The following is a 72,089-nucleotide window of genomic DNA, read 5'->3' as shown; positions in this document are numbered from 1 at the left end:
ACACAACTGGTGTTGATGCATTGTGGATATTAACCCAAGATCTATGTTGAGTCAGTCATAAGTGTAGAAGGGTTCCCACTTTCTGAACCCACACTTCCTTTGTCTGAAGCTCTCCTAGGCCAGGGATAAGAGCTGTGAGGCACACCCCTCACTTCCTATTTCATCTGCTTCACCCTAACTCTCAATGTTAGGGTTAAGAGCTAACATCACCCTGATACAGTTGGCTTGCTTTTGCAGTCTAACCCTTGTGTGAGCCCACTTTGTCTGTATATAGTGTGTGCTAATTGTGTATGTTTGCTTTGTTTTGATTATGCTTGCATGCTTTGCTTTGCCTGTTTAGGATTAGCTTGCAGCCTGTGCAAAAGTAGATAGAAAACTCAACCTAGGACCATTGTGGAATACATGATAACTATTAGGCTCGAGTCAGTCTCCCTTCTAGTTGGTCATTTCCCAGTCTCTGGTTAGGAGAAAGTTTCTCCCCTGTTCAGGGGAACTACGTTGCCCTGATCCTCATACCAGATGAGGTACGTAGGCAGGAGGTCGTACGAGATCTCTCCGGGCACCCTTTTTCTTTTTGTGTGTGTTTGCTTGACAGTTGCTAGGCTCGAGTGCCAGACTCCTTAGTAACTTGTTGTTTGTTATCTTCTTGTGTGTGTTAGGAGACGAATGTAAGCCCGGCGATTGGCATTCCGTATCTTATTGTTGTGTGCTTGGAGTCTGACGTAAGTCCAGCGATTGGCAGTTGGTTTCTAGTGTGGGTTTGTTTGGGTTCGGAGTCCGATATAAGTCCAACGATTGGCATTCGGTTTCCATGTTTGCCTGTTTGTGTGTTCGTTTCGACGTCTCAGCGTCTGTGCGTGTGTTTTGTTTCGGCGTGCGTGAGCCGAACTACGGTAGCTCTGATTCTCATTCCATATGAGATACGTAGGCATAGGATGTGATATCCTAGCGAGCCCTTTCCCCTTTTCTCCCACCTGTGTTGTTTCAGTGTGTGTGTGTGATGTTCGTTTTAGCAACCTTTTTCTTTCCTTTAGAGCGTGGATCCCGTCGAGTACGACGGATGCGTAGGGGTGCTAATACCTTCCCTTCGCATAACCGACTCCCGATCCCATTCTCTTTGGTCGCGAGACCATGTCTTTTCCAGGTTTACTTCGAGCGTTTCCTTTCCCTCTTTTGGGATAAATAACGCACGGTGGCGGCTCTGTGTTGTTTTGTTTTAGCCCGCCGGTTGTTTTTCGCGGATGCGACAGCTGGCAACTTTTTATGATATCCAAAGCTGATAGAAAAACAGATTACCAAAGAGTACATCAACAACAGTAAAATCCTCACAGGATAAAATTCAGTCAACTCTCAAGTGTTTAGATTAACTGTTTACACTCAAAGCAAAACATGAAAATTAGTACTACCATAAGCTTTAAAAACCTCTAACATCCATAATTGAAATACATGCACACAAATATCAAAAGGACTTTTATTTGGTTGTAATGTGATCAAGGTAAGGGTGAGATAAACCCTAAGGGGGTACTAGGCTAAAATTCAAAGAGACAAAAAAGACTTGAAAGAAACTGCGGGAGTTGAATTTACAAAATGTTTCATTCACTTCAACAACTATATAGTAACTAATTTCATTCATATTTTTCTTCTTCTTTCTCTTCTTTTATTTTATTTTATTTTTTGTTTTTCTTAAGGGGTATGTATTGACATGTATACATGCTTCTATTTTTTTTTATTCATTTTTTTCTTTTCTATTTTTCTTTTATTTTTCTACCAACTTCTGAAATATTACAAACATAATTATTCAACCTTACACAACTCCAAACAAGACTCTTTTAACCCTTTGAAAAGGATGATAGCATTATTTTTCACTTCTCGGTTTGTAATGAGTTTTAAACAAAAAAAGGATAATAGACTCAAGGGGGTTTCAAACAAGGGATGATATTATTTCAGGCTTGGCTTTTTGGCTAGTCGGCTAAAAAAACGTCTTTATCATATCAGTGTACACAAGTAAACAACAATATCAACAAGAGTCAATTCAAGTTCTAGATACTAACAAACATGAGTGAATCACGCAAGAAAGAAAGATATGGATTTTTGTATGTTATCCATATAAGGCTCAAAACTCACAAGAGTTAATAATCTACTGCTAAATATATATATAATTTAGAGTTTAGTTCTACCTATCATACTAAAAATGCACAACAAAATTTTCACATCACACCACAAGACTTTAGTCAAGAGAGCTAAGAAAAATACTCATAATTGTAACTCAAAAATCAAAGGAAAAAGCATGCAATTTATTTACTTATTTTTATTTAGCAACTAAAAACCAAAAACAGAGAAAATTGAAAATAAAATAAAGAAAACAAAACAAATAAATGATTCCTTCCCCCACACTTAAAACATTCATTGTCCTCAATGAAAGGACACAACTATTAAATAAGACTGAGAGAAAAGGAAAAGGTGCTCCCTGGTCAAGTTGCGGAGTAGGTGGACTTTTCCAAGGAAAGCTCTTCTAAGGGTGCATCTTGAGGCATCGAACTTTCATGGAATATTTTCAGGCGCTGTCCATTGACCTTAAAGGTTTTTTCATTACCTGCACTTTTTATTTCTACTGCACCATAAGGAAAAACATTAGTAACAACAAAAGGGTCAATCCACTTGGGTCGAAGTTTCCCAGCCATAAGCTTAAGGCGGGAGTTAAATAGTAAAACCTGTTGGCCGACAGAGAATTCCTTCCTAGAAATCATCTTATCATGGAAGTGCTTAGTTTTATCTTTATAAATCTTAGAGCTCTCATAAGCCTCTAGCCTAAGTTCTTCAAGTTGTTGTAATTGGAGTTTTCTTTCAATACCTGCTTGTTGCATCTCCAAATTATAACTTTTTACCGCCCAATAAGCACGGTGTTCTATCTCTACAGGAAGGTAACATGCCTTACCAAAAACAAGTCAATAGGGAGACATCCCTATTGGCGTCTTAAAAGCTGTTCTTTGAGCCCAAAGTGCGTCTTCTAGACGGCGACTTCAGTTCTTCCTGTTTGGTTGCACCATTTTCTCTAAAACCTGCTTGATCTCCCTGTTTGAGATTTCAACTTGCGCATTAGTTTGTGGGTGATATGCGCTAGAGACTTTATGCACAACTCCATACTTCCTGAGCAATGCTTCCATGGTGCGGTTACAGAAATGAGTGCCTTGGTCACTTATGATAGCTTGGGGAATTCCAAAACTATAAAAAATAGTGGACCTGACAAAATCTACAACAACTCTAGAACCATTAGTCCTAGTATGGATAGCTTCTACCTACTTTGAAACATATTCAACATCAAGCAAAATGTAGAGAAAACCAAATGATATAGGAAAGGGTTCCATGAAGTTGATTCCCCATACATCAAATACCTCACAGAAAAGCATGGGTTACTGAGGCATTTCACTCTTACGAGTGATGGTTGTTCCTGCTAATTGGCACTATTTACAAGTTCGATAGGTCTCATAGGCATCTTTAAAAATTATGGGCCATTAGAAACTTGAGTCTAAGACTTTTCTTGCAGTCCTTTGGGGACCAAAGTGTCCCTCTACTTGAGAAGCATGAGAAAGATGCAAAATAGATTCAATCTCATAGTCAGTGATTGTTAGATTCCCAAAAGTGCTTATTTGAGCTATCAAATATGGGCATCTTTCACTCCATTTCCTTGCTAAAGTGTTCGAAACCACCTTTGTTTTAGATGAATTGCAATACAATGATAAACGATCTTGGTACCTTTGATTTGTGTGTTATTGTGCAGGAATAGGGCATCAAATAATAGAAAATGAAGCCACAAGAAAGTTGGCAAAGGGACCAAAAAAGGGATGCATTCATCAGCTTGCTCGCTAGGCGAGGGATGTGGCGAAGAGCTCGCTAGGCGAGCACCTAGCAAGAACCCAGCGAAGAGCTCCAGTATTTTACAGTAGCAAACATCAGCAAACTCGCTAGGCGAGCAGCCAGCGAAGGGTGTAGCGAACACGTCCATACTTGGTCAAAAGCGCAGCCAGCACTCACTCGCTAAGCGAGCTCCCAGCGAGCAATTACAGTAGCAAAACCTCCTAAGCTCGCTGGAGCGAAGGGTGAAGCGTGTGCTTCGCCTAGCGAAGGTTTTGTTCGCCTAACGAACATGCCAATCTGGCAAAGGTTATTTCTTTGGGCGCAGGTGCCTCAGGTGCCTTATTTTGGGGCTCGCTAGGCGAGCCATTCTGCTCGCCTAGCGAGCATGACAGCTCAGTAGCAGCACTATAAGTAGCAAGGGCTACTTTTTGGAGCCATACTTTTACACCTCCATACTTTTGTACTTTTTAGATATTTTTCCAGCATTGATCTAGAGATCTTTTGTGACCTAGAAATCATTTCTCTTCATCTCTTAACAATCTTTCACAAAAAGAAGGTGGATTCCCATCCAATCTCGATTATTCGACTCGGATGTTGATCAACCTTCTTCCGAAACTTGTTGACCAAGCTACCATGAAAATGAGTAGCTAAGTTCTTAATTTTGTCAAGGTTAGATGTAGATGATCATTAGCTTTGTGTGTAAATGGGATGATCTTCATTTGTAAACTCTTTAATGGTGAATATATGGTGAAAACTTTGTTTTATTGAAAACTCTTTGTGTTGGTTTATGATCGAGAGATGTTTACCAACTCTTTACCTAGGTTTTCATCCAATCTTGTTTGTTAGCTAGAGATAGTAATGAATGATTTTGTTCACCATAAGGTTGAACCAAAAAGTTGTCATTTTGATAGATTGTGTTAGAGATAAACAATGGATCAAAATGGGAAAACTCACAATGTGTGTAGAGATAAACACATTGGGAGGACTTTGTGAAATAGTTTATCATCTAAAGGAGTTTATAAGTTTTGTTGATCGAACATATACATGCAAAGTGATCGTCGAACCCTAACTATTAAAACCAAATCTTTTACCGCATTTTATCACACTTTTATGCAAGATACAGTGACTAAAACCAAAAACCCCCTTGTTACTACGAGTTAAGAATTGAAACAACTGTCGAAAGGCGGCGATATCTCACAATCCCTGTGGAGACGATAACAAAAACCCGACACTTAAAAATACAATCAACAAAATGGCGCCGTTGCCGGGGATTGTGAATTGATATTGCGAGCATCGCAATAGTTGCTTAATTTTTAGCTTTCGAATTTTTGACTTGTGCTTGTAATTTGTTTGGTTTAGTGTGCAGCTTTCGTTTTATGCGAGGGCAGATTCCTGTGGACGAACTTCTTTTTGATCCCGAGATCGAAAGAACCGCAAGAAGGCTGAATAGCAGAACGAGACGAAGGAGGCAACAAGCTAGACAACGACAAGAACAAGGAGAAAGTTCTTCTACCACACATCCACCACTGTTCATACCTATCATGGAACCACCACCACCGCCCATTTCCACTCCATGTGTAAACAGTCCAAGGAATACTGCTCAGTTTGCCAACCACACGGGAAGGCAAGCCGAGATGAAAACGGGAACTCTTAATTTACTATATGGAAGTCCATTCACCGGAATGGACCATGAAGATCCCTTTGCTTTTCTCACCAAATTTTACGAGATAGCATTGGCGGCCGGAGTTGATCAAGCTCAAGAGCTACCGTTGTTCAGAAGATTATTTCCCCACACTTTGCTCGGCAAAGCAAAATATTGGTACTTAGATCAAACACCAGCCGTCATGACAGATTGGAACGTGTTGGAAGAGAAGTTCATCGAAAGATTTTTCTCCCACAACCGATTCATGGAATCCAAGACGGCCATCTCAGTGTTTTCACAAGGAACCAACGAATCATTAAATGAGGCGTGGGAAAGATTCAAATCCATGCTTCGGAAGTGTAAAGGGCATGGATTTGATGAATTGAATCAAATCCATATTTCCAAAAATGGACTTCAACCAAATTGCAAGACTTTGTTGGATGCTACCTCGGGTGGTTCTTTATTGTCTAAAAACGCCGAAGAAGCTACAGATATCATAAATCGAATGGCTCTAAATGATCTTCAAAGTCAAAGTAGAGGCAACTCTTTGAAGAAGCCGAGAGTGCTTGAACTTGGGACGAACGATGCCATTCTTGCCCAAAACAAACTCATTTCACAACAAGTGGAACTCTTAACGCAGCAAATAAAAGAGTTGAGAGAACCTTCAAAAGCTAAACAAATAGCTTGTTGTGAGCTTTGCAAAGGTGAGCATGACACCGGATTTTGTCCACCTCCCGGGTTCGAAGAAGTAAACTACATGGCAAACCAACGAGACTACCAACCGAGACAACAACAACAACAACCTTATCAACCACATCCTCAAAGTCAACAACAACACTTCCAAGGGAATCAAGGGTTCCAACCTAGGAGTAATTATTACCATAACCAAGGTTATGGGGGTGGTTCTTCTAGCTGTCAAAACCCTCCCCAAAATCCTTATCAACCTCAACAACCGCCGGTCGTAACTTCAAAGTTAGAGGAGACATTGACACAATTTATGCAAATGTCAATGGCTAATCAAAAGAGCAACGATGCGGCAATCAAAAATCTCGAGACTCAAGTTGGACAACTTGCTAAGCAACTAGCGGAACAACAACCAGGTCCTTCTTTTTCGGCGAACACGCAAACAAATCCTAAGGAGCATTGTAAAGCGATCACGACGAGAAGTGGGAGGGAGTTGATTAGTGAGAATAAAAAAAGAGATGAGAGTGAACAAAGAGAGGAAAAGAGGAAAAATGAGGAGGAAATATTGGAGGATAATATTGATGGTGAAGTGGGGGAGTGGAGTGAGGAAGAAAGTGAAAAGAACAAAAAGAATGGTGAAGTTGAAAAGAAAGAAAGTGTGAAAATTGAGAAAAATAAGAGTGATGAAGTAATGGGGGAGGAAGTGAAAAAGAAAAGAGCGAGAAGTTCTAGAGTTGCTAAAGGAAAGGAGGTAGTAAGCGCTACTCCAATCCAAAACCTTCCTTATCCACATGCTCCATCTAAAAGGGAGAATGAACGGCATTACGCCCGGTTCATGGATATTTTTAAACAATTGCAAATCAACATTCCGTTTGCCGAAGCCTTGGAGCAAATGCCCAAGTATGCCAAATTCATGAAGGACATACTTACAAAAAAACGGAGGTATACGGAACCGGAGACCATTGTCCTAGATGCGAGCTGTAGTGCAATTATTCAAAGGACGCTTTCGAAAAAAGAGGTTGATCCGGGACGAGTTACTTTGCCGGTTAAAATTGGTGATATCTATGTCGGAAAAGGACTAATTGATTTGGGGTCAAGCATTTATCATATACCATTGTCTTTTGTAAAGAGGCTTGGCAACATTAAAATTAAGTCCATCCGGATGACTTTGCAATTGGCCGATAAGTCGACTACCCATCCTCATGGTGTAGCCCAAGACGTTTTGGTTAAAGTCGACAAATTCTTTTTCCCGGTCGATTTTATTGTTATTGATATGGAAGAGGATGATGATGCTCCGCTCATTCTGGGCCGACCGTTCATGAAAACCGCGCGCATGATGATAGACGTTGACGGCGGTTTGATGAAGGTGAGAGTCCAAAACGAAGAAGTTACTTTCGATCTATTCGAAGCAATGAAGCATTCAAAAGATAGAAGTGATAGCTTTCGCATCGATGTGATCGAAGAGGCAATTTTGGAGGTTTCTAAGCATATTCATGAGATATCTCCTATGGAGTTAGCTCTTGATGACTCATTTGAAGTTTTCACAGTTGAAGAAGAGCAAGCTCTTGATGAATGCTTAAGGGAACTTGATGGTTTAAACGAACTACAACCGTGAGAAGTGGAGGAAGAAGACTTGAAGAAGGAGGTTAATGACGAAAAAGCGCCTATTGAATTGAAAATGTTACCTTCTACTTTGAAGTATGTATTCCTAGATGAGACCGAAGCAAAGCCGGTCATCATAAGCAACCTTTTGTCAAATGATGAAGAAGCCCGTTTGATCAATGTGCTAAAAAAAATCAAGAAGCCATGGGTTGGACTCTTTCCGATCTCAAAGGAATTAGTCCTTCCTATTGCATGCACAAGATCTTAATGGAAGAGGATTTTAAGCCGGTAGCTCAACCACAACGCCGCTTAAATCCTACTATGAAGGAGGTTGTTAGAAAGGAAGTTGTCAAGCTGTTGGATGCAGGAATGATTTACCCGATTTCGGATAGTCCATGGGTTAGTCCTGTGCATGTGGTTCCGAAGAAAGGTGGAATTACCGTGATCCGAAATGACAAGGATGAGTTGATCCCTACTAAAGTTGCAACGGGGTGGCGAATGTGTATTGATTATAGGCGGTTGAATATCGCAACTCGAAAAGATCATTTTCCACTCCCGTTCATGGATCAAATGCTCGAAAGACTCTCGGGGCAACAATACTATTGTTTCTTGGATGGCTATTCCGGGTTGTAGCGGTGTATTCGTCGCTATATGATCTATCGATTAAATCATAAGCTAAGAGATACATTGAAATTTTCGAGTCGCCACCGCACTTTTATTTATCCAAAGGATTGGCTAAAAAGCGAACAAAAGCCTAAGAAGTTTTACACGTAGAAAACTAATAAAAAGATCAGAGATTCTGGGTAAGGGGTAAATTACGCAATGGGAAGGTGTTAGGCACCCACTACGTCCTAGGTACTCCTAGGGAGCCCTTTTCACACTTGTTGTATAAAATATTTGTTATTGACATAAATGTTGTGCAAACATGATTGGGATGGTGAGAAAAGAATATACAAGTTTTATTGGGTTTTATTTATTTTTGTGTTCGAACGGATGAACCCGCTGCCTACGTACCTTCCATCAAAGGTAAGGATCAAAACGCCGTAGTTCGGCTAAAAGATTTCCAAAAGTTGGTGGATTCAGTTTTAAACACAAGCACTGAGGCTTTTCATTATCAATGGGAGAACACTCGACCAAAAACAACATCCACCATGCGAGGATAGCTTCGACGTACTAGAGGGGTTAGCCCTGTTTTCAGTACGGAAGTCTTACTGTCGACTCACTAAGGATAGGCAAGATTTACATCAACCACAAAGATAATTGAAACCTATGGCTAATGTGAAAAGATTAACAATGGACAGAGCCAAAACAAGTGAATGAGTGAAGTTAATTGATTGTGATTATGAAAGTAGAGTCAAAGTATGATTAAGATTGATTCAAAGAAGTATTATGAAATGAGTTTGAAAAAAGTCAAGGACTTGAGTCCAGGTTTTTAGTTAGAAAACATGAAGATGTTTGCACAACACTTATGTCAAATTTGAAAGGTAAGGGTGTGAAAAGTCTAGGACATGATGAATGATGAATGGATGAGGATGGATAGTAAAACTTCTTAGAAGGTTCACTTCTTGAGATCATATGGGAGATGATTCAAGTGTGTCCTTTGGAATACAATGGATAATAGAAAACAGACAAGCAAGAAAGCGGATATCGGATGCCAATCACTGGGCTTATACCAATCTCCTAAAACAGAACGGGATATCAGATGCCACTCAATGGGCTTACACTAATCTCCACAGAAGAAAACAAGAAATGGGATATGAAATGTGGAAGTCAACTGCCAATCTGTCTGGACTTAGGTTGACCCCAAACACATGATCATAGGAATACCAATGCCTCAAAGCAGGGACTTACAAGGATCCTCACATACAAGAACAATGCAACATGAGATGATGAGAAAGCAAAAGCCAACTTGCAGGGACTTACAATTGCAATTTCTCATACAATCAAACAAATCAACTTATGATCACAGGAAAACAGATGCCAACTTGCAGGGACTTATAGCTGTATCCTCACATAGACAAAGCAAAACATGGATGTAAGATGCCAATCTGTCTGGGCTTACTCTAACATACACAGTATGATCCTAGGAAAACAAATGCCAACTTGCAGGGACTTACAGTTGTATCCTCACATACAAAACAACATGTGATCATAGGAGAGCAAATGCCAACTTGCAGGGACTTACAGTTGCTTCCTCACATACAAATAAACAAAGCAATGAGCAGAGATAAGATGAGTGGCCAAGGTGATGGTCTTATACTCACTTCCATGTCATAGGAGCAATGGCCAAAAGAGATGGACTTACAATTGTCCTCAATGGGGAAACAACAATGATAGCACATAAGCAAATGAGATGATGGTGCATTGATGGCAATTGATGATGATGATAAATGCATAGCATACAAGCAAGCAAGTGCATATGAAGCAATCAATCAATCAATGAATAACAAACATCACACTCTATAGCCAAGCAATGGGGCTCACACAAGAGGGTTTGACTTTGAAAGTCCACTGTAATAGGTGAAGGTCGCTCTTAACCTTGCCATTGAGAGGCTAAGGTGAAGCAGATGAAAAGGAGATGAGGGGTGTGCCTCATTGCTTCTATCTCAGATCAGAGAGAGCATCAAATAATAGAAAGTGGGGGAGTTCAGAAAGATGGAACTCTTTCCCCATTATTGACTCGATTAGATCTTGGGTTTTTATCTCCATGCTTCAACCATGTGATGGGAGCAGAGAGAGGACACACTGAATAGTGGGGGATAGATTGCTTATCCCTACCTTCCACCAATTGCCTTACTTGAAGGACTTTTCCTGCTTGGGACAAATTTAAACAAACACAGGCATTGCCTCTTAAGGAGGACTTCAGACAGTTTGCCCGGTCAAATAACAGACCGGGTCTCCAGACTACATGAAGAAGAAGTAATTATACCTCAAAGCAAATGCTAAAAAGCAAAGCAAGCAAGTTCAAAGAACTTAAGCAACTAAAGTACCTGCAAAAGTCAAACCAATTAGTAAACAGCTCAACAATCAAAATCAAAAGAAAATGAACCAATAGTCAACCACAGAGGGACCAATTGTGCAAGGCACAGAGACTCAAGCATATGAGTCACCTACAAAACAAAGGTTAGCACATTAAACAATCAAACTAAAACACATTTGAATGATCCTCAAGGCATTGGTGCTTGACCTGAAACAGATGAACTCAACATAAGCTTAGAAGACCACTAGGACTAGCCTAGGGTCAAAGATGAAAGAAAAAGTCAAGGCAGCAAGGAAAAGTCAACCCAAACCAAGTCTAAACATTTAATAAGCAATCTCAATTGGATTCATAATCAAATCATGCATCATTGTCATTTCATATGCAAAAGGATGCAAAGCATGGCAAGAAAGAGCACAAATAGGTCAACAGCAAGACCTCTTTCAAAAGTCAACTCAAACAATCTCAAAAATCATGAAATAAATCACACTCAATCCTAACATCTAGCATGGTAGACATGTAAAATTTCATGGCATTTGGATGAGAGTAAGGCAGTCAAGTAAAATCATGAAATCAAACCAAATTCAAGTAAGCATGATGAAAGTCAACAAGCATGGGTCAACTTCAAAAAATCATATCAACTTGAAAACAGATGAGAAATGAGTGAGATTAACACCAATGCAAAGCTTAAGGTGTCTAGTTATCATATATGAAATTTCATGGTCATACAATATGATGTGAGAATTTCACAAAAGATTTGGCAACATGTATCACATAAAGTCAACAAATGACTAAGCATGGAAGAAAATTCACAATCAAATTGGAAACAGCATGATTAATTCCAGAAAAATTCATACACAAACTAGACATATGATAGATGATTCATGCAAAATTTGGGGTCATTTGGATGTAAGGAAGTGTGTGAACAAAATTTGTGAAAATGCATGTCATCCATGTAGCATCAAATGCAACACATAACTTCAGAAAATCATAACTCTCAATCCACAAATGATAAATGCACAAACTTTATATGGAAATGAAGGTCAATGTGTCTAGTTTCACCACAAAAAATTTCAAGCTCATTGGATGCAACATGAGTATTTCACAAAAGGAATGGCACAATGTATCATTTATGCATACATGTTGGGAAAATAATTATCATTAAAAATCCAGCCAATGGAAAATTAATTAAAATTCATAATAAAATAGAGGACACATTCATGAACATGATGGAAAAAATTGCATGATTTTTGGATGAAAATTGAAAGAGAAATTAATTTGTGAAGTTGGATGAAATTTGAGGCAAGCATGAACAAAATGCATGGCAAGATAGAGTCAAAGCAAAGTCAACCGATGGCAAACTTGTAAATATGCGCTCACTTATCAAAGCTGCGCGTTTTGGCAAAGGGAAATGAAATGTTTTGATTGGCTCTCAGCCAATAAAACAGTAACTCGGCCAATGGTTGTATTTCTGGGTTTAAGACATAAACCCTAGGGTTTTAGCAACATGGTTATGGCATATGAACTCATGTTCATCATCAAAAATCAATTCCAAGCAAAACTTCCAACATCATGGCATTGAAATACCTCGTGCAACATCACATAACCATAACCAAACACAACAAACAGCAATTCAAAAGGATTTTCATGGGCAGGGATAAGGTTTAACATGAACAGCCTGTGTTCATCACCATCAGGTAATCAATTGAAATCCAACAGAAGCAACTAATCATGGCAATGGTAACATTCACACAGCAACCAAACAACAGCATTCAACATGGTTCACATGGATTTTCTAGGCATGTTCATAAGGTTTTAAACTGCAGCAGGGTTTAATCAGCATGGCAGCACATGTTCATCAACAATAATCAAACCGAGTTCATCCAAGCAATCACAACAGCATACATTGAAATGCATCATGCAACCTGTGCAACAACAACAGCCAAAGGCAAACACGATTCTAGGTTCTCATGCATTTTTAGGATTTGGCAGCAACATACAATTCCAACATCAATTGTTCATCATTTAAGCATCAACTGTAACCAACATCAACAATCAAAACAAAGCAATGTAACCTCATCATTAAACAACATCAGCTAACAACCAAACAAACACAAACATGGGAAATCTGGGCATGGCAGGGTATGAACAAACAGGGTATTTGTTCATTGTGTTATTATCAACATTAAAACAACATTCAAACACCAACATACAAACAGCATGAAAAATTACTGGACAGTTTAAGGTTGCAAACAGCAGCATATATTCATCACCTTCATTCAACTCGGATTTTTTTCAAGCCCAGAATTTGAAATTAAACATAGCAATGTGTTCATCAAGGCATGGTGAGTAACAATCCAGCATCCATTTTCCATAAAACACGATCATGTGCATGAATCGAACAGAGAGAGTATGAACATCAAAGTTTGCTCAAGAACATAAATGCCCAGAAATGATCAAGTAGCACATCATTAGAATCATTGAAGCATGGTGATGACAAATCCAGGCATAATTTTCAGTATAATACACTATAGAGTGAGATTCGAGCAAAAGAACATTTGTGTACAAAACTTCAGATCAGCATATCTTCAAACACACACAACCATTTTTACAAACTCATAGCTCAAAATGATCAGCACAAGAAGATCCACATGATACATAGCATGGTTTAGACAAATAAGAAAGTCGAAAATCTTACTTGATTCGAAGAACTCGATGATGCAGTGTTGTTTTGGTTGATTCGAGTGCAAACAGGTGCTCACAATGTTATGGAATGATGGAACCTTGAAGGAAACGCACTCAGTAAGGCTTTGAAGCTTCCAAATCTTGTTTCACCATTAAAGGTCCTTTGCAAAACAGAGCTTGAAAATATCTATCCAGCTGGGATTTTTCACTTGGAAAGCAACTTACAATGACGATGGATGATGAAGAGAAACAAAGGAAGCTCCCGGGTTTGAGGACTCAGCAGCAAGTATCCAAATCGAGCAGAAATGGAAAAATGAGAGCAGAGAATTTTTTGTTGTGTTTTTGGCTGCAGTTTTTTCTAGGGTTCGCCAATTGTCAGAAAAAAGACTTTATATGGTCTGTTTTAGGTTGGTTTAAGGAATGATAAGCTTGATTAGCTTAATGAGCCCCATTTGCCAAAATTGCTAACTATGCATAAGTGAAGTGGAGGGTATAGCATTGCACGGTTTTGGGCTTGGACAGGCTGTATACAGACTTACATGTTTGCTGTTTTGCCTTTGTACATGAATTGCTAGCTTGGATTGGTTTGAAAGAAGCTATTTGCCAAATTTTCAAGTTTGCATCTTTTGGTCCAAAGTGATGATAAAATGGTGGTATGGTTATGATTTTAAGCTTGGAGCAAATCACACATGACATATGAAACATTTCCCAATTGGCCAAATCAAGAAAAAGTCAAAGAATCAAAAAGTCAAAGTTTGGTCAAACTTGTCTTTTTAATGAAATAGGTCCAAAAATGCCATTTTGAATGGTAGGGTTTTGATGAATGAAATTTATATTTTTGGAAAGAGGATGAAAAATGTGGTTTGTAGGAAAAAAACCCCACCAAATTTGGCCTTATGGTTTGAGAGATATGGCCCTTTGAAGTTCAAAAATTGGTGAAAATGATTTGATCATATCTTGACAACCACACATGGGATTTGGGTGTTCTTGGACTTTTTGAAAATGGGAGAACAAGATCTTCAACTTTCATGTTGGGCAAAAATTCATTTGAAGCTTGTATCATGATGTAAGTTTAAGATCAAGAAGTTTCCATTTTTGGCAGTTGAAATTACAGGTCCACTTTCTATTTCTGGAAATTTTCTGATTGGCTTGATTTTCTTCCATGATGAGGTTTGACATGATAGATGAGGCTTATACAAGCATGAATGAGCTCCTTCAAATCAATTCTATCCATCAAATCCTTGATTAAATCAACAGTTGACCAAGTTTGACTTTTCTAGGGTTTTGGATGACTGATGCACTTCTGATGAATTCCAAACCCTGATTCCTTGAGAACTTGACCTCAAATGATGTCCCAAGTTGTATGAACCTTTGATTATTGATCATGGTGCCCAAATTCTGCAAGAATGGCCACCATCCACTGCTTTGACTGACCAACGACTGACTTTGACCTAATTGCTTCATCTGCAATCAACAAGGTTAGACTGACAATATTTTTGTACTTTTTGAATGATAAACATATGAAAGGCAAAGATATACAAATGCAAGGCATGCTTGGTGATCAAGAATCAACTCACAAGGCAACCCACCCACTAGGAGGGGAACTAAGGTATGCAATGATCCTTGAGGCCATGATATGATATGATATGATATGGGCCATGAGGGATCTTAGGGCCCAAAATTGGGGTCTTACAGATGCCCCTATTTAAGGTCATTCTAGCCGGAGAAGTGAAGTTTAGAAATCTTCATCTCGACGCGGTAGAATGGGCTTAAATAACAGTAATGAGACAAATTTTGGTCCCTAAGAGACCTCATAATGCAAATGTATGCATGCAAAAGACACAAATTCTGTGGGGAACATGATTCACACAGAAGAAAAGACGATCCATCGGAGTAGTACACTCACCAGGAACAGAGACTCTAACAAGACTCTAGTTGGGGATAATAAAAGAAATGTGTGAACAAGACACGACTCTAAACTGGGGAAAAAAACAAAACTGACATAACGTGAACAAGACACGACTCTGATTAGGGAAATAGCAGAAAACAGATTGGAGAACTCACTGGGGAGTGAAGGACTCACACTGGGGAAAAGAATTCCAAAGGAAAATAAATCCATCGGAGAGACACAAGCTGACTCCTGGGGGGAGAAGCGACAAAAAGTTCCACTGAGGGAAGCAACAAAGAAATGAGATGTTACCGGGCAAGGGTAACAAACTCAGGAAGGAACACCAAGGATACCGGGTTGTAGGTATGTAACAGGTGACCGACCAAAGACGTGAATTGGTGTGTGTTCCAAAACACTCATCATCCTGAAGAGAGCGAAAGCAAACTTGTTTATAGGATGGACATTTGATTCTGTAAAGAATGCAAATCTTACTCAGTTGGGGAAACAAACAAAGTGTTCGACAAGAGAGTGCATGAGATATATTATCTATAGCCGTCAAAACGTGAATAATAACCTCGCATGGAAAATTATCCTGAACCGGTTACTGGGTTGTTTATAGGATAAAATCCGAAGACGTGAATTGGTTTGTGTTCCAAAACACTCATCACCCTGAAGAAAGCTAGAACAGCAGACTTGTTAAAAGGATGGACAAAAAACGTGAATTGGTGTGTGTTCCAAAACACTCATCATCCTGAAGAGAGCGAAGCAAACTTGTTTATAGGATGGACATTTGATTCTGTAAAGAATGCAAATCTTACTCAGTTGGGGAAACAAACAAAGTGTTCGACAAGAGAGTGCATGAGATATATTATCTATAGCCGTCAAAACGTGAATAATAACCTCGCATGGAAAATTATCCTGAACCGGTTACTGGGTTGTTTATAGGATAAAATCCGAAGACGTGAATTGGTTTGTGTTCCAAAACACTCATCACCCTGAAGAAAGCTAGAACAGCAGACTTGTTAAAAGGATGGACAAAAAACGTGAATTGGTGTGTGTTCCAAAACACTCATCATCCAAAACGCAAACTGGTTAAAGGATGGATAAAAAGAACGTGAATTGGTGTGTGTTCCAAAACACTCATCATCCGAAAGAAAGCTAGAACAGCAGTCTTGTTTAAAGGATGGACAAAAAAACGTGAATTGGTGTGTGTTCCAAGACACTCATCATCCGAAAGAAAGCTAGAACAGCAGACTTGTTTATAGGATGGACAAAAAAACGTGAATTGGTGTGTGTTCCAAAACACTCATCACCCTGAAGAAAGCTAGAACAGCAGACTTGTTTAAAGGATGGAGAAAAAACGTGAATTGGTGTGTGTTCCAAAACACTCATCATCCGAAAGAAAGCTAGAACAGCAGACTTGTTTAAAGGATGGAGAAAAAACGTGAATTGGTGTGTGTTCCAAAACACTCATCATCCGAAAGAAAGCTAGAACAGCAGACTTGTTTAAAGGATGGAGAAAAAACGTGAATTGGTGTGTGTTCCAAAACACTCATCACCCGAAAGAAAGCTAGAACAGCAGACTTGTTTAAAGGATGGAGAAAAAACGTGAATTGGTGTGTGTTCCAAAACACTCATCACCCGAAAGAAAGCTAGAACAGCAGACTTGTTTAAAGGATGGAGAAAAAACGTGAATTGGTGTGTGTTCCAAAACACTCATCATCCGAAAGAAAGCTAGAACAGCAGACTTGTTTAAAGGATGGATATTCGATTCTACAAAGAATACGAATCTTGCTCAGTTGGGGAAAATCAACAAAGGATTCCAACTAAGGAGCGCATGAGATATATTATTCATTACCGGCAGACCGTGAATAATATACTCGCATGGAAGATTATCCTGAACCGGTTACTGGGTTGTTTAAGGATAAAAATCCGAAAAGAAAGGCATCGGGATACCAGAATAGGTATATAATGATGACCAATCAAAAGGAGCAACAGACATTACCGACAAAAGGGTAAATGAAGGGCGATCTGCTGAGGATAAATTGCAAGCATCCGGCAATTATCGACAGAAGACTAGCTGGGGGTGCACTGGTAAACAACCAACGATCCGGGGAACACAATCACTAGCATACGGTGAAAGGACCCACTGGGGATAAAATTGCTAGCATACGGCAATTATCCACAAAAGACTTGCTAGGGATATAAGTGCTGATCTGAGCAACTTATACAAGCAAAGGAAAATCAACATCAAATACTAGATGAAGATAACCACAAGGGAAAAATTGTCATCGGTTGGGATGAACAACAAAGTTAACTCTGCAAGGAGAGAACAGGGTTTATAGCTACCGGTTTGTAGGTAGAAAAACCGAAAACTCTGGCTGGAGAATAAAAGGTGTATAACCACAAATTCTGTTAAGAAAGCCAGGAAAAAGTAGGACTTACAACTGCTGGTTTGTAGGCAGAGGCCCAAAAACATTCCGCTGGGGAACAACCCACTGGGAAACACAAGACTTTTGACAAATAGTCGATTCGGGAACGATCCGAAAAGACAGACTGAATAAAGACACGTCCTAATGAGGATATAACTCAAATAGGAAAATCCATCCCAATATATGTGTTGGGAGGAAACGGAAGAAACCGTCATCCACGAGGATATATCTCGGTGGGGAACTGCAGAAGGAAAGACAAACATTTTCTGCTTATGGGGTTGACTCTATATGGAGAGATTTATAAACACCCGACATCTGCTTAGGGAGATCTGTAAAGAGATCTATATCACCAAAGCAGGAGACACGACAAACAAAAGATATATGACAAGAAAATGCATCATGAATATCTGAATGTTTTATGAATATGCATGAATATGCGTAATTTATGTTTGATGAATGCTGACAAAAACAGACAGTTCTAACACAAACAGGTTCAGGAACAACGCCCGGTATTATACTTCCAGGGGAAAAACCAGCTGGAGAGCCAATCTGTGGAGATCCACATGCTGTAAAGCAAAGATCTGCAGGTACTGCTGAAAAAGCAGAGGATCAGAGATATCAGGAAACAACCCAATCAGGGTACAGAAAGTCACAACGGGCATAACAGCCACCAAGACAAATCTGTAGGGGAACAAGAGAAGACCCAAGATATCTGCAGGGGATCCCAGTGTCAATTGAGAAACAAAAAAGTGCGTAAGCACGAACTGCTGTAGAAGCAAATTCACATAACTCCGCTGGGGGATAATCCACTGAGGGAGAATGATATCATCCAAATAGAATCTAACTGCATAAGCAACTCTACTGGGAAAACTGTCGGCACATCTCTTGGGAACAAACCACCGAGGGAGGACAGATCAAACAAGTAGATTCTGCAACGAACCACTCCACTTGGGGAGAATACACAGCAAACTGATCACAACAAGTAGATTCTGCAATACAAGCCACTCTACTGAGGATCACAAATAGTCAGGAAATTAATCCGTTCACTGGAGGCTGAAGCCATCATCCGACCGTATTGGGGATTGAAAGAGTAATCAACGGGCAAGACCGCCACAACAAACATTTTGCAGACTAAGCTGAGGAAAAGACGGTTGCAAATACTGGGATGTCAACCCAAACAACCACTGAGTAGGAAAATAAATCCTGCTCTGCTGGAGAGAGAAACTCTGATGGAGAGATAGCAACAATTCCGCAGACGACTTTGCCGGGGAAAAGGGTAAAGTACCGGGTATCAAACCACTGACTTACCGAGTCTTCAAAAAGAAAACGAACCGTGCTGAGGAAACAGACAGTTCCGCTGGCAACACTGCATGGGGAAAAGAGGTAACAACTCCACTTGCAATCCTGGTGGGGATATTAATGACAGCTCTACTCGCGACTCCGAGGGGAGTATCAATCAATGGCTATACTCATGACTGCGCTGAGGAGACAAATAAAGTCTGGGGCACGACCCACTGGAGGAAAGTAACGGGGCACCAGGATGACAAACCATCAACCGCCGAAACTTCTCAAGAAAACACCCATGCTAGGGGAAAACTGCTGCTGGAGAGAACGAAGTCTTCAACAACACATCACTTGCGACTGTACTGGGGAACAGCCCCAACAACAACTCTGTCTGAGGAACAATCTCAACAAAGATCTGAAGAAAGAAGATACCACCAAACCAGGAATATGAACCAATGTCTTACCTGTTGGGAATCATGCCACCCTCGGGAGAGCACTGAGATATTCTTGAGTATCCTTTCAATCTTGTGAATGTTCACTTTGTTTAGAACAACAGATTTTGAAAAAAATTTGATTTGTTTAAAACAATGACATTTTATCAATTTAAAACATGCAAAACATTTGTTGAATTGAAACAAATAAGAGTGCAAATAAATTGGATAAAAAGCTCAAATTGATTTGATGGAATAGTAGTCTGCAAATGGCAAGACTCCATAGATCTGTACAAATTTGAAATCAGTGATATATATTGGAAGAGGGCTACATTGAACATAATGATCCTTTCTCTACCAATTTGAATCTCGATGTATCCGAAGCTTCAGTTGACGACGAATCGAGAATCTTCTGACGAAAAGACGGCTGGTGAAACAGAAAGTCTTGTCAGGATGCAGTTACTTGCCAAATCCCTAATTTTTGCCTAGATTGCCCCAGAGTGAGGTACTCAATCTAGCGGGATGCAAATATTCTTCTTTTTTTTTTTTTTCAAGTCTCTAATTTTTGCCTGGATTACCCTTGCGGGTTTTCCACCGAGACGCTCATTTTTGCCTAAGCCGCCCTTTCGGGTTTTCAACTTAGCGAGCTATTCTGTTTTTTCATTATTTTTCATTTGCATATACTTTTTTTCTTAGGCAAAGTATCTCTTAACTGCATCTGAATTCACAGGACGAGTGAAATCCTCCCCATCCATTGTTGTAAGCATCAAAGCACCGCCTGAAAAAGGCTCTCTTAACAACATATGGACCCTCGTAGTTTGGAGTCCACTTGCCCCTGGAATCGGGCGCGAAAGACAAAACTTTCTTGAGCACAAGGTCACCTTCTCGGAACACACGAGGCTTGACCTTCTTATCGAATGCTTTCTTCATTCTTTGCTGATATAACTGGCCATGACACATGGCAGTTAATCGCTTCTCTTCAATCAAATTCAATTGGTCATAACGACTCTGAATCCATTCAGCATCAGTCAACTAGGGACTTGAGGGTATAATTTTTCTTTTTTCCTTGGAAAAGTTTTGAAAAAAATTTCCTGATTTTTTTGATTTTTTTTTTTTTTCACCCTCTTTTTTTTTTTTTTTTTTTATTGATTTTTTTTTTTTTTTGATTTTTTTTTTGATTTTTTTGATTGCATTTGCAATGCCCCAGTTTGACTGTTTTGCTGATTTTCATGGTACAACTGAATGAGCTCTTTTTGTGTGCTCAAGAAGGCGGGTAATCTCGTCAGGAATCCCCTTCAACATCATCTTCCTCTGCCTCAGATACAAGGACTTCAAGATTGGGAGATGGCGTTGGATCATTATGTTCAATGGGTTTAGAAATCCCTGCATAATGATTCTGGATAATGAAAAGCATTTGAATTTTAAACAAGCAAATCATTTATGCAGATGAAAAATCTGTTTTATGTGTTTTTCATGGTTTTTTGTGATCACTGACTTCATGCAGAAAGCAAAAAGTGAAAACAAATGGAAAAACAAATGTTTTGACAATGCAAAAATTGAATGAAAACATCATTGCATTAAATGCTGCCAACAATGTCATCACTTCTCCTTTTGGCATGGGAGAAGGGTTTTAAACAAAAGTGAACAATTTACTCTGATCTATGGATAACTGTAGGAACATCCACAGCGACCCAATTGTGGCAGACACCACCAGGAATAACAAAATTGTTCAAGTCTTCTGTATCTTCTTCTTCAATGATAGCAGCAGCTTCCTCTTCTGCAGGTTGATCAGCATGGATGAATCCTCCACTGGTGAACAGACCTTGCTCATTGCATGCCCCAGAACCATAGCCAATGCCAGCCCGGGATCGATTATCTTCAAGTTCAAGCACTTTCCCTAATCCAGCGACTGCACCACATTCAATGGCCAGCTTCGCATCACGGTAGGAAGTGAATGAAGGAGACTTCTTCTCGATTGGTTCATCAATAGATAAAGCTTGGAATTGAGTTCCAACTTCATCCTCTGCGTCAATGTACGAGAAAGAAGACAGATGGCTAACCAGGAGAGCCTTTTCTCCCCCTACTACAACCAATTTCTTGTTTTTGACAAACTTCAACTTTTGGTGTAGGGTGGATGTCACGGCGCCAGCCTCGTGAATCCATGGTCTGCCTAAGAGACAGCTGTAAGATGGGTGGATATCCATTACTTGGAAAGTAACCTGGAAATCACTTGGTCCTATCTTGATTGGGAGATCCACTTCCCCAATCACGGTCTTGCGCGACCCATCAAAAGCTTTCACAACAACCCCACTCTGCCTCATAGGAGGACCTTGATATGACAGACGAGAGAGTGTGGACTTTGGCAATACATTAAGAGAAGATCCAGTGTCCACCAACACATTGGACATTGCATCAGATTTGCAATTCATGGATATGTGTAAAGCCATGTTGTGGTCTCTTCCCTCCTCAGGGAGATCAGCGTCACAAAAGCTCAGGGTGTTGCAAGCGGTAATATTTGCAACAATGCTATCAAATTGTTCCAGGGTGACGTCATGATCGACATATGCCAGATCCAAGACTTTCTGAAGAGATTCCCGATGGGGTTCTGAATTCAGCAATAGAGAAAGAATGGAAATCTTGGAGGGCGTATGTAGAAGCTGGTCTACGATATTGTACTCACTCTTTCTGATGAGCCTCAGCATCTCATCAGATTCTTCATCAACAATGCCGCTTGGGCCAACTGAAGAAATAGGAGTCTTTTGTACGGACGAGGAGGGTTTGGCAACATCAAGTGCCGGATTCTGAACATTCACAGCATTCCCTACAGGGTGCACAACAGTATCAGAAACAGTAGCCTTTGCTGGTGCAGAAAAGACACGACCACTGCGGGTCAACCCACTAACATCAGCGATAGTGGTCACGGAAGTAGACGGCAGAGGTACCTCAACCCCATCCTGGACAGCAACAGGATTGTACCGGAACGGTACGGCTTTATCAGATGAATACGGCACAGGGCCGGCTGGTTTGATGATCAAAGCAGGGGAAGCCTTCGGCTTGTTGCTATTGTAGCGAATAACAACAGGCTCAGGCAATTTGAACACCGGGGAGATGACACTCACTTCGGGCTCAACAATATCAACATTGCGATTCTGGAGAATCTCAATGGTACCTTCATTCAACAACTTCTGAAGTTCCTTGCGAACCTGGTCACAACCCAAACGATTGACCGAGCAGACGCGGCACTGGTTATGGTTATGCTCCAAATAGCTGTGCTGACACAGCATCTTATGTAATCCAACCAATGACTGCCGGATATGACTGATGTACTTCACCTTGTACTTCCCAAGGTCCTCCTGGATCATGTTCACAGATTTCCCATGCGAAGGCAATGGGTTCCTGGTGACGTTCGGGTTTGAGTCTTCAAAACTCAGGATTCCGCTTCTCATAAGGTCTTGAACCTTAGTCTTCAGCTGGAGGCAATTTTCAATGTCATGGCCCGGAGCGCCAGAGTGATAGACGCAATGCTGGTCAGGCTTATACCACCACTGAGGGTTGGCCGGTATAGCCGGAGGATCTCTCGGAGAAACCAACTTCCGCTCTATTAGAGAGGGATATAACTCCGTATACGTCATAGGAATCGGATCAAAGCTGATCTTCTTCCTTTCATAGCCCATGTTTGCTTGATTACTCGTACTCCCACGAGGCTGATAAGCCTGTTGCTGCGGACGAGCTTGTTGTTGATACTGTGGTTGCTGATATTGTTGCTGATGCTGATACTGTTGAGGTTGATATTGCTGACGTTGAGGAGCATTGTCCTTGAAAACAGGCGCCACGTGAGCCACCTGGTGCTGATGACCGGAATGTCGTGCAGGCTTCCTCTGAATAGAGGGTCTTCTATGCTTCGGCTGAGATTGCACGGCATGTGCTTCACCTTCTTTCCTCTTAAATGCTCCATATCGTTTAGAGGAAGAACCATCATCTTTTGCCAACCGTCCTTCGCGGACACCTTCTTCAAGACGCATCCCCATATTCACCATCTCGGTGAAATCAGAGGGAGCGCTTGCCACCATTCTCTCATAGTAAAATGACCCAAGAGTCTTCAGAAAGATCTTGGTCATCTCTTTCTCTTCTAATGGTGGAGTGATTTGAGCTGCCAGCTCACGCCATCTCTGGGCGTACTCCTTGAACGACTCCTTGTCCTTTTGTGACATAGACCTGAGTTGATCTTTGTCAGGCGCCATGTCAACGTTGTATTTGTATTGCTTGACGAAAGCTTCGCCAAGATCGTTGAAAGAGCGGATGTTGACGCTGTCCAGACTCATGTACCAACGGAGAGCAGCACCAGACAAACTGTCTTGGAAGTAGTGGATCAAGAGTTGATCGTTGTCGGTCTGCGTGGACATCTTTCTGGCATACATGACCAAGTGTGCCAAAGGACAAGTGTTCCCTTTATATTTTTCAAAGTCTGGGACCTTGAATTTAACAGGTATCTTCACACCGGGAACCAAGCAAAGTTCGGCTGCTGACTTGCCGAAAAGATCTTTGCCTCTGAGAGTTCTCAATTCCTTTCTCAGCTCGAGGAATTGGTCGTTCATAGCATCCATCTTCTCGTGAACATCTGAGCCCTCAGACGCTTCAGAGTGATAAATGGTGTCGTCTACCCTAGGCATGGTATGCACGACAGGAGGAACGGGAATAGGGACCGGGCTAGATGCCGGCATTTGAGCAAAGGTAGGAGCTGGCAGATCGGGCATAAAGCCGGGAGGCATCCCCCAAGGAAAACCGGGAGGCATGGCATTTGGCTGCTGGGCACTGACAGGCACCGTTGAAGTAGCCACTTCAGATATAACAGTTCGCTGAACCGGAGTTGCTGGCTGTTGAGCAGGCTGGTTCTGGGCAGCAAGAAGTTGCTCCATTAAAGCGCCAAGTCTGGCGACCTCATCTCTCAGACTCTGGTTCTCTTGTTCCAACTGCTCCATAATCCTTGCAGAGTTGACTCTCGTATAATACCGGTGAGTCAGCTTGTCTTCAAAATAAATGAAGAGCAGATGTTAGAACCGGAAGACCAGAAAAGATGGGTACCTGTTTATGCAGGAATGATGCATGAAATGCTTGTGCAAATGCTTTGTTTTCAAGGAACCCTTAGGGTATTTTTTGCAATATTTTGAATATTTAAACACTTTAATTGCTCATGGAAAATATTTCATTCAAAATATCAAGACAAAGAAATACAACATTCTTTTAATTCATTACAAAGAGGAAAGGTAAATGACATCCTATGGATCCCTAACAGCTCGGGATGCTGGAAGACGAGAAGTGCACAACTTCTTGATCTCTCTCTCATAGGCGGCCTCCATATCAGCTTTCTCCTTAGCAAGTTGATCATACTTCCTCTTCCAGAATTTGGATGACTGAGGAAGCAGAGAAGTCCAAGCGTCGTTCGGATCGTCGATCACTCGGTGCTCGAGAAATTCAATCATAGCATCCTTCTCCTTGAGCTGCTGCAGCAATTCCTCTCTCTCGCGGATCCAGGCACGCGAAAGGTCTTCTTCTCTCAACTCCTCTACACGTTGGGTAGGGAGGGTTGAAGGCCCAGCCACATCCAACAGTGTAGGTCTCGGATGATCATATGGCATCAGGTAGGTAGCAGCCCTCTGTCTGACCCAAGAGGTGTATGGCTCCAAAGCAATGCAGTTCTTTGGACCCAATTCATTCCTACCTTTCTTGCGGATATTGCGCCAAGCGCGGACAAATCTGGCTTTCAGGCCTTGGGGATCTTTACCCTCCTGAAAGAATACACCTTCTAACAGAATGTTACGGGGTTTATCCTTTAGGGGGAACCCAAGCTGACGACGTGCAAGCGTAGGGTTGTAGGTAATCCCACCACATGTACCAAGAAGAGGCACATTAGGGAATTCACCACAAGAATTAATGATCTGGACGGTATCATACACGCGATCATACCAGGTGATATCATCATTGGTGAGAGACATGAGTCTCTGAGACCACCGTAGACATCCCTTGTTCTCCTTGAAAGCAACTGTCTGCGGCAAGTGCGAAATAAACCACTTGTACAGCAAGGGTAAACAGCAGACAATGACTCCTCCATTCTTCATATTCCTTAAGTGCATGGAGACATATGCATCACCCAACAAGGTCGGAACTGGATTAAGGACTGAAAAGATCCTAATGGCATTCATGTCGACGAACTTGTCAAAGTTGGGAAACAACACCAATCCATAGATAAGCAAAACGAATAGGGCCTCAAAGGCATCCTCACTCGTGGCCTTCCCATAAAAGGTAGCTTGGGCAATGAGGAACTCGGAAGGAAAACCCTGAATTCCGCCTTTGGTAGTCAAATTAGCTCTAATCAGATCTTCATCTATATGTAACAAGCTGGAAATCTCTCGAGCAGATGGAATACTCTCTAGGCCACTGAACGGCACTTGATCCAGAATCGGAATCCCAATAAGGTGAGAGTATTCTTCCAAAGTCGGCAATAACTGGAAGTCCGGAAATAAGAAGCAATGATAGAGCGGATCATAGAACTGAGCCAGAGTGCTCATCAATCCCTCATCCACCTGAGTAGTCAACAGCGACAGAAGCTTCCCATATCGAGCTTTGAAACCCAAGGGATCTAATACATATGATGTCAGATTCCTTAACTCTTTGACATCAGGCTGCTTAAAGCTGTACTTCCTTGTATACCTTTTCGGTCTTTCCATGTCTGAAAATTTTGCAAATAACCCTTTAAGTTCCTTGAAAATTTTCTTTTTTGATGACATGAATGCGGATGAATGCGTGAATGCATGAATGCAACAAACACACTCAAGGATCAAGCAAAGCACACCAAACAAAGGTCGTGGGAAAGCTCTATGTATCCCTAATATCAATCATCCATTTTGGTGGATTTAGGTTTTCACCTTATCGACACCCAAGTTCCATTGATATTAACGGTACATGAACCGGTTCAAACATTCTTAATATCAACCAGCCGCTTTGATGGATTTTAGGTTTTACACCTGATCCGGGATCCATTGATATTAACAATGTTTGAACGACTCAACCACGAATCACGGGTTTGTTGAGAGTCACGAGCATGGAGTCTCGGTTAAGAACCACCCAAAGGGAGTGTACTAGGGTTTAAACCTGCCAGACATGTTCTATCAGAGGTTCCCATAATCATCGTTCCATCTTTCGAATATTATCGGAGGAACGAATACTCGTATTCCAAGAATATTCTCAAGAGAAACTCTTATGAGTGTAGTATCGCGTAACAATCGTATCAGAACTGACATCTGAACGACCTCCGCACTACGGTCCTAAAAATAGGCCAAGATGGGTTTGGTAAACTAAGGTCCTTGGCTTCTGCGGAACATGATTGAAAGAATAATGCCTAACCACAAATAACTTGTGTGACATTATTAGTTCAACATGACCTCCACCAAGTGAATGGGCTCGCAAGTCAACTGGCTAAGGAATACTCCACACCAATCAACAAGACTATGCCATTCTCCTATCCTAGAGAGCACTCGAGTTCGGGTATAGAACTCATCTCACAGATCACCAAAGCAAATAGCAATTGTATATCAAGCAATTCACACATTACAATCAATACAGTGATCCCAAATTGTACAAAAATATGTCAAATAAAGAATAATAATATAGCACAACAAGGGTGAAAAGTAGGCACTACAACCAAAGATGTCATGTTCCCCAGCAGAGTCGCCACTTTTCTGTAGCGGTGTATTCGTCGCTATATGATCTATCGATTAAATCATAAGCTAAGAGATACATTGAAATTTTCGAGTCGCCACCGCACTTTTATTTATCCAAAGGATTGGCTAAAAAGCGAACAAAAGCCTAAGAAGTTTTACACGTAGAAAACTAATAAAAAGATCAGAGATTCTGGGTAAGGGGTAAATTACGCAATGGGAAGGTGTTAGGCACCCACTACGTCCTAGGTACTCCTAGGGAGCCCTTTTCACACTTGTTGTATAAAATATTTGTTATTGACATAAATGTTGTGCAAACATGATTGGGATGGTGAGAAAAGAATATACAAGTTTTATTGGGTTTTATTTATTTTTGTGTTCGAACGGATGAACCCGCTGCCTACGTACCTTCCATCAAAGGTAAGGATCAAAACGCCGTAGTTCGGCTAAAAGATTTCCAAAAGTTGGTGGATTCAGTTTTAAACACAAGCACTGAGGCTTTTCATTATCAATGGGAGAACACTCGACCAAAAACAACATCCACCATGCGAGGATAGCTTCGACGTACTAGAGGGGTTAGCCCTGTTTTCAGTACGGAAGTCTTACTGTCGACTCACTAAGGATAGGCAAGATTTACATCAACCACAAAGATAATTGAAACCTATGGCTAATGTGAAAAGATTAACAATGGACAGAGCCAAAACAAGTGAATGAGTGAAGTTAATTGATTGTGATTATGAAAGTAGAGTCAAAGTATGATTAAGATTGATTCAAAGAAGTATTATGAAATGAGTTTGAAAAAAGTCAAGGACTTGAGTCCAGGTTTTTAGTTAGAAAACATGAAGATGTTTGCACAACACTTATGTCAAATTTGAAAGGTAAGGGTGTGAAAAGTCTAGGACATGATGAATGATGAATGGATGAGGATGGATAGTAAAACTTCTTAGAAGGTTCACTTCTTGAGATCATATGGGAGATGATTCAAGTGTGTCCTTTGGAATACAATGGATAATAGAAAACAGACAAGCAAGAAAGCGGATATCGGATGCCAATCACTGGGCTTATACCAATCTCCTAAAACAGAACGGGATATCAGATGCCACTCAATGGGCTTACACTAATCTCCACAGAAGAAAACAAGAAATGGGATATGAAATGTGGAAGTCAACTGCCAATCTGTCTGGACTTAGGTTGACCCCAAACACATGATCATAGGAATACCAATGCCTCAAAGCAGGGACTTACAAGGATCCTCACATACAAGAACAATGCAACATGAGATGATGAGAAAGCAAAAGCCAACTTGCAGGGACTTACAATTGCAATTTCTCATACAATCAAACAAATCAACTTATGATCACAGGAAAACAGATGCCAACTTGCAGGGACTTATAGCTGTATCCTCACATAGACAAAGCAAAACATGGATGTAAGATGCCAATCTGTCTGGGCTTACTCTAACATACACAGTATGATCCTAGGAAAACAAATGCCAACTTGCAGGGACTTACAGTTGTATCCTCACATACAAAACAACATGTGATCATAGGAGAGCAAATGCCAACTTGCAGGGACTTACAGTTGCTTCCTCACATACAAATAAACAAAGCAATGAGCAGAGATAAGATGAGTGGCCAAGGTGATGGTCTTATACTCACTTCCATGTCATAGGAGCAATGGCCAAAAGAGATGGACTTACAATTGTCCTCAATGGGGAAACAACAATGATAGCACACAAGCAAATGAGATGATGGTGCATTGATGGCAATTGATGATGATGATAAATGCATAGCATACAAGCAAGCAAGTGCATATGAAGCAATCAATCAATCAATGAATAACAAACAGCACACTCTATAGCCAAGCAATGGGGCTCACACAAGAGGGTTTGACTTTGAAAGTCCACTGTAATAGGTGAAGGTCGCTCTTAACCTTGCCATTGAGAGGCTAAGGTGAAGCAGATGAAAAGGAGATGAGGGGTGTGCCTCATTGCTTCTATCTCAGATCAGAGAGAGCATCAAATAATAGAAAGTGGGGGAGTTCAGAAAGATGGAACTCTTTCCCCATTATTGACTCGATTAGATCTTGGGTTTTTATCTCCATGCTTCAACCATGTGATGGGAGCAGAGAGAGGACACACTGAATAGTGGGGGATAGATTGCTTATCCCTACCTTCCACCAATTGCCTTACTTGAAGGACTTTTCCTGCTTGGGACAAATTTAAACAAACACAGGCATTGCCTCTTAAGGAGGACTTCAGATAGTTTGCCCGGTCAAATAACAGACCGGGTCTCCAGACTACATGAAGAAGAAGTAATTATACCTCAAAGCAAATGCTAAAAAGCAAAGCAAGCAAGTTCAAAGAACTTAAGCAACTAAAGTACCTGCAAAAGTCAAACCAATTAGTAAACAGCTCAACAATCAAAATCAAAAGAAAATGAACCAATAGTCAACCACAGAGGGACCAATTGTGCAAGGCACAAAGACTCAAGCATATGAGTCACCTACAAAACAAAGGTTAGCACATTAAACAATCAAACTAAAACACATTTGAATGATCCTCAAGGCATTGGTGCTTGACCTGAAACAGATGAACTCAACATAAGCTTAGAAGACCACTAGGACTAGCCTAGGGTCAAAGATGAAAGAAAAAGTCAAGGCAGCAAGGAAAAGTCAACCCAAACCAAGTCTAAACATTTAATAAGCAATCTCAATTGGATTCATAATCAAATCATGCATCATTGTCATTTCATATGCAAAAGGATGCAAAGCATGGCAAGAAAGAGCACAAATAGGTCAACAGCAAGACCTCTTTCAAAAGTCAACTCAAACAATCTCAAAAATCATGAAATAAATCACACTCAATCCTAACATCTAGCATGGTAGACATGTAAAATTTCATGGCATTTGGATGAGAGTAAGGCAGTCAAGTAAAATCATGAAATCAAACCAAATTCAAGTAAGCATGATGAAAGTCAACAAGCATGGGTCAACTTCAAAAAATCATATCAACTTGAAAACAGATGAGAAATGAGTGAGATTAACACCAATGCAAAGCTTAAGGTGTCTAGTTATCATATATGAAATTTCATGGTCATACAATATGATGTGAGAATTTCACAAAAGATTTGGCAACATGTATCACATAAAGTCAACAAATGACTAAGCATGGAAGAAAATTCACAATCAAATTGGAAACAGCATGATTAATTCCAGAAAAATTCATACACAAACTAGACATATGATAGATGATTCATGCAAAATTTGGGGTCATTTGGATGTAAGGAAGTGTGTGAACAAAATTTGTGAAAATGCATGTCATCCATGTAGCATCAAATGCAACACATAACTTCAGAAAATCATAACTCTCAATCCACAAATGATAAATGCACAAACTTTATATGGAAATGAAGGTCAATGTGTCTAGTTTCACCACAAAAAATTTCAAGCTCATTGGATGCAACATGAGTATTTCACAAAAGGAATGGCACAATGTATCATTTATGCATACATGTTGGGAAAATAATTATCATTAAAAATCCAGCCAATGGAAAATTAATTAAAATTCATAATAAAATAGAGGACACATTCATGAACATGATGGAAAAAATTGCATGATTTTTGGATGAAAATTGAAAGAGAAATTAATTTGTGAAGTTGGATGAAATTTGAGGCAAGCATGAACAAAATGCATGGCAAGATAGAGTCAAAGCAAAGTCAACCGATGGCAAACTTGTAAATATGCGCTCACTTATCAAAGCTGCGCGTTTTGGCAAAGGGAAATGAAATGTTTTGATTGGCTCTCAGCCAATAAAACAGTAACTCGGCCAATGGTTGTATTTCTGGGTTTAAGACATAAACCCTAGGGTTTTAGCAACATGGTTATGGCATATGAACTCATGGTCATCATCAAAAATCAATTCCAAGCAAAACTTCCAACATCATGGCATTGAAATACCTCGTGCAACATCACATAACCATAACCAAACACAACAAACAGCAATTCAAAAGGATTTTCATGGGCAGGGATAAGGTTTAACATGAACAGCCTGTGTTCATCACCATCAGGTAATCAATTGAAATCCAACAGAAGCAACTAATCATGGCAATGGTAACATTCACACAGCAACCAAACAACAGCATTCAACATGGTTCACATGGATTTTCTAGGCATGTTCATAAGGTTTTAAACTGCAGCAGGGTTTAATCAGCATGGCAGCACATGTTCATCAACAATAATCAAACCGAGTTCATCCAAGCAATCACAACAGCATACATTGAAATGCATCATGCAACCTGTGCAACAACAACAGCCAAAGGCAAACACGATTCTAGGTTCTCATGCATTTTTAGGATTTGGCAGCAACATACAATTCCAACATCAATTGTTCATCATTTAAGCATCAACTGTAACCAACATCAACAATCAAAACAAAGCAATGTAACCTCATCATTAAACAACATCAGCTAACAACCAAACAAACACAAACATGGGAAATCTGGGCATGGCAGGGTATGAACAAACAGGGTATTTGTTCATTGTGTTATTATCAACATTAAAACAACATTCAAACACCAACATACAAACAACATGAAAAATTACTGGACAGTTTAAGGTTGCAAACAGCAGCATATATTCATCACCTTCATTCAACTCGGATTTTTTTCAAGCCCAGAATTTGAAATTAAACATAGCAATGTGTTCATCAAGGCATGGTGAGTAACAATCCAGCATCCATTTTCCATAAAACACGATCATGTGCATGAATCGAACAGAGAGAGTATGAACATCAAAGTTTGCTCAAGAACATAAATGCCCAGAAATGATCAAGTAGCACATCATTAGAATCATTGAAGCATGGTGATGACAAATCCATGCATAATTTTCAGTATAATACACTATAGAGTGAGATTCGAGCAAAAGAACATTTGTGTACAAAACTTCAGATCAGCATATCTTCAAACACACACAACCATTTTTACAAACTCATAGCTCAAAATGATCAGCACAAGAAGATCCACATGATACATAGCATGGTTTAGACAAATAAGAAAGTCGAAAATCTTACTTGATTCGAAGAACTCGATGATGCAGTGTTGTTTTGGTTGATTCGAGTGCAAACAGGTGCTCACAATGTTATGGAATGATGGAACCTTGAAGGAAACGCACTCAGTAAGGCTTTGAAGCTTCCAAATCTTGTTTCACCATTAAAGGTCCTTTGCAAAACAGAGCTTGAAAATATCTATCCAGCTGGGATTTTTCACTTGGAAAGCAACCTACAATGACGATGGATGATGAAGAGAAACAAAGGAAGCTCCCGGGTTTGAGGACTCAGCAGCAAGTATCCAAATCGAGCAGAAATGGAAAAATGAGAGCAGAGAATTTTTTGTTGTGTTTTTGGCTGCAGTTTTTTCTAGGGTTCGCCAATTGTCAGAAAAAAGACTTTATATGGTCTGTTTTAGGTTGGTTTAAGGAATGATAAGCTTGATTAGCTTAATGAGCCCCATTTGCCAAAATTGCTAACTATGCATAAGTGAAGTGGAGGGTATAGCATTGCACGGTTTTGGGCTTGGACAGGCTGTATACAGACTTACATGTTTGCTGTTTTGCCTTTGTACATGAATTGCTAGCTTGGATTGGTTTGAAAGAAGCTATTTGCCAAATTTTCAAGTTTGCATCTTTTGGTCCAAAGTGATGATAAAATGGTGGTATGGTTATGATTTTAAGCTTGGAGCAAATCACACATGACATATGAAACATTTCCCAATTGGCCAAATCAAGAAAAAGTCAAAGAATCAAAAAGTCAAAGTTTGGTCAAACTTGTCTTTTTAATGAAATAGGTCCAAAAATGCCATTTTGAATGGTAGGGTTTTGATGAATGAAATTTATATTTTTGGAAAGAGGATGAAAAATGTGGTTTGTAGGAAAAAACCCCACCAAATTTGGCCTTATGCTTTGAGAGATATGGCCCTTTGAAGTTCAAAAATTGGTGAAAATGATTTGATCATATCTTGACAACCACACATGGGATTTGGGTGTTCTTGGACTTTTTGAAAATGGGAGAACAAGATATTCAACTTTCATGTTGGGCAAAAATTCATTTGAAGCTTGTATCATGATGTAAGTTTAAGATCAAGAAGTTTCCATTTTTGGCAGTTGAAATTACAGGTCCACTTTCTATTTCTGGAAATTTTCTGATTGGCTTAATTTTCTTCCATGATGAGGTTTGACATGATAGATGAGGCTTATACAAGCATGAATGAGCTCCTTCAAATCAATTCTATCCATCAAATCCTTGATTAAATCAACAGTTGACCAAGTTTGACTTTTCTAGGGTTTTGGATGACTGATGCACTTCTGATGAATTCCAAACCCTGATTCCTTGAGAACTTGACCTCAAATGATGTCCCAAGTTGTATGAACCTTTGATTATTGATCATGGTGCCCAAATTCTGCAAGAATGGCCACCATCCACTGCTTTGACTGACCAACGACTGACTTTGACCTAATTGCTTCATCTGCAATCAACAAGGTTAGACTGACAATATTTTTGTACTTTTTGAATGATAAACATATGAAAGGCAAAGATATACAAATGCAAGGTGTAGCGGTGTATTCGTTATTATATGATCTATTGGTTAAATCATAAGCAAAGCATACAATGAATATAGAGTCGCCACCGCACTTTTATTTATCCTAAGGACTGGTTAAAAAGCGAACAAAAACCTAAGAAGTTTTACACGTAGAAAACTAATAAAAAGATCAGAGATCGGGGTAAGGGGTAAATTACGCAATGGGAAGGTGTTAGGCACCCAATGCGTCCTAGGTACTCCTAGGGAGCCCTTTTCACACTTTGTTGTTTGAAAATTATTATTTGTCATGACATAAGTGATGTGCAAACATGATTGGGATGATGAGGAAAGAATATACAAATTAGTTATTTTTGTGTTTGGATGGATAACCATTGCCTACGTACCTTTACAGGATCAAAACCTCGTAGTTCGGCTAAAAACTTCCAAAAGTTAGTTGATTCAATTTTAAAACACAAGCTTAAAGGTCTTACGTTACCCACGGGAGAAAACTCAACCTTGTATAACAACTAGTCCACCATGTGAGAAAAGCTTCCACTTGCCAGAGAGGGGTTAACCCTATAATAGGCAAGGAAGACTTACAATTCATCTACTAAGGACAAATAGGTGAGATTAATATCAACCAACTAGGGTAAATCAAACCTATAGCTAATGTATGAAAACTTAACAAACATGGACAAAGCCACAAAATCATTTGAATGGGTGAAGTCATTTGGATTATTTACAAAAAGGTCAAAGTATGATTAAAGTCAATTCAAAATGAAGTATTTACAAAATGAAGTTTGGAAAAATCATGGACTTAAGGTCCAAGTTTCTAATTTGGAAAGAGTGAGAATGTTTGCACAACACTTATTTCAGAGTTTTAAAACATGTGTGAAAAGGTAGGACACAATGGGATGAATGGAATGGAAGAGTGAATGTAAAACTTCTTAGGAGGGTCCACCTCTTGAAATCATATAGGAGATTATTCAAGTGGGTCCTTAGGAATAGGCTACAGATGAGCAATGATATGAACATGGTAACAGATGAAAGTAAATAAAAGCGGATACTGGATGCCACTCAATGGTCTTATACCTGTCTCCTAAAACAAGTAAGGATATCAGAAGCCACTCTATGGACTTACACTAATCTCCATCAGAATAAAACAAAAAAACAAAACAGGGAATTCAACTGCCAATCCATCTGGACTTATGTTAACCTCCACAGTATGATCCTAGGAAAACAAATGCCACATCACAGGGACTTACAATGAATCCTCACATACAACAACTAAGTGCACTAGGCAATGGGTATGAGTGACCAATGAGGTCTTACACTCTACCCCTTCCATGTCATGGGAACAGATGCCAGCTTACAGGGACTTATAACTGGTTCCTCAATGGGTAATCAAACAAATCACAAGGACAAATGACATAAACATGCACTAATGGCAATCAAAGGTAAAATGCACAATGGCAATCAAGTAATCATGTATGATGAATCAAATAATCAATCACAAAAATTCAAGTAGCACACGCTATAACCATTCAATGAGGCTCAAGCAAAAGGGTTTGACTATGAAAGTCCACTGTAAGAGGTAAGTGTCGCTCTTAACCTGGCCATTGAAGGGCTCAGGTGAAGCAGATGAAAGGATATGAGGGGTGTGCCTCATTGCTTCTATCTCATGTCCGAGAGAGCATGTAAATATAAGAATGTGGGGGAGTTCAGAAAGATGGAACTCTTTCCCCGATATATAGACTCGATAGATCTTGGGTTTGGATCTCAATGCTACAACCATGTAATGGGAGCAATGAGAAGACTCACTGAATAGTGGGAGACAGGCTACTTATCTCTACCTTCCACCAATTGCCTCAAATGAGGACTTTTCCTGCTTGGGACAAATATAAACATACACAATCAATGCCTCTTAAGGAGGACTTCAGACAATTTGCCCGGCCAAATAACGGACCGGGTCTCCAGACTACATGAAGAAGAAGGTTTTATACCTCAATGCAAGTTGCTATTTAAGCAAAGCAAAGCAAGTTCTTAAGAGAACTGAGCGACTAAAGGGTACCTGGAAACAATCCAATAAAATCAGCATCCCATTCATAAACAGATAACAACATAAGAATCAATTAACAAAGTACAATTATACAAATAATGATGTGCATAGCACCAGGCTCACATGAACCAACATCCTACAAAACAAATACATTAGTCATACATGTCAAGTAACACAACCCATAATGTGGAGCAAATTCCTTAATCATTAACTCCTTAACCTGAAAAGGCACAATTAACTTCAAATGTAAGTAACATGACCACTAGGACTAGCCTAGGGTCAAAAAGATGGAAAAATCTTAAAACAGCAGCCAATTCATGATCAAAGTCAAATAATATCAATAACAAAGGGATCCCAATTGGTCCCATATCCTAACTATGTTCCCATTTCAAATTATGCAACATATAAGGCAAAAAGTGCAAAGTTGAGCCTCATACAAACAACCAGCAAGATCATATCCAATCACATGTCAAAAAGGATCCAAAAAATCCACAAAAATTCTATCCTAACCAGAAGGCATTCAACAAGCCACATATTAAATTTCAAGTCATTTGGACGGGTAGATCAATGGGAATTAATTAAACATGGTACAGCATGCAAAAACAACATCAAATGAAGTCAAAAATTATGCATCAACTTCAATCTAATGGTAAACAGCAATGGTGCATCATAAATCGGTAGGACCAAAGCCAAAAGCTACATTAATGTGTCAGGAACTATGCTATCAATTTTCATGTCCATTGGATAAAGTATGTGCATATGGCAACATGGATACTAAATGTTACACCAATGAAACTCTAACATGCTAGGCAGCAAGAAAAAATATGAATCAAATTGAAAATGGATTGTAAAAATCCACAAAAATTATCAGTGATAGTAAACATGTCAAATAAGCTTCCTGCAAAAATTCAAGGCCATTGGCCAATGGGAAGCATGGAAAAATATTTGGTGAATTCAGCATATCAAACCATGTCACATATATACATATCCAATTTCAATAATTCACACATAATAGACCATAGGCTAAAAAATTCCCAAACCTATGTCAAAAAATCCAGAAGGATGTCAAGAATCAATGTCTCAATTTTCAATTAATTTGGGTATAGTATGTGGTTTCTAGAATTAAAATGGCAAAGTATATGGAAATAATACACATTAATAACATCTCTAGGTCCATTAATATTTTTCCCAAGCACTATTTCCTTTTTGATTTTTATAAAATAATAGGGAAAAAATTATGATTAACAAAAAAATGAATGGTATTTTTGGATCATTTTTGAATATTATATGAATTTTCTAAGATTCTAAATATTTATTTAATAATTATTTTGAATTAAATTGGATTTATTTGGATTTATTAAATTATTATGGTGACAGTGGCACGTTTGTAATTCTTAAAGTCCAGCTTAAAACGCCACCGTTTCAATTAGATGAGGTGAACGGCTGGGATTGCATCTGGCAATGAAAAACACGGAAATGCAAAGGCAATGCGGACGGAACGGATCTATCGCTGGAAATTTTCCAGAAAATGATGAACTTCATCATGTTCATCGCCTGCGTTCATCAGTTCTTCGCCTGGGAATCTAGGTCACGCGCAAACGGCGACGGAAATTGACGAATCGCATACCGGTCGAACCGGTTTCTTATCAGGAACACAAATATGTAACCAATTTCACCTATAGATTGCTGTACAAGACGAATCGAAGGAAAAAAGAAAACGCTTCGAAAACCTAAAATTGGCAATAATTCAACCGATTTCCAACAATTTCTAATGCTACAATTTGATATACACTCTACACAGCATAATCTGACACATCCCTAACTCAATTTAAGCTATCTTGAAATTCGATTCCCAACCTTTTCTTGAAACCGTGACGGCAATGATGGATTCGCGCGAATTCGAGCTCGAAGGTATGAAACAGATGGTGCAAAGTGTCGTGGGAGATGCGTGATGATGCGATTTCAGCTCGACGATGCTTCGATCAACACGAATCACCGGCTGTCATGGAAGCGAAGGATTTCGCAGCAGTTCAATCTTGATGATTCTTGCCACAAGTAGCTGGAACAGAAACGCAAATTCACCTGCAAATCATGATTCCAACCAAAAAATTCCAGAAAGAGAGAAAGGTTATTGATGAATTATCAAAAAATGTGAAGAAGAAAAATTGTGAGGTTTTTTGAGAGAATTGGGATTTTTGCTCTTGGATCTTGTGAAATCGTGATTTGGAAAATGTGATTAGAGCTCCAATTCTGTTAGAGATTAACGTTATATATGGATTACTAATACCAAGCATAATCATAATTAGTGAAAAATGGATTAGTGCAAAAATGGTTTTTGTGAAATTTGGAGTTAAGCTCTTTTGAATGGTTAGAAGCACATTCAGCAGAATTTTTCACTTGACACAAGTCAAAAATATCCATTGGGAGCTAGTTGCATTGACCTTGTTTCCAAATTCTCAATATTTCCAAAAATGGACCATTTTGCCCCTCTCCTTAAATTGATTCACTTCAAAAATGGCATTTTGCACGGAGCCTTTTCCAAAAAATCCAATTATGCAACTTTGAAGTATACATTAAATGGAGTTTGTGCATATAAAGAACTTGCATTTTGGATAAACCATGCGGTAGTTATGCCCTCCCGATTACGGGTCTTTTTTGAAATTCATCTGACCATATCTTGCAAACCACACATTGGATTTTTGAGTTCTTGGACTTTTTGGAAAGGTGAGATCAAGATCCTCAATTTTCATGTTGGACAAATTTTGATTTGAAGCTTGTATCATGAAGTTATTTTGAGGGGGAAAAACCTTCCATTTTGGGCAGCTGAAATTACAGGTCCACTTGCCATTTTGGGAAACTGTCTGTCTGACTTCAATTCCTTCAACCTTGACCTTTGAAATGCCAAATGAAGTTTATATAGACATGAATGAGACCTTTCCAACCAATTCCAATCATCAAATCACTGATTAAATGCACAGTTGACCACAGTCGACTTTTGTTGACTGGGCCATGTTCTGATGAATTTCAAGCCTCTTTCACGTGAGATCTTGATCCCAAATAATGTCACAAGTTATATGAACTCTTAATGACTGATCATGGTGTCCAAATTCTTCAAGAATGGTCACCATCAATTGCTCAAGGCCTGATTTGACTGATTAACTGATGATTGCTTCAGCTGCAAGAAACATGGTTAAATGACAATATTTTTGTACTTTTGGCTAGTAAACATATGAAAAGCAAAGACATACAAATGCAATACATGCTTGGTGATCAAGAACCACACTCACAAGGTATCCCACCCACTAGGAGGGCAACTAGGGTATGCAATGATCCTTAAGGCCATGATATGATATGATATGGGCCATGAGGGATCTTAGGGCCAAAATTGGGGTCTTACAGATGCCCCTATTTAAGGTCATTCTATCCGGAGAAGTGAAGTTTAGAAATCTTCATATCGACGCGGTAGAATGGGCTTAAATAATAGTAATGAGACGAATTTTGGTCCCTAAGAGACCTCATGATGCAGATGTATGCATGCAAAAGCAAATTCTGTGGAGAATATATGGTTCACACAGAAGAAAAGACGATCCATCGGAGTAATATACCCACCGGGAACAAAGACTCTACTAATAGGACTCTTATTGGACTCTATTAGGGGATAGTAAAAAAAAGAATGCGTGAGCAGGACACGACTTTGATTAGTGAAAACAAAACTGACACAGCGTGACTAAGACACGACTCCGAGTGGGGATAACAGATATCGGACTGGAGAGCTTGCTGGGGAAGCAAAGGACTCACACCGGGGAATAAAGAATTCCAGAGGAAAATAAATCCATTGGAAAGACATAAGCTGACTCAAATTATCCATCAAGGATACTTCGGATAAAAATCCGGACTCGGACCAGGAAAAGATTCACATAGAATCTTCCTGCCGGGAAAATTGCGTATGCTAGGGAATAAACACCCATATAGCAAAGGGTGAAAATCACCAAGGGAACTCCGCCGGGAAATGTCTAACAAAGAGACTTTCCTGGGGAAAAGCAACAAGATGAGGTGTTACCGGTATAAGGGTAACAAACTCAGGAAGAATGAATATCTAAGACCGGTATAAGGGTGAGAGATATCAATCAACCAACATCTGAGAAAGACCTACAAAGGGTACAAAAACTCAGGAAAATCTAACTCCGCAAGGGACCAACGTCATAATAGGGAGTAGACAGAAAGGAACACCAGGGATACCGAGGTATATAATAGGTGACCGACCGAAATGTGAATTGGTATATATGCCAAGACACTCATCATCCGAAAGGAGGGCTTGAAAAAGCGAAATCTTACAGGATGGACATTCGAATCCACAACGGGAAAACGAATCTTACTCAACTGGGGACACAAACCCAAAGAGTACATGAGATATAATATCCATTACCGGCAGACCGTGGATAAGATACTCGCATGAGACATATTATCTATTACCGTCAGGACGTAGACAATAAACTCGCATGGTAAGAAACACCAGAGATACCGAAGTATATAATAGGTGATCTACCGAAAACGTGAATTGGTATATATGCCAAAACACACATCCGAAACACAAACAGGTTAAAGGATGAATATTCGATTCTACAAAGAATACGAATCTTGCTCAGTTGGGGAAAATCAACAAAGGATTCCAACTAAAGAGCGCATGAGACATATTATTCATTACCGGCAGACCGTGAATAATATACTCGAAAGGAAAAGACACCAGAGATACCGAAGTATATAATAGGTGACTAACCAAAAAGAGAGACAATCGATACCAAGCATCCGGGTAAACGAAAGACAACTCAAGAGAGGATAAATTGCAAGCATCCGGCAATTATCCAACAACAAGAATATTCGACTCCGCAAAGGGAAATAACAAATCTTACTCGACCAGGGAAACACAAAAGGCTTCAACTGAAGAGTGCATGAGATATATTATCCATTACCGTCAGAACGTGGATAGTATACTCGCATGGAAGATTATCCACAACCGGTATGAGGGTTAATAAAGGATAAATCGTCCGAAAAGAGAGGCATCGGGATACCAAACAGGCATATAATGATGACCAATCAAAGGGGGTAACAACATTACCAACAAAAAGGTAAGTGAAAGACTCACTGGGGATTAATTGCAAGCATCCGGCAATTATCCACAAAAGCTGGGAATACATTGATAAACAATCAATGATCCGGGGAACAAATCACTAGCAAACGGTGAAAAGACCCACTGGCGACTTCAAAAGGATAACATTGCAAGCATCCGGCAATGATCCAGAAGACTGTTGGGAATACAAGTGCTTACTCAAGAGAAACTAACCCAAGGCAGGGAGGAATATCAACATTGAATATTGAATGAAGATAACCACAAAGAGATTAGGGTTTACATCTACCGAATACGGGGCAGAAGACCAAAAATCTGGCTGAGAAAACAAGAGGTTTAACAATACCGACTACTGGGTAAGAAACCAAAGACTCAGCTGAGGATAAAATTGCTAGCAACCGGCAATTATCCACATGTATCATAAGATACCACTCCGCTGGAGAGAAAAATCACAGCGACAAAGGATTTACAGCTACCGAATACGGGGTAGAAGACCACAAACTCCACTGGGGATATAAATCACCACAGGGAACAGAACTCTGTTTGGGATAAAACCACAACAACAGAAGATCCACCATCGACCAGATCGAACCACAAAGGTTACCACTGCTAGGGGGAAAGAGATAGGACTCACAACTACCGAATACGGGGTAGAAGCCAACACTCTGGTGAGGATAACCACCAATTAGGGTTTACATCTACCGAATACGGGGTAGAGAACCAAATACTCTGCGCGGGGATAGAATAAATCACGAATCCGCACGAGCAACCAAAAATGAGGTATATAACAGACCACAAACTCTGTTGGAGAGTAGGGAATTAGGATTTACGACTACCGACTATCAGGTAGAAAACCAACAACTCTGGCTGGGGACTAAAAGGTGTATAACCACAAGTTCTGCCAAGAAAGCCAGGAAAATAGGACTTACAACTACCGGTATAAGGGTAGAGGCCAAAATCGACTCTTGCGGAGGAATGAAAGGTATATAACCACAAATTCCGCCAAGAGGAAAGGAACAATAGGACTTACAACTACCGGTATGAGGGTAGAGGCCCGAAATCCGCTGGGGATAAAAATCACCACAGGGAAGCACAATGAACAGACGACAAATGTCAATTCAGGAAAGATCCGAAAAGACAGACTGAATCAAGACACGTCCTAATGAGGATATAACTCAAATAGGAACCTCCATCCCAATATATGTGTTGGGAGGAAACGGAAGAAACCGCCATCCACGAGGAAGTATCTCAGTGGGGAACTGCAGAAGGACAGACAGACACTTTCTGCTTATGGGCTGACTCTATATGGAGAGATTAAACACCCGACATCTGCTTAGGAAGATCTATAAAGAGATCTATATCATCCATAGCAGGAGATACAACAAACAAAAGATATATGGCAAAAATGCAACATGAATATCTGAATGTTTTATGAATATGCATGAATATGCGTGATTTATGTTTGATGAATGCTGACAAAACAGACATATCTAACACAACAGGTCTAGGAATCAAACGTCCGGTATTACACTTCCAGGGGAAAAAAACCAACTGGAAAGCCAATTCTGCTGGAGATCTACATGCTAAAACAGCAAAGATCTGCGGGTACTGCTGGAAAGCAGAAGCAAAAGAATCAGAGATATCAAGAGAACACCACATCTGAGCGATGGATCAACGATCGCCCCAACTGGGGCACAGAAAGTCACAACAGGCAAAAGAGCCACAAAGACAAATCTGTCGGGGAACAAGAGAACATCCCAAAAATCCTGCAGGGGATCCTAGCAACACTGCCATGGGAACGGATCCAACATAACTTCATTGGGGAACAACCCACTGAGGAAGCAAAGGTCACCTGGATAGAGTCTGGCTGCACAAGCAACTCTACTGGGGATATCATCAACTACTCTCTTGGGGAACAACCCACTGAGGAAGGAAAACACCAAACAAGTAGATTCTGCAACAAACCACTCTACTCGGGGCGAACATACATCTGATGGATCACATCAGTAGGTTCTGCAATAAGAGCCGCTCTACTGAGGATCGAAAAGTAATCAGGAAATCCATACAATCTCTGGATGACGGAGCTATCAACCGACCATACCGGGGATCGAAGGAGGTTCAACAGGCAATATTGCCACAACAACCGCTCTGCAGACAAATGCTGGAGAAAGATGGATGAAAATACCGGGATATCAACCCAATCAATCATGGAGTAGGAAAATAAATCCTGCTCTGCTGAGAATAACAACCATTCTGATAGAGAGAAAGTAAACAATTCTCCTGACGACTTTGCCTGGGAAAAGGTAAAGTACCGGGTATCAAACCACTGACTTACCGAGTCTTCCAAAAGGAAAGCGACCGTGCTGAGAAAACAGACAAATCCGATGGCAACTGCGCTGGGGAGAGTGACAACAACTCTGCTCGTGACCTCGATGGGGGACATCAATAACAGCTCTACTGTGCCAAGGAGGCAAATAAAGTCTGGGGATAGCGATCCACTGGAGAAAGTGACGAGGCACCAAGGTGACAAACCAATCAACCGCCGAATCTTCCACAAGGAAAGCGTCCATGCTGGGGAAAACTGCTGTTGGAGAAAACTGAGTCTTCAACAACACTCTGCTTGGGGAACAACCCCACCAACAACTCGACTTGCAATTATGCTGGCAACCCACTTGGGGAGAAATACGGGATACGGGGATAGCAACCCACTAACCGCAAATATTCTGAACGACTGAGCAATCAAGCCGGAGAGAGACTACTGCTGGAGAACAGACTGAGTCTTCAATACACCACTCTGCTTCGGGGAGTCAAAATCCACAGAAGCTTTGCTTAGGGAACAACCCCAACAACAAAATCTCTGCTTGGGGAACAACCCCAACAATCAAATCTGGAGAAAAAAGATACAAACCAAACCAGGAGTATGAACCATGTCTTACCTGTTGGGAATCATGCCACCCTTGGGAGAGCACTGAGAATTTCTTTGAGTATCCTTTTATCATTTGTGAATGTTCACTTTGTTTAAAACAATAAATTTTGAAAAATTTCGTTTTTTTAAAACAATGATATTTTATCAATTATAACATGCAAAACATTTGTTGAATTGAAACAAATAAGAGTGCAAATAATTGGATAAAAAGCTCAAATTGATTTGATGGAATGGTAGCCTGCAAATGGCAAGACTCCATAGATCTGTACAAATTTGAAATCAGTGATATATATTGGAAGAGGGCTACATTGAACATAATGATCCTTTCTCTACCAATTTGAATCTCGATGTATTCGAAGCTTCAGTTGACGACGAATCGAGAATCTTCTGACGAACAGACAGCTGGTGAACAGAAAGTCCTGTCAGGATACAGTTACTTGCCTGATCCCTAATTTTTGCCTAGATTGCCCCAGGGTGAGGTACTCAATCTAGCGGGATACAAATATGCTTTTTTATCAAGTCTCTAACTTTTGCCTGGATTACCCTTGCAGGTTCTCCACCGAGACGCTCATTTTTGCCTAAGCCGCCCTTTCGGGTTTTCAACTTAGCGAGTTATTCTGTTTTTCACTTGCATATACTTTTTTTTTTTAGGCAAAGTATCTTTTAACTGCATCTGAGTTCACAGGACGAGTGAAATCCTCCCCATCCATTGTTGTAAGCATCAAAGCTCCGCCTGAAAAGGCTCTCTTAACAACATATGGACCCTCGTAGTTTGGAGTCCACTTGCCCCTGGAATCGGGCGCGAAAGACAAAACTTTCTTGAGCACGAGGTCACCTTCTCGGAACACACGAGGCTTGACCTTCTTATCAAATGCTTTCTTCATTCTCTGCTGATATAACTGACCATGACACATGGCAGTTAATCTCTTCTCTTCAATCAAATTCAGTTGGTCATAACGACTCTGAACCCATTCAGCATCAGTCAACTTGGCTTCCATCAAGACTCTCATTGATGGGATCTCCACCTCTACTGGGAGAACAGCCTCCATACCGTAAACAAGAGAAAAAGGGGTTGCCCCTGTTGAAGTGCGTACAGACGTACGATATCCATGCAAAGCAAATGGCAGCATCTCGTGCCAATCTTTGTACGTGACAGTCATCTTCTGGATAATCTTCTTGATATTCTTATTAGCAGCTTCAACAGCCCCATTCATTTTAGGTCTGTAGGGAGAGGAATTATGGTGTGCAATCTTGAATTCAGCGCACAACTCATCCATCATCTTATTATTCAGATTAGATCCATTATCAGTAATGATCCTATCTGGCACACCATAACGGCAAATCAGCTGGTTCTTGATAAACTTCATAACCACCTGTCTGGTCACATTCGTATATGAAGCGGCTTCAACCCATTTGGTGAAATAGTCAATTGCTACGAGAATAAACCTGTGTCCATTGGACGCTTTCGGCTCAATCATGCCGATCATGTCGATTCCCCACATAGAGAAAGGCCATGGTGATGAAATCACATTCAGAAGTGTCGGGGGAATATGAATCTTATCCGCATAAATTTGACACTTGTGACATTTCTTCACATACTTGCAACAGTCAGACTCCATTGTCAGCCAATAGTAGCCTGCTCTCAACATCTTCTTAGCCATGGCATGTCCATTGGAATGAGTACCAAATGAACCCTCATGGACCTCAGTCATCAATAGGTTTGCTTCGTGTCTATCCACGCATCTGAGCAAAACCATATCAAAATTTCTTTTATACAGCACTTCACCATTGAGGTAGAAACTGCCTGACAACCTTCTCACAGTTTTCCTGTCTTTCACAAATGCCCCAGGCGGGTAGACCTGGTTCTGGAGGAAATTCTTGATATCAAAATACCAAGGCTTGTCATCATTGACTTCTTCAATTGCAAATATGTGAGCTGGTCTATCCAAGCGCATCACAGTAATATTGGGGACATCATTCCACCATCTGACTACTATCATGGAAGCAAGCGTGGCAAGCGCATCTGCCATCCGATTATCCTCTCGAGGAATATGATAAAATTCAACTTCTGTAAAGAAAGTTGAAATTCTCCTTGCATAATCTCTGTACGGAATGAGACTTGGCTGATTCGTCTCCCATTCACCCTTGATCTGATTAACAACTAGGGCCGAATCACCATACACATCAAAATGTTTGATTCTCAAATCAATACATTCTTCAAGTCCCATAATACAGGCTTCGTACTCAGCCATATTATTCGTGCATTTGAAAGTCAGCCTTGCTGTAAACGGAATATGCGAACCTTGGGGATTAATAATCACTGCCCCAATTCCATTTCCGTACTGATTAACAGCGCCATCAAACACCATCGTCCATCTGGAACCAGGTTCTGGACCTTCATCAAGTGTAGGCTCATCACAATCTTTCATTTTCAAATACAGAATCTCCTCATCAGGGAAATCATACTGAACTGACTGATGATCTTCAATCGGCTGGTGCGCTAAATGATCAGCCAAGATACTACCTTTGATAGCTTTCTGAGCTCGATACTCGATATCATACTCAGACAACAACATCTGCCAACGGGCAATCCTCCCAGTTAAAGCAGGCTTCTCGAAAATATACTTGATTGGATCCATTCTGGATATCAACCAAGTTGTATGATTTATCATGTACTGGCGCAATCGCTTAGCAGCCCAAGCCAAAGCACAGCACGTCTTCTCAAGCATGGAGTACCGAGACTCACAATCAGTAAACTTCTTACTGAGGTAGTAGATAGCAAATTCTTTCTTCCCTGACTCATCTTGTTGACCGAGTACACAACCCATTGAGTCTTCAAGAACTGTCAGATACATAATCAGAGGTCTTCCTTCCACAGGCGGAGACAAGATCGGAGGTTCAGACAGATACTCTTTGATACTGTCGAAAGCTTTCTGGCAATCTTCGGTCCAATCAAGGGACTGATCTTTCCGGAGGAGCTTGAATATCGGCGCACATGTGGCAGTCATGTGGGATATAAATCTGGAAATATAATTCAAGCGGCCAAGAAAACCTCGGACTTGCTTTTCAGTTTTGGGCGCAGGCATCTCTTGTATCGCTTTGACCTTGGCAGGATCAACCTCAATACCTCTCTCGCTGACAATGAAACCCAATAACTTTCCGGAACGGACTCCAAATGTACATTTGTAAGGATTCAGGCGGAGTCTAAACTTCCTCAAACGCTGAAAAAGCTTCAACAAATGCTCAACATGCTCAACTTCCGTTCGGGACTTAGCAATCATATCATCAACATAGACCTCTATTTCCTTGTGCATCATATCATGAAACAAGGTAGTCATAGCTCGTTGATACGTGGCTCCGGCGTTCTTCAAACCGAAGGGCATCACTCGATAACAGAATGTTCCCCAAGGTGTGATGAATGTTGTCTTCTCCATATCCTCTGGTGCCATCTTAATTTGATTATATCCGGAAAATCCGTCCATAAAGGAAAAGACTTTGAATTTAGCTGTATTATCTACCAACATATCAATGTGTGGTAGAGGAAAATCATCTTTTGGGCTAGCTTTATTCAAATCTCTGTAATCAACGCACATACGGACTTTTCCGTCCTTCTTAGGAACAGGCACAATATTGGCCACCCATTGAGGATATGTAGAAGTCACCAGAAACCCCGCATCAATTTGCTTCTGAACTTCCTCTTTGATCTTCACTGCCATATCTGGATGAGTTCTTCTGAGCTTCTGCTTCACAGGCACGCACTCAGGCTTCAAAGGCAGGAAATGTTGCACAATATCTGTATCTAGACCCGGCATGTCTTCATATGACCAAGCGAAGATATCTGAATATTCTCGTAGCAATTCAATCAAATCCTTCTTGACAGACTCTTCAAGAAGTGCCCCGATCTTCACCATACGAATACAATCCTCAGACCCCAAGTTGACTGTTTCCAAATCTTCCAGGTGCGGCTGAATGATCTTTTCTTCGTGCTCAAGGAGACGGGTAATCTCATCAGGTATTCCTTCAACATCATCTTCCTCTGCCTCAAATACAGGGAATTCAAAGTTGGGAGATGGCGTTGGATCATTATGTTCAATGGGTTTTAAGATCAACCTGCATAATGATTTTGGTTAATGAAAAAACTTTTAGCATTTAAACAAGCAAACCATTATGCAGATGAAAAGGTTGCCTTTATTCTTGTTTTTATGGTTTTTTTGTGATCACTGATTTCATGAAAAAGCAAAAAGTGAAAACAAATGGAAAAACAAATGTTTAACAATGCATTAATTGAATGAAAACATCATTGTATATATGAGCCAAACAATGTCATCACTTCTCCTTTTGGCATGGGAGAAGGGTTTTAAACAAAGTGAGCATATTTACTCTGATCTATGGATAACTGTTGGAACATCCACAGCGACCCAATTGTGGCAGACACCACCAGGAATAACGAAATTGCTCATATCATCTGCATCTTCTTCAATGATAGCAGCAGCTTCCTCTTCAACAGACTGATCATCATGGATGAATCCTCCACTCGTGAACAGACCGTGCTCATTATATGCCCCAGAACAAAAGCCAATGCCAGCCCGGGATTTATTGTCTTCTAGCTCAATCACCTTCCCTAAACCAGCGACTGCACCACACTCAATGGCCAGTTTTGCATCACGGTAGGAAGCGAATGAAGGAGACTTCTTCTCGATTGGTTCATCAATAGATAAAGCTTGGAAAGGAGTTCCAACTTCATCTTCTGCATCAATATATGAGAAAGAAGACAAGTGGCTAACCAGGAGAGCCTTTTCTCCCCCTACCACAACCAGTTTTTTATTCTTAACAAATTTCAGCTTCTGGTGTAGGGTGGATGTCACGGCGCCAGCCTCGTGAATCCATGGTCTGCCAAGGAGACAACTATATGATGGGTGGATATCCATTACCTGGAAGGTAACCTGGAAATCACTTGGGCCTATCTTGATAGGGAGATCAACTTCCCCAATTACGGTCTTGCGCGACCCATCGAAAGCTTTCACAACAACCCCACTCTGCCTCATAGGAGGACCTTGATATGACAATCTGGAGAGTGTGGATTTAGGCAACACATTAAGAGATGATCCCGTGTCCACCAACACGTTGGACATAGCATCAGATTTGCAGTTCAGAGATATGTGTAGAGCCATGTTGTGGTCTCTTCCCTCCTCAGGGAGATCAGCGTCACTGAAACTCAAGGTATTGCAAGCAGTAATATTCGCAACTATACTATCAAATTGCTCGATAGTGACGTCGTGATCAACGTACGCCAAGTCCAATACTTTCTGCAGAGCCTCCCTATGGGGTTCTGAATGCAACAACAAGGATAGTATGGAGATTTTGGATGGCGTGTGTAGAAGCTGGTCTACCACGTTGTACTCGCTTTTCTTGATGAGCCTCAGCATCTCATCAGATTCTTCATTCATAATGCCACTCGGGCCAGCTGAAGAAGTAGGAGTTTTTTGTATGGAGGAGGGTCTGGCAACATCAAGTGCCGGATTCTGACTATTGACAGCAGTCCCAACTGGACGCTCGGAAGATTCAGAAGCAACAGGAGCCTTAGGAGGCGCAGAGAATACTCGACCACTCCGGGTCAGGCCGCTCACATCGGCAATATTGGTCACAGCAGTTGATGGCAAAGGCACTTCCACCCCATCTTGCACGGCAACTGGGTTGTACCTGAATGGCACAGCCTTATCAGAAGAATACGGCACAGGGCCGGCAGGTTTAATCACCAACGGAGGAGAATTCTTTGGCTTGCTGCTATCATAGCGAATAACAACAGGCTCTGGTAATTTGAACACTGGAGATATAACATTAACCTCAGGTTCATCTTCGTCGACATTGCGATTTTGCAAAATCTCAATGGTTCCTTCGTCTAGCAATCCTTGCAATTCTCGGCGGACCTGATTACACCCCAGACGGTTCACTGAACAGATACGGCACTTATCGTGGTCATGTACCATATGGCTATACTGGCACAGCAGGCGATGTAACTCCACCAACGATTGTCGAATATGACTAACATATTTGACCTTATATTTCCCAGGGCATCCCTGGACCATATTTACAGATTTCCCATGCGAAGGCAATGGGTTCTTGGTAACATTTGGGCCCGAATCTTCGAAGCTCAAAATTCCACATCTCATCAGGTCTTGAACCTTTGTCTTGAGTGGATAACAGTTTTCGACGTTATGGCCCGGAGCTCCGGAATGATATACACAGTGTTGATCCGGTTTGTACCACCATTGTGGATTTGCAGGAATAGCAGGAGGATCCCTGGGAGTTATCAACTTCCTCTCCAACAAGGAGGGATAAAGCTCTGCGTATGACATGGGGATCGGATCGAAGCTGATCTTTTTCCGGTCATAACTCAAATTGGCTTGATTTGTTGTGCTTCCACGAGGCTGGTAGGCCTGTTGCTGTGGACGTTGCTGTTGCTGATATTGAGGTTGCTGATATTGTTGCTGAGGTTGATATTGCTGAGAGTTGTCTTTGAAGACTGGAGCAATATGGGCCACCTGATGCTGATGACCTGCACGGCGAATCGGTTGTCTCTGAACCGGAGGTTTCCTTGATCTATGGGACTGCACAGCATGTGCTTCCCCATCCTTCTTCTTAGCAAATGAGCCATACCTCTTGCTAGAAGAGCCTTCATCTTTAGCCAGACGTCCCTCACGGACACCCTCTTCAAGTCTCATCCCCATATTCACCATTTCAGTGAAGTCTGAGGGAGCACTAGCCACCATTCGCTCATAATAAAATGAGCTAAGAGTTTTAAGGAAAATCTTAGTCATTTCTTTCTCCTCGAGCGGTGGAGTGATCTGAGCTGCAAGCTCTCGCCACCTCTGGGCGTACTCTTTAAAAGTCTCCTTATCCTTTTGCGACATAGACCTGAGTTGATCTCTGTCAGGCGCCATGTCGACGTTATATTTGTACTGCTTGACGAAAGCCTCGCCAAGGTCATTGAAGGATTGGATGTTGGCACTGTTCAGGTTCATATACCACCGAAGCGCAGCACCGGACAAGCTGTCCTGGAAGTAGTGGATCAAAAGCTGATCGTTGTCGGTCTGAGTTGACATCTTCCTGGCATACATGACCAGGTGAGCAAGCGGACAGGTATTCCCTTTGTACTTCTCAAAGTCGGGAACTTTGAATTTGATCGGTATTTTGACTCCAGGAACAAGGCAGAGCTCGGCAGCAGACTTGCCGAATAGATCTTTACCGCGGAGGGTCTTCAATTCCTTCCTCAGCTCAAGGAATTGGTCATTCATAGCATCCATTTTCTCATTAACGTCCGGGCCCTCAGATGGCTCGGAATGATAGATGGGTTCTTCTGCCCTTGGCATAGCGTGCACAACAGGAGGAGCAGCAGTAATGACCGGGCTAGATGCCGGCATATGAACGAAAGTAGGAGCAGGGATGTCAGGCATGAAACCTGGAGGCATGCCCCAAGGGTACCCGACTGGCATGGCATTGGGCACAAACTGAACATTGGCAGCAGGCATGACAGAAGTAGCAACCTCTGAAATCACAGTTCCCTGGACGGGAGTTGCAGGCGGTTGAGCAGGTTGATTCTGAGCAGCAAGAAGTTGCTCCATCAGGGCGCCAAGTCTGGCGACTTCATCTCTTAGTTCTCTGTTCTCTTGCTCTAGCTGATCCATTACTCTTGCAGAATTTGCTCGGGTATAATACCGGTGAGGTGCGTCTCCAAAATAAATGAAGATCGCAGGGTCAGACCACAGGACGGGGGACTGGAACAAAACCCGCTTATGCAAATGATGCATGAAGTGTTTGTGCATATGCTTGTTTTTTATTTCAAAGGAACTCGAGGGTTTTATTTGCAAACTTTGAAATATTTAAGCATTTTGATCGTACATGAGAATATCTCATCAGATATATCAGGTGAAAAATTTTTCCCGGTTTTTTCATGTTTTGAAATTTTTTGCAAATAAACTCCTTTGAGTTCCTTGAAAATTTTCTTTTTATCTGATGATATGAATGCGGATGAATGCGTGAATGCATGAATGCAACAATCACACTCAAGGATCAAGCAAAGCACACCAAACAAAGGTCGTGGGAAAGCTCATCGTATCCCTAATATCAATCATCCATTTTGGTAGATTTAGGTTTTACACCTTATCAATACCCAAGTTCCATTGATATTAACGGTACATGAACCAGCTCAATCATCCTTAATATCAACCAGCCGCTTTGGTGGATTTTAGGTTTTACACCTGATCCGGGATCCATTGATATTAACGATATTTGAACGACTCAACCACGAATCACGGGTTTGCTGAGAGTCACGAGCATGGAGTCTTGGTTAAGAACCACCCAAAGGGAGTGTACTAGGGTTTAAACCTGCCAGACATATTCTATCAGAGGTTCCCATAATCATCGTTCCATCTTTCGAATATTATCGGAGGAACGAATACTCGTATTCCAAAAATATTCTCAAGAGAAACTCTTATGAGTGTAGTATCGCGTGACAATCGCATCAGAACTTACATCTGAACGACCTCCGCACTACGTCCTAAAAATAGGCCAAGATGGGTTTGGTAATCTAAGGTCCTTGGCTTCTAAGGCACATGATTGAAAGAATAATGCCTATCCACAAATAACTTGTGTGACATTATTAATCCAACATGACCTCCACCAAGTGAATGGACTCGCAAGTCAACTGGCTAAGGACTACTCCACACCAGTCAACAAGACTATGCCATTCTCCTATCCTAGAGTGCACTCGAGTTCGGGTATAGAACTCATCTCACAGAGATCACCAAAGCAAACAGCATTTGTATATCAAGCAATTCACACATTACAATCAATACAGTTATCCCAAATTGTACAAAAATATGTCAAATAACAAATAATAATATATCACACAAAGGTGAAAAGTAGGCAATACCACCAAGGATGATCATCCCCAGCAGAGTCGCCACTTTTCTGTAGCGGTGTATTCGTTACTATATGATCTATTGGTTAAATCATAAGCAAAGCATACAATGAATATAGAGTCGCCACCGCACTTTTATTTATCCTAAGGACTGGTTAAAAAGCGAACAAAAACCTAAGAAGTTTTACACGTAGAAAACTAATAAAAAGATCAGAGATCGGGGTAAGGGGTAAATTACGCAATGGGAAGGTGTTAGGCACCCAATGCGTCCTAGGTACTCCTAGGGAGCCCTTTTCACACTTTGTTGTTTGAAAATTATTATTTGTCATGACATAAGTGATGTGCAAACATGATTGGGATGATGAGGAAAGAATATACAAATTAGTTATTTTTGTGTTTGGATGGATAACCATTGCCTACGTACCTTTACAGGATCAAAACCTCGTAGTTCGGCTAAAAACTTCCAAAAGTTAGTTGATTCAATTTTAAAACACAAGCTTAAAGGTCTTACGTTACCCACGGGAGAAAACTCAACCTTGTATAACAACTAGTCCACCATGTGAGAAAAGCTTCCACTTGCCAGAGAGGGGTTAACCCTATAATAGGCAAGGAAGACTTACAATTCATCTACTAAGGACAAATAGGTGAGATTAATATCAACCAACTAGGGTAAATCAAACCTATAGCTAATGTATGAAAACTTAACAAACATGGACAAAGCCACAAAATCATTTGAATGGGTGAAGTCATTTGGATTATTTACAAAAAGGTCAAAGTATGATTAAAGTCAATTCAAAATGAAGTATTTACAAAATGAAGTTTGGAAAAATCATGGACTTAAGGTCCAAGTTTCTAATTTGGAAAGAGTGAGAATGTTTGCACAACACTTATTTCAGAGTTTTAAAACATGTGTGAAAAGGTAGGACACAATGGGATGAATGGAATGGAAGAGTGAATGTAAAACTTCTTAGGAGGGTCCACCTCTTGAAATCATATAGGAGATTATTCAAGTGGGTCCTTAGGAATAGGCTACAGATGAGCAATGATATGAACATGGTAACAGATGAAAGTAAATAAAAGCGGATACTGGATGCCACTCAATGGTCTTATACCTGTCTCCTAAAACAAGTAAGGATATCAGAAGCCACTCTATGGACTTACACTAATCTCCATCAGAATAAAACAAAAAAACAAAACAGGGAATTCAACTGCCAATCCATCTGGACTTATGTTAACCTCCACAGTATGATCCTAGGAAAACAAATGCCACATCACAGGGACTTACAATGAATCCTCACATACAACAACTAAGTGCACTAGGCAATGGGTATGAGTGACCAATGAGGTCTTACACTCTACCCCTTCCATGTCATGGGAACAGATGCCAGCTTACAGGGACTTATAACTGGTTCCTCAATGGGTAATCAAACAAATCACAAGGACAAATGACATAAACATGCACTAATGGCAATCAAAGGTAAAATGCACAATGGCAATCAAGTAATCATGTATGATGAATCAAATAATCAATCACAAAAATTCAAGTAGCACACGCTATAACCATTCAATGAGGCTCAAGCAAAAGGGTTTGACTATGAAAGTCCACTGTAAGAGGTAAGTGTCGCTCTTAACCTGGCCATTGAAGGGCTCAGGTGAAGCAGATGAAAGGATATGAGGGGTGTGCCTCATTGCTTCTATCTCATGTCCGAGAGAGCATGTAAATATAAGAATGTGGGGGAGTTCAGAAAGATGGAACTCTTTCCCCGATATATAGACTCGATAGATCTTGGGTTTGGATCTCAATGCTACAACCATGTAATGGGAGCAATGAGAAGACTCACTGAATAGTGGGAGACAGGCTACTTATCTCTACCTTCCACCAATTGCCTCAAATGAGGACTTTTCCTGCTTGGGACAAATATAAACATACACAATCAATGCCTCTTAAGGAGGACTTCAGACAATTTGCCCGGCCAAATAACGGACCGGGTCTCCAGACTACATGAAGAAGAAGGTTTTATACCTCAATGCAAGTTGCTATTTAAGCAAAGCAAAGCAAGTTCTTAAGAGAACTGAGCGACTAAAGGGTACCTGGAAACAATCCAATAAAATCAGCATCCCATTCATAAACAGATAACAACATAAGAATCAATTAACAAAGTACAATTATACAAATAATGATGTGCATAGCACCAGGCTCACATGAACCAACATCCTACAAAACAAATACATTAGTCATACATGTCAAGTAACACAACCCATAATGTGGAGCAAATTCCTTAATCATTAACTCCTTAACCTGAAAAGGCACAATTAACTTCAAATGTAAGTAACATGACCACTAGGACTAGCCTAGGGTCAAAAAGATGGAAAAATCTTAAAACAGCAGCCAATTCATGATCAAAGTCAAATAATATCAATAACAAAGGGATCCCAATTGGTCCCATATCCTAACTATGTTCCCATTTCAAATTATGCAACATATAAGGCAAAAAGTGCAAAGTTGAGCCTCATACAAACAACCAGCAAGATCATATCCAATCACATGTCAAAAAGGATCCAAAAAATCCACAAAAATTCTATCCTAACCAGAAGGCATTCAACAAGCCACATATTAAATTTCAAGTCATTTGGACGGGTAGATCAATGGGAATTAATTAAACATGGTACAGCATGCAAAAACAACATCAAATGAAGTCAAAAATTATGCATCAACTTCAATCTAATGGTAAACAGCAATGGTGCATCATAAATCGGTAGGACCAAAGCCAAAAGCTACATTAATGTGTCAGGAACTATGCTATCAATTTTCATGTCCATTGGATAAAGTATGTGCATATGGCAACATGGATACTAAATGTTACACCAATGAAACTCTAACATGCTAGGCAGCAAGAAAAAATATGAATCAAATTGAAAATGGATTGTAAAAATCCACAAAAATTATCAGTGATAGTAAACATGTCAAATAAGCTTCCTGCAAAAATTCAAGGCCATTGGCCAATGGGAAGCATGGAAAAATATTTGGTGAATTCAGCATATCAAACCATGTCACATATATACATATCCAATTTCAATAATTCACACATAATAGACCATAGGCTAAAAAATTCCCAAACCTATGTCAAAAAATCCAGAAGGATGTCAAGAATCAATGTCTCAATTTTCAATTAATTTGGGTATAGTATGTGGTTTCTAGAATTAAAATGGCAAAGTATATGGAAATAATACACATTAATAACATCTCTAGGTCCATTAATATTTTTCCCAAGCACTATTTCCTTTTTGATTTTTATAAAATAATAGGGAAAAAATTATGATTAACAAAAAATGAATGGTATTTTTGGATCATTTTTGAATATTATATGAATTTTCTAAGATTCTAAATATTTATTTAATAATTATTTTGAATTAAATTGGATTTATTTGGATTTATTAAATTATTATGGTGACAGTGGCACGTTTGTAATTCTTAAAGTCCAGCTTAAAACGCCACCGTTTCAATTAGATGAGGTGAACGGCTGGGATTGCATCTGGCAATGAAAAACACGGAAATGCAAAGGCAATGCGGACGGAACGGATCTATCGCTGGAAATTTTCCAGAAAATGATGAACTTCATCATGTTCATCGCCTGCGTTCATCAGTTCTTCGCCTGGGAATCTAGGTCACGCGCAAACGGCGACGGAAATTGACGAATCGCATACCGGTCGAACCGGTTTCTTATCAGGAACACAAATATGTAACCAATTTCACCTATAGATTGCTGTACAAGACGAATCGAAGGAAAAAAGAAAACGCTTCGAAAACCTAAAATTGGCAATAATTCAACCGATTTCCAACAATTTCTAATGCTACAATTTGATATACACTCTACACAGCATAATCTGACACATCCCTAACTCAATTTAAGCTATCTTGAAATTCGATTCCCAACCTTTTCTTGAAACCGTGACGGCAATGATGGATTCGCGCGAATTCGAGCTCGAAGGTATGAAACAGATGGTGCAAAGTGTCGTGGGAGATGCGTGATGATGCGATTTCAGCTCGACGATGCTTCGATCAACACGAATCACCGGCTGTCATGGAAGCGAAGGATTTCGCAGCAGTTCAATCTTGATGATTCTTGCCACAAGTAGCTGGAACAGAAACGCAAATTCACCTGCAAATCATGATTCCAACCAAAAAATTCCAGAAAGAGAGAAAGGTTATTGATGAATTATCAAAAAATGTGAAGAAGAAAAATTGTGAGGTTTTTTGAGAGAATTGGGATTTTTGCTCTTGGATCTTGTGAAATCGTGATTTGGAAAATGTGATTAGAGCTCCAATTCTGTTAGAGATTAACGTTATATATGGATTACTAATACCAAGCATAATCATAATTAGTGAAAAATGGATTAGTGCAAAAATGGTTTTTGTGAAATTTGGAGTTAAGCTCTTTTGAATGGTTAGAAGCACATTCAGCAGAATTTTTCACTTGACACAAGTCAAAAATATCCATTGGGAGCTAGTTGCATTGACCTTGTTTCCAAATTCTCAATATTTCCAAAAATGGACCATTTTGCCCCTCTCCTTAAATTGATTCACTTCAAAAATGGCATTTTGCACGGAGCCTTTTCCAAAAAATCCAATTATGCAACTTTGAAGTATACATTAAATGGAGTTTGTGCATATAAAGAACTTGCATTTTGGATAAACCATGCGGTAGTTATGCCCTCCCGATTACGGGTCTTTTTTGAAATTCATCTGACCATATCTTGCAAACCACACATTGGATTTTTGAGTTCTTGGACTTTTTGGAAAGGTGAGATCAAGATCCTCAATTTTCATGTTGGACAAATTTTGATTTGAAGCTTGTATCATGAAGTTATTTTGAGGGGGAAAAACCTTCCATTTTGGGCAGCTGAAATTACAGGTCCACTTGCCATTTTGGGAAACTGTCTGTCTGACTTCAATTCCTTCAACCTTGACCTTTGAAATGCCAAATGAAGTTTATATAGACATGAATGAGGCCTTTCCAACCAATTCCAATCATCAAATCACTGATTAAATGCACAGTTGACCACAGTCGACTTTTGTTGACTGGGCCATGTTCTGATGAATTTCAAGCCTCTTTCACGTGAGATCTTGATCCCAAATAATGTCACAAGTTATATGAACTCTTAATGACTGATCATGGTGTCCAAATTCTTCAAGAATGGTCACCATCAATTGCTCAAGGCCTGATTTGACTGATTAACTGATGATTGCTTCAGCTGCAAGAAACATGGTTAAATGACAATATTTTTGTACTTTTGGCTAGTAAACATATGAAAAGCAAAGACATACAAATGCAATACATGCTTGGTGATCAAGAACCACACTCACAAGGTATCCCACCCACTAGGAGGGCAACTAGGGTATGCAATGATCCTTAAGGCCATGATATGATATGATATGGGCCATGAGGGATCTTAGGGCCAAAATTGGGGTCTTACACAAGGCATGCTTGGTGATCAAGAATCAACTCACAAGGCAACCCACCCACTAGGAGGGGAACTAAGGTATGCAATGATCCTTGAGGCCATGATATGATATGATATGATATGGGCCATGAGGGATCTTAGGGCCCAAAATTGGGGTCTTACACGGGTATAACCAAATTGCGGTTGACCCGGGCGATCATGAAAAGACGGCTTTCACATGTCCGTTTGGAGTTTTCGCATACCGAAAAATGCCCTTTGGGTTGTGCAATGCACCGGCGACTTTCCAAAGATGTGTGCAAGCCATTTTTGCCGACCTTATTGAGAAAACAATGGAAGTCTTCATGGATGACTTCTCGGTATTTGGTGGTTCCTTTAGTTTATGCTTGGCAAACTTGAAAACGGTGCTTGAAAGATGTGTGAAGACCAATCTTGTGCTTAATTGGGAGAAATGCCACTTCATGGTGACCGAGGGGATAGTGCTTGGCCATAAAGTCTCTTCAAGAGGGTTTGAAGTTGATCGTGCTAAGGTTGAAGTGATTGAAAAGTTACCTCCTCCGGTGAATGTGAAGGGAATCCGAAGCTTTTTGGGGCACGTCGGATTCTATCGGCGCTTTATCAAAGACTTCTCAAAGGTAGCTAAGCCTTTGAGTAATTTGCTAGCTAAGGACCAGGTATTTCTCTTAACCGATGAATGTTTGCAAGCTTTTGAGACTTTGAAAGAAAAATTGGTTACTGCTCCAATTATAGTCGCTCCAAATTGGAATTTAAATTTTGAGCTAATGTGTGATGCGAGCGACTATGCAATCGGAGCGGTATTAGGCCAAAGAAAAGAGAAAAATTTTCATGCGATACATTACGCAAGTAAAGTTCTTAATGAGGCTCAAATTAACTATGCCACCACTGAAAAAGAATTACTTGCGATAGTGTATGCGCTTGAAAAGTTTAGGTCTTATCTTATAGGGTCTAAAGTCGTAGTGTATACCGACCACTCGACGATTAAATATTTGCTCACCAAACCGGATTCGAAGTAAAGGCTCATCCGTTGGATCCTCTTGTTGCAAGAATTTGATGTTGAAATCAAAGACAAGAAAGGATCGGAAAATTTGCTGGCGGATCATTTATCTCGCTTAGTTAATGTGGAGGTTACAGCTTCAGAGAAGGAAATCCGGGAAGAGTTTCCTGATGAAAAACTTTTCAAAATTCAAGTTAGGCCGTGGTTTGCAGACTTTGCGAACCACAAGGCTAGTGGTTTTGTGCCTCCCGACCTAACTTCGAACCAAAAAAGGAAGTTTCTTTCGGATGCCAAGTATTACGTATGGGATGATCCGTACTTGTTTAAGTTGGATAATGATAACCTTTTAAGGAGATGCGTTACTGGCGATGAAGCGCAGAGCATCCTTTGGCATTGTCACAACTCGCCTTACGGCGGACACTATAATGGGGTGAGAACGGCCACTAAAATCCTTCAGTCAGGATTTTATTGGCCCACTATTTTCAAAGACGCACATACCCATGCGCAAAGTTGTGATAGTTGCTAGAGAAGCGGTGGGATTGGTAAGAGAGATGAGATGCCTCTCCAAAACATCCAAGAGGTTGAAGTATTTGATTGTTGGGGCATCGATTTTGTAGGACCATTCCCACCCTCTTATGGTAACGAGTATATGCTTGTCGCAGTTGATTATGTTTCTAAGTGGGTTGAGGCGATCGCCTCACCTCGGGCGGATGCGAAAACGGTAATAATTTTTTTGAAGAAAAACATATTTTCCCGTTTCGGAACCCCCCGAGTGTTGATAAGTGACGGAGGGTCACACTTTTGTAATGCACCGTTGGAAAGCATTTTAAAACATTACGGTGTATCACACAAAGTGGCAACTCCGTATCACCCACAGGCTAATGGCAAGCCGAGGTCTCTAATCGTGAGATTAAGAGAATTCTCGAAAAAACTGTGTCAAATTCGAAAAAAGAGTGGTCACAAAAATTGGATGAAGCGTTATGGGCATACCGTACCGCCTTTAAAGCTCCAATTGGGCTCACTCCTTTTCAATTGGTGTTTGGTAAAACTTGCCATTTGCCGGTCGAATTGGAGCACATGAAGGTGAGAAAAACAAGAAAGGGGGGGTTTGAATTGTTTGAAAAATAAGCGCTTTTGCAAAATGAAATCACACAATGATTTTATACTGGTTCGCTTATAACACAAAGCTACTCCAGTCCACCCGGCCAAGGTGATTTCGCCTTCAACAAGGACTTAATCCACTAATCTTGAAAGATTACAAACAACCCCTAAGAGAGAAGAAAATCTCTTAGTCCTCTCAAGTCTACAGACTACAAAGAGTCACTTGAGGAAATCAAATAAAAATAAGATACAAGATGTGTAATCTAGAGTGCTTCTAAGAAAGCAAATATTACAAACTTAAGAACAAATTTTTCACTTGATAAGCAAAAGCTTAGTGAAAATCTTTGAAGAACAAAGATGTTTGAGCGTGATATGATTTCAGTATAGTTTTGGCTAGTGATTTCTTCGTGTATACTGAATGAGATTTCTTCTCTATTTATAGGAGTTGAAGTAGAGTTGAAGTAGCGTTCAATCTGTTGGATATTGAGATGTAATTACGCCATTCCATTAATAGCTTCTGCAGTAGACTTTTTCACTTAGAAGTGACTACTTACCACAATTAGTATCTTCTTTCTTGGAAGTGGAGATTAACGTCTCTTTCTAATTGAGGAAATCTATTTGCAGAACTTTAACTTGGCTTAAACGTTACTTCATCATGATTAACAATTCTGATTAGAGTCTTTATGTATCTGGAGAAACTTGCTTCTGATGTTATCTCTTGAGAGTTCAGAAATCGCTGATAACTTCAGAATTTACAGAAGGCATTTGTTCAGAGTCAGAGCTTCTAGACTTTACTTCATGTTCAGATGCTTCTGATACTTTGCAGTTTTGTCCAGAGTCAGAGCTTCTTGAAACGAGATTCCACTTTAGATGCTTCTGATACTTGAGATTTTGCATCTGATCTTGTTGTGCATCTGATGACATCATCAGATTTATTTCTTCTTTCTTTAGAACCCTGCACACTTAGAAACTTTTCGTTAGGGTACCACTTTTGGTTTCATCCTTTGTTATCATCAAAATCATGGAATCTATTGTAGAACTATTTTTGTTCTTACAATCTCCCCCTTTTTGATGATGACAAAACAAATAAAATTATCAGATGAAACATGAAAAATATTAGATCAGATAAACAAAAGCTCCCCCTGAGTTAGTACTAGGGAGTTCAGAAGTTCTTACCAGAGCTTTCCAAGCAATAAGATTTCTGAAAACTTTCTGCAATTTCTTAATTTAATGTTAGAATTATTTGATCAGAGCTATTATTTGATCAGAGCTAATTTTATATCAGAACTAATTCTATAATTGTTGCAGAATGCTTAAGGTTTTAGACATAATTTTCATCAGAGCTATTTAATAATTTCTCCCCCTTTTTGGCATAATCAAAAAGGCATAAAAATAAAAAGAATAATAGAGAGAAAAACACTTCATTAAACAGCACAAAGGCAAACAGCAGTCAAAAACAACAGATTCAAAGAAAATCAGAGCTAAAAAAGAAAAGACAGAAGCAAAAACACTAGGCAAACAAAATAAATCCTAAGTGCCTAAGGGTTTGGAGGAGGAGGAAGTCTCTGTAGTAGCATGGCAAACATATTCTGGAGGTTTTCATTCAGAGCGTCTTGCTTGTCCATCCTTGCCCGGAGCTCACTCTGATCTTGCTTGATCTCTTTCTGATCTTGCTTGATCTCCTTCAGAGTGTTAAGAATCAGAGGGATCGCAGAGGAAGACTCCCCCTGAATCAGAGCCTGCTGAGCTTCAACTTCAGCAGCAGCTTGGGCTTCTGCATCTGCCTTAGCCTTGGCTTCAGCTTCCTGAATTCTCAGAAGTTCTGCTTCCTTTGCCAGGCGTTCTTCTTCCAACCTCTTAGCTTCTTCTTCAGCTTCCTTAGCCAATCTTTCTTCTTCTAATCTCTTGGCCTCAGCTTCTCTAGCCAGTCTCTCTTCCTCTAACCTTCTGGCCTCAGCTTCTCTAGCCAGTCTCTCTTGGAGTCTTTCCTCAGAGTCTCTGATGTAGCCATTTCTGACTTGTTCAGAGATACTCTTCAGCCTATAAGACTCAGAGGTCATCCAACTAATAACTCTGTTCCAGTGTGTCCTAACAGATTTAGGATCATCACTGACTTCAGAATTTTTAGCCAGAGACTTGATCTTCTGGACTGAAGCTTCTGCAACCTGTATAATGGCCTCCTCAAGGGTAGGTGTGATAATTTTAGGTTCAGGTTCAGGTGAATGAGGTGGAGAGTTTTGAGGGCTGAGATTTAAAGGTTGAGGTTCAGTTTCTGGTTCTGGCTGGGGTTCAGATTCTGCTTCTGGTTGAAGTTCAGAATCTGGGTCTGGTTGAAGACTGGGGGATGAAGCATAGAGTGGGTTTACATCTAATGGGTCAGAGTCTGGGCTAGGTACAGCGGGAATTAATGGTGGAGTGATATAAGGTTCAGATGGGCGAATTACAGATGGTTGAGTTTCAGAGGGTGTGGTGGTTGTTTGTGGTGGAAGGGAAGTTTGATTTTCAGAGGTAATGGTGGTTGTTTGTTGTGGAATAGAAGTTCGGAGGGGAGAGGTTACTTCAGTTTGTGTTTGAGTTTGTGGGGCGAAATTTTTAGCATAAATTTCAGCTATTGTTGGGGAGTTTGGGTCAGAGTGTTCTTGATCAGAGGACTCATGATCAGAGAACTCTTGGTCAGAGGAAGGGGAAAGGTAAGGGGGTGATTCATAATCAGAGGATGATGAAGAGCTGTGGTGATATAGTTGATTAGGGTCAGAGGTTGTTGTGAAGTTACGGGCAATTTTTAGAACAGGTGGAGGTTGAGAGGTTCTGGTGATTGAGGGTGGTATTTCAGAGGTAGTGAATATGGGAGGTGTTGGGAGAGGAGTAGAAGAAGCCATTACAGGTACAGAAGTAATAGGAGGAACAGACTTACCAGAAGAGACATTCAGAGGTGCTGAAGCTTTGGTGCCAGAGGTTTCTCCAAGTCTGGCTTTCTTTGCCTTCCTTGCTTCCTCAGCTATCTTCTTCTCAGAAAGGCCTCTTTTGTATCTGACCAGATCTTCTACAGAGTCCAGACAGTCTTCTAGGCGGAAATCAGAAACATCAATGCCTTCATCCAGACGATCCTGAAGGTAGATGGCAATGGCATCTCTGGGTTCATTCTTGAAGAACCTTTCAAGGCCATGAGGCATCTTCCTCTGATCCTTCAGAGCTTCCCAGGTCACATTCATAGTGGGCTTGACTCTGATGTCTTTGATGATTCCCATACTCCTCAGATTTTTGGCATTCAGAGGCTTTCCAACGTCAATTGCCAGATCATCCATACATCTGGTCTTCTCCAGAGCATCTACCAGTCCATGCTCAATGAAGATGTCAGAGAGCAATCTTCCCAGAGGAACGTAGGATCTGGGCTTCATATTATTCCTGGTTTCTCTGACTGAATCCCTCAGATATCTGAAGAGGAGAACAGGGAGGTTGATCGGAATACCCTTCTGAATACAGTAGAGGATGCATTTCTGATCAGCGTTGATATAATCTGAAGAGTTGGAGGCTGGACGATGATGGATTGTTCCCAGAATAATCTTCAGCCAAACTCGGAGGTTCTGATGAAGCTCCTTGTTCTTAGATGGGTTTCCTTCAACATTTGCCTTGAAGATTGTAGGGTTAATGACTTCTGTGATGCGCTTGGACCTTGGAGGAATGTTGTAAATCCTTTTACCTCCAGTTCTTTCCATGTTTAGCAAGGAAGCAATTGATGCTTCAGTGATGACAATCTTCACACCCAGAACAAAAGAAACGATGAACTGGTCATCAGCATCTGCACATCTCCAGAACTCCTTCACCAGAAGAGGATAGATTGGACCATACAATCTGTTGAAGTAGTTTTCCCAACCTTGCTTGCGAAGATCTTCAGTTAAATCAACGCCATTTCTTCTCAAATTTTCAAAATCTACCAGCGATTCACATAGAACATCCAAACCTTCAAAGGGAGTTGAAAGGTTTATGTGTTGTTCGCGTTCCAAAATGTGAGGTTCTTTGTAAACTGGGGTTGTGGTAACATCTACAACCATGGGTGTTTGAGTGTTTGAGGTTTGGGGGTTAGAAGCAGCTTCCATTTGTTGGGAGAAGTTAAAAACAGCTTGTTCTTGAGGATTCATGATGAAGATTGATGAATAAGATGAAGAACTGAGAAGGTTGCAGAGAAAACTTCGAGAGAGGGTTTAGGGTTTAAGAGTGAGTGAGAGTGATAAGTGTGTGAAATGTGAGAAAAGTGTTTATATACTAAGGGTAAAAACACATGCAAAACGACACATTTAATTGCGTTGGAACAGAACACAAGATTTGCACGCTAGGGGAGGAAAAATGATTATAGCTAATAAATGAATGTCTAATCCCAACAGTAAGCACACTGCTCGAGGAGATTTCAAGCGTTCTGACCTTTGATTTCTCTTGACAGCTGTCTAGAAGTTCTAAGGTTTAGACGCATGTTCCCCACGTGTTGATGTATCTGATCTTCAGGAATACCAAAGGATTTCTGAAGATTTCTAACTCAGATATCTTCTTAACTTGGTAGAAGTATCAGAGTCAGAGGCAGAAGTATATTTGTTTTTATCAGAGTCTCATTTTACATGTTCAGAGCCAAATTTTACTCAGGACAATTTTTAATGTTCAGATTTTCTAAGATGAAACGAAATCTATCTTCAGCTAGAGGCTTAGTAAAGATATCTGCCCATTGATGTTCTGTATCAATGAACTTCAGCGTTACTATCCCTTTCTGAACATAGTCTCTAATAAAATGATGTTTAATTTCTATGTGTTTGGCTCTGGAATGTAGAATGGGATTCTTACTTAAACAAATAGCAGCAGTATTATCACAAAGGATAGGAATGTTACTCTCAAATATTTGTAGATCTTCTAGCTGATGTTTCATCCAGAGCATCTGAGTTGTGCATAGTGACGCTGAGATATATTCTGCTTCTGCAGTTGATAGAGCAATTGTTGACTGTCTTTTGCTAGCCCAGGAGATTAAGTTGTTTCCCAGAAGCTGGCAATTTCCAGATGTGCTTTTACGTTCTATTCTATCTCCTGCATAATCTGCATCACAATAACCAGAAAGCCTATACTCTGATGTTTTCTCATACATCAGGCCCAGGTTAGGAGTTCCTTTCAGATACTTAAGAATTCTCTTAACAGCTGTTAAATGAGATTCTCTAGGATCTGATTGGAATCTGGCACAAAGACAGACGCTGAAGAGAATATCAGGACGAGTAGCAGTCAGATAGAGAAGAGAGCCTATCATACCTCGATAGAGCTTCTGACAAACCTTGTTGCTTACCTCTTCCTTCTCCAGAATGCAAGTTGGATGCATGGGAGTCTTTGCAGAATTGCATTCAGACATATCAAACTTCTTTAGAACGTCTTTAATGTACTTGCTTTGATGAATGTACGTGACTTCTGGAGTTTGATTGATTTGAATTCCCAGAAAGAACTTTAGTTCTTGCATTAGACTCATTTCAAATTCTGCCTGCATTAACTTAGAAAATTCTTGGCAAACAGAGATATTAGCAGAACCAAAAATAATGTCATCAACATAAATTTGGCATATCATGAGATCATTTTTATGATTTTTACAGAAGAGTGTAGAATCAACTTTCCCTCTGATAAAATTTTGTTCCAGAAGAAAATTACTTAAGCGTTCATACCAAGCTCTGGGAGCTTGTTTAAGTCCATATAAGGATTTCTTAAGTTTGAAAACATGTTCTGGAAAATTTGAGTTTTCAAAACCAGGAGGTTGATTTACATACACTTCTTCTGAAATATAACCATTTAGAAATGCACTCTTGACATCCATTTGGTATAATTTTATAGAGTGATTAATAGCGAATGATACAAGAAGACGAATAGACTCTAACCTTGCGACTGGAGCAAAAGTTTCATTATAATCAATACCTTCTTGTTGACTATAACCTTGAGCTACCAGTCGTGCTTTGTTTCTGACAACTTCTCCTTTCTCGTTCAGTTTGTTTCTGAAAACCCATCTGGTTCCAATGACATGAGTGCCTCTGGGTTTAGGAACGAGATCCCAGACATCATTCTTGGAGAATTGATCTAACTCTTCTTGCATAGCTGCCACCCAATCATTATCTTGAAGAGCTTCATCACAGGACGTAGGCTCGATCAGAGACACTAGTCCCAGAGGAATATCTTCAGAAGTTCTGAAGGTAGATCTGGTTCTAACAGGTTCATCTTTGTTTCCCAGAATCAAATCTTCAGATACGTTGCTACGACTCTTGACTTTCCTTGGAATTTCTGGAGATTTAATTTCTTCAGAGTCTGGAGTGACAGTTGCTTCTGGAGTTTTCTCAGATTCTACTAGAGTGATCTCTAAATCTGCAAACTTTTCAACTAGCTTTGACTTTTCAGGGTCAAGCTTATCATCAAATCTAACATGAATTGATTCCTCCACAATTTTGGTTTCTGTGTTGTATACTCTGTAGCCTTTAGAGCGTTCTGAGTATCCTAACATAATACCTTTCTGTGCTTTGGAATCAAACTTGTTCAGATGTTCTTTAGTATTTAATATAAAGCAAATGCATCCAAAAGGATGAAAATATGAAATGTTGGGTTTTCTTCCCTTACACAGTTCATAGGGAGTCTTATCCAGAATAGGTCTAATAGAGATTCTATTCTGAATGTAACACGCTGTATTTACAGCTTCTGCCCAAAAGTGCTTTGCTACATTTGTTTCATTGATCATGGTTCTGGCCATTTCTTGGAGTGTCCTATTCTTCCTCTCTACAACTCCATTTTGTTGTGGAGTTCTAGGGCAGGAGAAATCATGAGATATTCCATTAGAATCAAATAGTTCTTCAAAATCTTTATTTTCAAATTCTCCACCATGATCACTTCTGACTCTAATAATTTTGGAGTCAAATTCTTTTTGCACTTTAGAACAGAAACTGGTGAATACAGAGTGAGACTCACTCTTGTGCTTTAGGAATTTTACCCATGTCCAGCGGCTGTAATCATCAACGATTACTAGTCCATACTTCTTTCCATTGACTGATGCTGTTTTCACAGGACCAAATAAGTCAATGTGAAGAAGCTCCAGAGGCTTGGAGGTAGAAACAACATTTTTCTTTTTAAAAGATGTTTTTGAAAACTTTCCTTTCTGACAAGCTTCACACAGAGCATCTGAAGAAAACTTCAGTTTAGGTAAGCCTCTGACTAACTCAAGTTTAGTTAGCTGAGAAAGTTTCCTCATGCTAATGTGGCCTAAGCGTCTATGCCATACCCATTGCTCTTCGTGAACTGACATTAAACATTTAACATTTTGATCTTTTAAATCAGAAAGATTTATTTTATAAATGTTGTTTTTCCTCTTGCCTGTGAAAAGGACAGAGCCATCGTTCTGATTAATGGCTTTACACGTTTTTTGATTAAAGATTACATCATAACCGTTATCACTTAATTGACTTATGGATAACAAGTTATGCATTAATCCTTCTACATAAAGAACATCAGATATAGAGGGAAGAGTACCATTACCAATAGTTCCGGAGCCTCTGATCCTTCCTTTCTGATCTCCTCCGAAGCCTACAAAGCCAGCGTCTTTAAGTTCCAGGCTTTGGAACATAGACTTTCTTCCCGTCATATGTCGCGAGCATCCAGAGTCCAGGTACCATGACTGGTGTCTGAACTTTGCTGCATAGGATATCTGCAACATAGATAATCTTATCTTTCGGTACCCAGAATCTCTTGGGTCCTTTCAGATTAGTTTTCCCAGAGTTTCTTACAACCTTGGGTCTTCTAGCATTTTTAAATTTGTGTTCTTGTGTGTGTGTATAGTGGTATGAAAAAGGTGATTTAATTTGGTTACTGATAGAAGTTTTATCAGAATCAGAATCATACCCAATACCCCTTTTATTATTCTGACCTACCCCATAAATCATGGATGCCATAATACTCCTATTTATCCCATTCTTCAGAAATTGTTGAAAGGCTTCTTCATATTTATAAATAATTTCATTTGAAGTTTGTGGTGCTTGAGACAACACTTCTTCTAATTCTAAGCTTTTTGTTTTAGCTCCATCTCTTTCTAACGTTAAAGATTTGATTGTATCTTCATGTGCTAGAATTGTTGTCTCAAGTTCACTACATTCTTCAGATTTTGCTTTAAGAAGGCCCTTAATGCTTTTAACTTTTTGTTTTAATTTCTGAAGAGAGGTAAGAGTTTCTGATAAACATGATTCTAAGTCAGATCTAGAAAGTTCAGAAAATACCTCTTCAGATTCTTCATCTGAGCTGCTGGATGTGGTGGCCATAAATGCTACGTTGGCTTGTTCATCAGAGTCAGATTCTGATGATCCTGATTCACTATCGTCCCAGGTCGCCATTAATCCCTTCTTTGTTCTGAAGGCATTTTTCTTGAAGCTTTCTTTCTTAGAGTTATCTTTCTTCAGCTTGGGGCATTCATTTCTATAATGACCTGTTTCTTTACATTCAAAACAGGTAATATCTTTATTAGGTTTACCTTTTGAAGTTGACTCTGATCTATCCCCTCTGGGTCTTGATCTTCTGAAGTTGTTGTTGTTCCTTCTTTTCCAGAGTTGCTTAACTCTTCTGGTTAGTAAGGACATTTCTTCTTCATCATCAGAGTCTTCAGGTTCAGAGTCGTCAGTATCTGCAGTTTCTGCCTGGAGAGCTTTGGTTCTGTCTGACTTCCGTCTTTCAGGTCTGGACTTCAGCGCCACTGACTTGTTCCTTTTCTGAGGCTCATCCTCCTCTAGTTCTATCTCATGGCTTCTGAGAGAACTAACAAGTTCTTCAAGGCTGATGTTGTTCAGATCCTTTGATAGCTTCAGAGCAGTAACCATTGGTCTCCATTTCTTTGGCAGACTTCTGACAATCTTCTTAACATGATCTGCAGTCGTATATCCCTTGTCTAGCACTTTAAGACCTGCAATAAGAGTTTGGAATCTGGAAAACATAGCTTCTATAGCTTCGTCATCTTCCATCTTGAAGGCTTCATATTTCTGGATCAACGCCAGAGCCTTCGTCTCCTTGACTTGGGAGTTTCCTTCATGGGTCATCTTCAGAGAGTCAAGTATATCTTTAGCCGTCTCTCTGTTGGTGATCTTTTCGTATTCGTTGTAAGATATAGCATTTAGAAGTATTGTTCTGGCCTTGTGATGATTTTTGAACTCACGTTTCTGATCTTCTGACATTTTGCTTCTGGGAACTTCAGCTCCATTTAAGGTTGGAGGTTTGTATCCATCTGTGACAATGTCCCAGAGGTCAGCATCATAACCCAGAAAGAAACTTTCGATTCTATCTTTCCAGTAATCAAACTTTTCTCCATCAAAAACAGGAGGCTTGGCATTGTAAGAATCTTTCTCATTTGAGTGGGCCATTTGTTTTTCTCGCACTGGATCTCTCTACACGGTTAAGTGTTTGATTTGAAAATCAATAACAGAGCCGGAGCTCTGATACCAATTGAAGGTGAGAAAAACAAGAAAGGGGGGGTTTGAATTGTTTGAAAAATAAGCGCTTTTGCAAAATGAAATCACACAATGATTTTATACTGGTTCGCTTATAACACAAAGCTACTCCAGTCCACCCGGCCAAGGTGATTTCGCCTTCAACAAGGACTTAATCCACTAATCTTGAAAGATTACAAACAACCCCTAAGAGAGAAGAAAATCTCTTAGTCCTCTCAAGTCTACAGACTACAAAGAGTCACTTGAGGAAATCAAATAAAAATAAGATACAAGATGTGTAATCTAGAGTGCTTCTAAGAAAGCAAATATTACAAACTTAAGAACAAATTTTTCACTTGATAAGCAAAAGCTTAGTGAAAATCTTTGAAGAACAAAGATGTTTGAGCGTGATATGATTTCAGTATAGTTTTGGCTAGTGATTTCTTCGTGTATACTGAATGAGATTTCTTCTCTATTTATAGGAGTTGAAGTAGAGTTGAAGTAGCGTTCAATCTGTTGGATATTGAGATGTAATTACGCCATTCCATTAATAGCTTCTGCAGTAGACTTTTTCACTTAGAAGTGACTACTTACCACAATTAGTATCTTCTTTCTTGGAAGTGGAGATTAACGTCTCTTTCTAATTGAGGAAATCTATTTGCAGAACTTTAACTTGGCTTAAACGTTACTTCATCATGATTAACAATTCTGATTAGAGTCTTTATGTATCTGGAGAAACTTGCTTCTGATGTTATCTCTTGAGAGTTCAGAAATCGCTGATAACTTCAGAATTTACAGAAGGCATTTGTTCAGAGTCAGAGCTTCTAGACTTTACTTCATGTTCAGATGCTTCTGATACTTTGCAGTTTTGTCCAGAGTCAGAGCTTCTTGAAACGAGATTCCACTTTAGATGCTTCTGATACTTGAGATTTTGCATCTGATCTTGTTGTGCATCTGATGACATCATCAGATTTATTTCTTCTTTCTTTAGAACCCTGCACACTTAGAAACTTTTCGTTAGGGTACCACTTTTGGTTTCATCCTTTGTTATCATCAAAATCATGGAATCTATTGTAGAACTATTTTTGTTCTTACAGCACAAAGCCCTGTGGGCTCTGAAATTTTTAAATTTTGAAAAGGATTTGGCCGGTGAGAAAAGGAATGTGCAACTGCTTGAGTTGGAAGAGATGCGCAATGCCGCATATCACTCAAGTTGGTTGTACAAAGAAAAGGTAAAAAAATATCATGACAAAAAGCTTCGAAAGAAAGAATTTGTGCCCGGACAGTTGGTCCTATTGTTCAATTCCAGGTTGAAGTTATTCCCCGGAAAGTTGAAATCAAAATGGTCCGGGCCATTTCGGGTCAAAGAAGTTAAGGAGTACGGAGCTATTGTCATTGAGGACATGGAAAAGAAGGAGAGTTGGACCGTTAATGGCCAACGTTTGAAGGTTTATCTCGGCGGTCATGTGGATCGCGAGAGCTGTGCTATTTCTTTGGATGCTCCTCTGTGAGCATCGCACCGTCGAGCTTATCCGACGTTAAACAAGCGCTTGTTGGGAGGCACCCCAACATTGTAAGTATTTACAGTTTTTCTGTGGTGTCGTATTGGGATTCCAATTGTTAAAACCTGGCTGAATGTACCAGGAATGCTAATTTTGAAAAAACAAATGCTGTCATGCTCGCTAACTGCTCGCTAGGCGAAGCAGTAGCGAGCGGATTCGCTAGCTGCTCGCTAGGCGAGGCAGCAGCGAGCGCTGCGTGGCAGCACTAATTTAATTCTCAGCAGGCCACTCTCTTGGGCCCAAATGCAAATTTTCTTTTTACCACTCTGAACTGAAGCACTCTCACAACTCTCACAAACACTCTCTCACTTTTCATCTCACTCAAACCCTAAACGGTTACATTGCATTGCAAACCTCACTGTGCACTTCAAATTCAATCAATCTCTTTCACTAAGGTTTGCCCTAATTCCATTTCTTTATGTTTTAACTTTTTAAATTTATGATGTATATGTCATTTAGGGTGAATTTGGGGGAATGGGTACATTAGATTTTGCATGTGGGTATAGATTTGCATGTACATTAGAACAATGCCGTTCTTGATAAATCATTTTGTTCTGAAATAGATACCATGAGACCTTGGGTTTTGCCAAAATTTCACTGTAAACATTGCAGAACCCAAAAACCCGTAAGATTCGCTAGCAACTCACTAGGCGAATCAGTGGCGCGCATTCGCTGCCACTTCGCTAGGCGAA

This window comes from Lathyrus oleraceus, chromosome 1 (genome assembly GCF_024323335.1).
Source record: "Lathyrus oleraceus cultivar Zhongwan6 chromosome 1, CAAS_Psat_ZW6_1.0, whole genome shotgun sequence".
Lineage (NCBI taxonomy): Eukaryota > Viridiplantae > Streptophyta > Magnoliopsida > Fabales > Fabaceae > Lathyrus > Lathyrus oleraceus.
This window is presented reverse-complemented; position numbering follows the sequence as displayed.